This window comes from Suncus etruscus, chromosome X (genome assembly GCF_024139225.1).
Source record: "Suncus etruscus isolate mSunEtr1 chromosome X, mSunEtr1.pri.cur, whole genome shotgun sequence".
In the NCBI taxonomy this organism is placed as follows: domain Eukaryota; kingdom Metazoa; phylum Chordata; class Mammalia; order Eulipotyphla; family Soricidae; genus Suncus; species Suncus etruscus.
In genome coordinates this window covers 86,549,328-86,621,416 of record NC_064868.1, presented here as the reverse complement: position 1 = coordinate 86,621,416, position 72,089 = coordinate 86,549,328, and the positions used below count along the sequence as shown (strand labels likewise).

The following is a 72,089-nucleotide window of genomic DNA, read 5'->3' as shown; positions in this document are numbered from 1 at the left end:
GGAGCAGGAGGTTGGTGTTGGTACCAAATGATTTAATAACTGAGGGTAAAGAGAGTTAAATAAGGAAGAATAATGAACTAGGACTGGGGGATAAAAGGATTTCTGATGGGGGGAGGAGGGATAATATGTAAGAAATGCTATATACATTTTATATATAAACAATGTATATGTATACATACATATGTATATGTATGTAAACAAGCGTGTATGTATGTCAACAAGCATGGCTTGCTTACATTTTAGTTTTGGCAATCAGAGAGGAGTCCACCATCTACGGACTCATGCCCATATAAAGACAAACATTAATGTTCTTATTCTTAGGTTGTTGTTGGAGGCCTGACCCTCATAGGCTAGGTCTGAGCTCTTAAGGGATAATTGAGGTAAGAAAAGATAAATAATTGGTTAAGATACAGCTTAGGAGAGAAAGAAGGGGAAAACAAAAGATAAGATAGAAGAGAAAAGAAGAATAAGTATATATGGCAAAAATAAGTTCATGGGGATTGGGCCAGTGCATCGGTATTGGAGGGTTTTCCACTTTCAAGGCTCTTCATGACTGACAGGGTTGTCTTTGCTAACTAAGAGTTTCAGGATTATATATGTACACATATATATATACACATATATACATATATATACACACACATACATATATACATATATATAGTGGCTGGAGCATTTTAGAATAAGCACAGTTTTTGCATCTAGAGTACTAAGCAATGTGGTGGTGAGGACTATAGGATGTGGTTACCCTATCTAATATTATCCTCTGCATCTTAAGAATAGAGGTACCTTTCCTAAGGAGCAACTGACAAAGAAATGTTTTATTTTTAACATAAATTGAATTGATGAAGAAGAATAAAAGAGAGAAGAAAAAGTACAGGGGAGAAAAGAGAGAGAGAAAAAATGAAAAAAAAGGAAGTAGTGATTTGCAGAAATGCGTTCGAGTGGGACCTGTAACATAAATCTGTGGTGTTCCAGTGGTCTGAGAGATCATATGCTTTGTGTTCTAATAGGAGATGTAAACAAAAGGAAGTAGGTAAATTAGAGTATTTTATCAAGACATTGACATAATGGGCACTGTATATGTTATCCAGTATGATTGAATACAGAGGTTTAAAATTAAGGGTCCACACTTTGTTTCCAAGGCCTACTGTGGACAAAGAAGCTGAAGGGTTATTTTATACTTAGTAAAATTAAGGCATTACAAATTGAGGGGAAAATAATGGAGGGCAACAAGACCAAACAGTGGTATGAACATTGAGTTGAAATAAAAAATGTTCAAACTTAAGCACTAAATCCAAAGTCAACGACAACAGAATTGATACCCAATCTATAACAAGCTAGATACAGAAGGGACCATTTATACTAGCAGCCTGGGGGGCAAAGGAGGGGCGATGTGGGATGAATGCTGGGAACAGGGGTGAAGTGAGGACAACATTGCTGGTGGAAATGCCCCTGATTTAATGTCACTATGTACCTAAATACTACTGTGAATGTTTTGTAATCCACTTTGGTCAAAATAAAAATTAGTATTAAAAAATTAAGACATTAAAACATATTATTAGTAATCACTGCAGCGGGATTCCAGGCTTCCAATCATATCCTGCTCCTGGTTCTGTAGATAAATACATTAGGACATTGTTATAGACCTTTGTGGTTAAAGGTTGACTGCATACCTGTTCACTCAAAACTGCTGTTCCCATTTTTGTTGGTTTCTTTAGGTTATAATGGGTATTCGCGTCTTTGTGTTACCTCCCCCCCCTTCCACTGCATTTGAACACTTCTCTTTATATGCTGGCACCTACGGTGTTTGGTGTTTTTACCTTTTGACCCTTCATGGATTAATATATGTAAATATGGTATATATTCTAAATGCTTCTTCTGGCTTACTTTGTTTAACATAATATTGTCAAAATCTATCTATATTGCTTCAAAATCAAATATTTTATCATTTTTAACTGTTATGTAGTATTCCATTGTTTATAAATACGATATATTCATCTGTTTTGGGGCATCAAGGTTGGTTCCAAATCTTGGCTATTGTGCTGATTGCTGAGATAAACAGTGGAGTGCATACATACTTTGGGATAAATATCCTTCCAATTTGGAATTAGATCCCCAGGAGTGCAATTGCTAGATCATATGGCAACTTAATTCTTAGTTTATTAAGCACCCTCCATACTGTTTCCCATAGTAGATGAGATTTTCTTTCTTACCACATCCCCACCAACAGAGATTGGTCCCATTATTTTTGACATGTGCCATCCTCACTGGTGTTAGGTGGTACCTCATTGTTGTCTTGGTTTGAATTTCTCTAATAATGTTAGTTTCTCTAAAAATGCTGAACATTTTTATGTGTCTCTTTGACCATCTGTTGATCTTCCTTGGAAAAGTGTCTATTCATTTCTTCTCCCAATATTTCTATGGCTTTATTAGGTTCTGTGGGGCTCACCTTTCTAAGTGATTTGTATAACCTAGATATCAACCCTTTATCCGATGTGTTTAGTGTGAAAACTTTTTCTCATTCTGTTAGCTGTCTTTTAGTTTTAACCAGTGTTTCTTTTGCCATACAGAAATTATTTTGATTGATGTAGTCCCATTTATTTAAGTTTGATTCTATTACTCTTGCCATTGGCATTCCATCATCAAAGACATTTTGAGCTATAAGTCTTGAATTATTTTGCCTATTTTTTCCATCAATGAACTTTATAGATTCAGGTCTGATTTCCAAGTCTTTAATAAATTTTGAGTTGATTTTTGTGTAGAATGTGGGGTATGTATCTAACTTTAGTTTCTTTTGTTGAAGAGACTGTCTTTGTTCCATTTCAAGTTCTTAGATCCTTTGTCAAATGTCAGTTGACCATATATTTGGGGGTTTATCTCTGGATATTCTGTTCTAATCTACTGGTCTACTACCTGTCTTTGTTCCAGTAGCATACTATTTTGATGACCACAGCCATCTAGTCCAGCCTTTGTGGAGAACAATATGGATAGAACTGGAAAAACTGGAAGTTGAGCTCCCATATGATCCAGCAATACCACTCCTAGAGATATAACCTACGACCACAAAAACATAATACAATAATGCCCCATGCCCTCTTATGTTAATATAAACACTATTTACAATAGCCGGAATCTGGGAGCAACCAAGATTTCCAACAACAAATGAGTGGCAGAAGAAACTGTACTAAATATATACAGTGGAATACTATGCAGCTGTTAGAAAAAATAAAGTCATGAAATTTGCTTACACATAGATGGATAGAGAGACTATTATGTTGAGTAAAATAAGTCAGAGGGAGAGATATAGCCCATAATAGTCTCACTCATGTATGGGATTTAAGAAAAATAAAAGGCAATATAATAATATGACCCAGAGATTATAGAGATGAGGGCTGGAAGGACCAGCCCATGAAAATATATTTATCGCAAAGAGTTGTAAGTGCAGTTATAGAAATAACTACATTAACAGCTACCATGAGAGTGACACAGAGAGAAATACAATGCCTATTTTGAAGACAGGCATGGAGTGGGGAAGGTAGAAAATGAGGGTACAATGTTGGAGGGAGTTGCACTGGTGAAGGGAGGTGTGCATTTTATGACTGAAACCCAATTCCAAACATGTGTGTAACCATGGTGTTTAAATAAAGAATTTTAAAATTTGATTTGAATTATATTTGGAAAAGACCCTGAAATTACTTATAGGCATTTTATGTGATCATATTAATATATTCTTCAACATATTATAGTTAAGAAACATACTAATTTTTCTAAAAATTTAAGTGTGCCAAACCTTTTCACTATAAATCTAACTTTTAAGATTATAGGTTGGACCAAATTAGTTTCTTTAAGGCAAAATTGGCATATAGAGTACATTTTAACTAAGCATTAATTTTAAAGTAAATTGCAAAAGATATCGGAATATATTAACTTTAATTAGCAATAGAATGTTGAAAAATACTGCCTCATATATCACTGTTTTCACAGTTTTAAAAAGACTTGTTGGGGCAGAGGGATAGCACAGTGGTAGGGTGTTTGCCTTGCATGCTGCTAACATGGGATAAACCCTGGTTCGATCCTCAGCATCCATATTTTCCCCCGAGCTTGCCAGGAGCAATCTCTGAGTGCAGAGCCAGGAATAACTCCTGAGTGCCACCAGGTATGGCCCAGAACAACAGCAACAACGAAAAAGAATTGTCTAACTTAAAATTATTTATATTTTATTAATAAGTAGGGAGTAAAAAGTATTTATTAAAAAGTCTGTATGAAGATAACTTCATTTATAATTATTAAAAAATAAAAGCTATATTTTCATCAACAAATGAATAGTTAAAAGAAATTGTAGACAATTTTACTCAGTGATAAAAGGGAGCAAGCCACTGTTTTTACAAGAAAGAATAGAAATTAAATTACTAATAGGGAAAATCAAGACCCTGAAAGCAACATATTTTGTCACATGTATTCTAACACTGGAAAATTTATAATGCTTGTAAATAAAGCAGTTGTCACAAGTGGTTGAGGGACAGAAGTGGTGATCTATTGTTGGGTTACACCTTATTTTACCTCAAACAAAGATCATCACTGGCTTCTTTGTATGTTTGTTTACAAATTGGATTTACCCTCAGAGATTGTCTTACTTGTAAACCTGGGTGGGTTTACTGCCCCACCCAGATGTGGTCCGTGAACTCAATAAAAATGGTAGTTATGGCAGGAAGCAAGAGATCCACAGTAGGTAGAAGACTGCCAGACTACAGGAGTTTCACCCTCAGCCTAGTCTGGATTATTTCATGAGCACCCTTATTCAGACTTGTTTCCCTGGGCTTGGAGATACAGCACGTGGGATGATTTTATATCTGGCACCCTGGACCCAGGGACCCCAGGAGAACACAACAATGGTGAATTACTTAACTCTCTGCTGGATTATCACCATGATGGCCCACTCAAGGTGAACTGAATGTGCTGTGCCTTTACTGGAACATCAGTGGACATAGCTACTGTTTTGAATGACTTCATGTTGCTCTGGATCATCTACCTGCATTTCTCACTCTGGACTGTATGTTCCAGGCTTTCTAGAGATTCTCCTGCACACTAGCCACAAGAGGGGAAGAGAGTCTTCCTTGTGGTGATGAGTTCTCAATCTAAAGGCTTTCTCAGGGCTGATAATTTATCATTTACTACTGGCACTAACCCAGAGAGACCTCCATCTCCCAAGAAAGATGGACCAGTAACCGTCTCTGCAGACTCAGAGTCTGGAAATGGCTTAATCAGAGATACCACCATGCCCCAAGAACTGAATCAAGTAGACAAACTGGTCTGGCGATCCAAGTCCAGGACACTGTTAAATGGCTCAATATCCAGAATGGTTATGGATTTACTAACAGAAATGATACCAAAGAAGTTGTCTTTGTTCACTGGACAGCTATTAAGAGAAACAACCTCAGAAAGTTTTATCTGTAGCATTGGTGATGGGGAGACTGTGGAGTTTGATGTTGTGAAAGAAGAGAGAGATTCAAAAGCTGCTAATGTATCTGGACATGGTGGTATGCCAGTGAAAGGTAGCAGATATGCTCCCAATATAGGTCCTGACAATTTATCCCCTGGCCTCACTCAGCTGCCCCACCACCTATGGTGGTAGAGGCCCCCTCAGAAGGGACAGAAGCAGGCAGTGAAAAGGAAGAAGTTGAGGACTTTAGGTAGCATCCCAGAAGGAGAAAATTTAGGATCCAAGACTAGCTGAGGAGAAGCTGCTTTCAGAACCTCCTGCACCTCCAAAAAATTAACTTTCTCCTAGGCTAATCTCTTGACCATATTTGCATCGATCACGATATTGCTGCTTAAATTGTGTTTTATATGTATGTATTTTGTTTTTGTTTTATTATTTTGTTTTTGCCTCACTGTAAACAGAAAGTTTTATATACAACTTTAGTACTTTTATATTAATTTGCACAATTCTGGGAAAATGCATAATGTTATATTTTTAAAATTTCTCAGCTATCCTAGTGAATGTTCCCCAAATTCTATGATGTTTGATTGTACATATTATGTAACTCTTTAATCTCAAAATATGTCTGCAAAAATGTTCTAATCTCTTTGTCCACAGAAGTAGATGGAAAGGAACTTGGTTACTGTAGATATTATTTTCAAACCGTATATATATCTTCAGAAAGGTTCATATTATTTTGTTCAGAGAAGTCTGTAAAAAAGTGTTGTGAGATGTATAAGACAAAGATAGGACAAAAACCTGATTATTTTGAGAACGATGTATACAGTTTAAATTTTGATACTATTACAGCCAACTTTTACAGTGCCTATGCAAAATAATCACTTTTGTAAATTCTGATCTGGGATTATTGCCTCTAGCAGAGAATAATAGAATACGATTTATGGACCCTCAACTTTTTGAACAAAAAGGAGCAGTTGTTGGGTTACACCTTATTTTACCCAAAACAAAGATCATACATGGTTTCTTTGTATGCTTGTTTATTACTTGGATTTACCCTCAAATAGAAATTGTCTTACTTGTAAACCTGGGTAGGTTTACTGCCACACCCAGGGGTGGTCCCTGAGCTCAATACAAATGGTAGTTCTGGTAGAAAGCAGGAACTCCACACTAGGTAGAAGACTGCCAGACTATACATGTTTCACACTTAGCCTGGTCTGAATTATTTTATGCATATCCTGATTCAGATTCATTCAACTGGTCTTGTTGATACAGCACGTGGAGTGATTTTACAATCTATGAGGCAAATTTACAGATGGAACAGGAAAAGAAAAGAGAAAAATTAAAGGAAAGTAAAGAAAGAAAAAAGAAAGGAGAGGAGGGAAAAGAGAGAAGAAGAGGAGAAGAAAGGACTTGAGGGGAGGGATGAACAGATTAGAGAAGAGATTTAGGTCATTTTTGTTTCTATATTATATATATCCATGCTGGGATTTGAACCCAGTACCTCATATCTACAGGCTATGTGGCCTATCCCTTGAGCCACACCCCTGGTCTCTCTGATAATTTTTCCCCTAGCACAATTCAACTCAACTATAAATCACTAGGAAAACATCAGGAATGCTTGAGTGGCGATACATTTTCCAAAATAATTAAGTTGTACTCAAGACTCTCTCAGACCTAGAACCTAAAACTGTCACAGACTGAAGGAGCTTGGGATGACATATATAAATCGAGTGTGTGGAGCTGGGCATTCAACTATGAAGCAGAAATAAGACTAAATAAATAAAAAATAAATTCTTACCTGGCATGGGAGATACCATGATCACGAAGGTGGTTTTCCCAGGGTGAGGCTTATTCATTGCACTTTGGATGTGCTGACCCCTGAGATTTCCCAAAGTGTGGGAAACTCGACTGCATAATTTGTGGTAGTGGGGGACTGCGTTCGCGCTCTCCCCTACCCAAAAGAAAAAATAAATAAATAGGTGAAATATAAATAAAGTTTAAATTTTAACAGTAATGTACCAAATTTCATTTCTTAATGAAAAAGTTTAAAAAGTAACCTTGGATGAGAGAATGAAAGTGGCACTCTGTGCTGCTTTTATGACTTCTAGAAACAAAAAGTCTTAAATTAAAAAAAATATTGTCCTAAATACTGACTAGAAAGTAACTGTAAAAATGCATAGAATCCAGAACACTCAGACAGTAACAGTGAGAATACCAAATTATACAGCCACTTTAGGGAACATTTTCAATTTATAAAGTTAAACATGTACTTACTGTGTTAGGATCTAAGATTTAGAATTAAGTGTAACCTAAATTTTGAGGTTAGAATATGGTGTGTCTTTAGAGATAACATTGCTTTGGCTTCTGAACTCTGCTTTGTTAAAGTAGAGGGAGGGAAAATAAAGGAAGTTAAGTGCTGTAAACCTGGCTTTGCTGTGAGCTAAGTGCAGCCATGACAGGTTCTAGTTTTAAGGTATAAAAACTAGGCCCAGAAGAAGAGCAAGTTCCTGGAACCAGACCCTAGGGGTAAATGCCAGGAAATACATCCTTACAAGGCTAAATAGCAGCTGACAGATGGCCAGATGACAACCACACCTTGCATCTGCAGCAATGGACAGATAGCCAGATAACACTGCTTCCTGGATCTAGGGGTGTGCAGCCCACCCAGCCATCTGTCTGATGCTACATTTGACTACAACCAATCCTAGCTGTCTGGCTGATGCAATCTTGTACTAAGGACCAATCATTTTAAAAATCCACTACCATGATGTGGGAATCCCCTAGCCTAGAATGAGCCCTGGGTACCCTTTACATTTGGCATATGAGCCATTCTTAGTGTCCTCATTTTTTAGGAATTGTTAGACCTCAGAATGATTGAATAAACCCCCTTGCATTTACATTATTGCCTATATCTTTGATTGTCTTTTGGGTGGTGGATCCTGAGTTCCAGACTTAACAACTGTATGGACTAGCAGTACTAGTACACACTATATTAAATGTAGTCCATACTACATTTACAAAATGATTGGTTAAGTTCAAACACCTCTAAAACTTTAAATAAATTTGAGACGTCATCAAAAATAACTCATATTTCTTATAATAGATGAATGGCAACATGAACTATGATATTTATTAATAAGAGAATATTACCTGATTGCTAGGAATAACAAATTTTAATGCATGCCATTCTCATCTGTAAAAGTAAAAGATTCCAAGCTCAATGGATCATGATATATGATTTTGATAACTTTTTTATTTGGTTTTGGTCCATTTTGGACCACATCTAGCCATGCTTAGGGCTTATGCTTAGGTTTATGTTCTTGGGAAACATTATAATGGAACATTGGGCATACAGGCATATATGCTGCATGATCAAACCAGAGTCAGCAGTGAGTGAGTAAGTACCTAAGTCCTAAACTAGCACTCAAGTGTTCTAATGATGACTTTAAAAACAGGAAAATTTGTAGAAACAGTACATTGGTTTAGAGTATAAGCTAGAGTTATCTAGAGATAGTAGTCTGGGGAATTTAAAGGAGCAATAGAACAGTGTAATAGTCATTAAACGAATATGTGTTTGTGAATCTAATATAATTATGTACCAGAAAATCTTATTTAATATAAATATATAAAGTAAAAGAGCATCAAACTATTAAAAAATAGGATATGATGCTGGGAAATTATACAGTCATTTTACAAGCCAAGAGATATTATAGACAGAGGTCAGAACAAAAATAAAAACATAAAGATAATTAGTATCTTAAAATATTAAATATTAATCAGCTCATGGATAATGAAAACATTCTCAAATATTATTCTAAGACCCAAATCAGTGAAACTAGACAGTATTTCAAAATTCATAAATTCATAATTCATAAATATTGATCACAGTAAGCAATGCATATATAAATGAAGCATTAATAAAATAATGATAATAGCATCTGTATGATTTATAATAAATGACAATTTAATAAACTAGTCTATCATTTAAAATTTAATCCAGAATTTGTAGGTAGAACAGGTATTACGTTATCATACTGGTCAAACTGATGCAATTAATTTTAAAAGTTGAAATGAAGAGAAAGTCTTTTAAAACCTCTTTATTTAAAAATGAAATAATCTTGAGGCAGAAGCCGGGTCCCCTGTTTGGGACATCAGGTGGGGAAAATCCACAAAACTACGCCTGCCCAGTGGGGCCCAACGGTGAAAAACTGTGAGTGCTACCTGTAAATGTTTGTCTACTGTCCTCTTGCGTGAAACTCTTGGGAGTGGGGCAAAAAGAGGCTCCAGAAAACTCGCTCTCCCAGAGGCCATTATCAGGGCGGGACTCCAGAACACAAAAACCGGCAAGCTTTTGCAGAAGCCAGGTCCCCTGTTTCGGACATCAGGCGGTGAAAATCCATGAAACTACGCCTGCCCAGTGGGGCCCAACTGTGAAAAACTGTGAGTGCTACCTGTAAATGTCTGTCTACTGTCCTCTTGCGTGAAACACTTGGGAGTGGGGCGAAAAGAGGCTCCAGAAAACTCGCTCTCCCAGAGGCAATTTTCAGGGTTGGACTCCAGAACACAAAAACCGGCAAGCTTTTGCAGAAGCCAGGTCTCCTCTTTGGGACATCAGGCAGGGAAATTCCACGAAACTACGCCTGCCCAGTGGGGCCTGACTGTGAAAAACTGTGAGTGCTGCCTGTGTGTGTCTGTCTACTATTCTGCTTCGTGAACCTCTTGGGAGTGGGCAGAAAAGAGGCTCCAGCAGAGAACTTTGGCTCAGCTTCGCTACGCGGCCGTGCACTCTTTATAAGAAAAAAACACCATCGAAACAAGAAGAAAAAATCACACTAAGAATTGTGCTATATCACAGAAGCAAGCATTTCTCTCCAGACTGTCTTCTCTGTTGCATGCTCGGGCCTAATATTTGACCCAGTGTGAGGCTTCATCCACGGAGGACTCCTCTCCCTTAGAGGCAAGTCAGCCCACCCAGAAAGGGTGGAGCCAGAGGAGTGTGCTGCCTGAGTCAATAACTAATGAATACCACCACAACACGTAGAAAAACACACAATACAAGTGTGACAATGGGAAAACAATGCAGGCCAGCATCAGACATAGAGAATGAAGATGACAATTCTGATGACAGATAATGACTAACCAACTAATCAACCTTTCAGATAACGACTTTAGACTAGCAATATGGAACATGCTCAAAGAACTCAAAGAAACCATGGATCGACTTGAACAGAACACTAATAAGAACCAAGAAAATATGAAGACAGAAATAACAAAACTCCAAACTGAAATAACATGTCAACTAACAGGCCTGAAAAAGTCAGTAAACGAAGTGAATGACAAAATGGATAAGCTCTGGGACAGGGTATCAGAAGCTGAGAATAGGCTTGGTGCTGTGGAAGATGAGATACATAACAATTTCATACAGCAGGAGAGATTTGAAAAAAAAACTTAAAGCAAATGAACAGACAATGGAAAAATTAGTCAAAGAATGGGAACAGCTGAAAATAGAAGTCTATGATAAGATCAACAGAAACAACTTAAGAATCATTGGAGTCCCAGAGACCCAGGAAGAAAATTTCCAGGAAGAATCAATGGTCAAGAACATCATTAAAGAGAAACTTCCAGAGCTAAAGAATATATGTGATCAAATCCTGCATGCTCGAAGAGTACCAACCAAAAGAGACCTCAAAAAAACCACCCCAAGACACATCCTAGTCACAATGACAAATCCCACAGATAGAGACAGAATTCTGAAAACAGCAAGATCAAAAGGGGAAATTACATTCAAGCAAGCATCCTTGAGATTTACAGCAGAACTGTCACCAGAAACACTCAATGTCAGAAAGCAGTGGTGGGATATTTTGACAAAACTGAATGAAATGAATGCTTCACCTAGAAAACTGTACCCAGAAAAACTCACTTTCCGGTTCGACAGAAGAATACATGGTTTCACAGACAAAAAACAGCTCAGAAACTTTACAGACTCAAAACCAGTCTTAAGAGAAAAACTGAAAGACCTAATTTAAGACAAGACTAACCAAAAGACACATCAAATTTTGATATAAAGATGTCATTAAATCCCAGGACAATTCTTTTTCTCAACGTCAATGGACTAAATGCACCAGTTAAGAGACAAAGAGTGGGAAAATGGAACACAAAACTCAATCCAACCATCTGCTGCCTACAAGAAACGCACCTAAATAGTCAAAACAAACATAGACTCAAAAGGCTGGAGAAAAATTAACCAAGCAAACAACACCCATGAAAAAGCTGGAGTGGCCATACTAATATCAGATAATGCAAACTTTATACTAAGAAAGGTTGTAAGGGACAAAGATGGACATTTTTTTATTAATCAAGGGGTATGTAGAGCAGGAAGAAATAACTCTCCTAAACATATATGCACCGAATGAGGGGCCAGCAAAATATTTAATACAACTGTTGACAAATCTGAAAAATAATATCAATAACAAAACAATAATTGTGGTGGACCTCAACACGGCTTTGTCAACACTGGATAGGTCAACCAGACTGAAACCCAACAAGAATATACCAGACCTGAGGAGAGAAATAGAAGAAAGAGGCCCAGTGGATATATATAGGACACTCCATCCCCAGAAACCTGGATACACATTCTTCTCCAATGTACATGGGACATTCTCCAGGATAGACTACATGCTGGCACATAAAACATACCTCCATAATATCAAGAGGATAGAAATTTTGCAGACTACCTTCGCTGACCACAAATTACAAAGGGACTCAGAAGAAAAACTTTAACACCTGGAAGTTAAACAGCCTCATACTCAATAACCAGTGGGTCCGAGATGAAATCAAGAAGGAAATCAAAAGGTTCCTGGAAACAAATGAAAAAAAGGCACAATCTATCAGAACTTATGGGACACAGCAAAAGCAGTCCTGAGAGGAAAATTTATAGCTTTGCAAGCACACATCAGGAAGGAAGAAGGAGCTTACCTGAGTAGCTTAATGACACAGCTAATAGAACTAGAAAGTGCTCAACAAAAGGACCCAAAACTATGAAGACAGAACGAAATAACAAAGCTGAGAACAGAAATCAATGAAGTGGAAACCAAAAAACAATCCGAAAGATCAACGAAAGCAGAGGTTGGTTCTTTGAAAAAATAAACAAGATTGATAGATCACTGGCAAACCTAACAAAGAAAGAAAGAAAGAGAGAGAAACTTGATAACTCGTATTAGGAATGAAAAAGGAGAGATCACTACTGATATGACAGAGATTCAAAGGGTAATCAGAAACTACTTTGAGAAACCCTACACCACTAAAAATGAGAACCTGGAAGAAACAGATAAATTCTTGGACTCTTAAAATCTTCCATTGTTGAAGTAAGAGGATGTAGCATATCTAAACACCCCCATCACCATTGATGAAATTAAAACGGTAATCAAAAGTCTGCCAAAAAACAAAAGCCCAGGCCCAGATGGATTCACTAATGAATTCTTTCAAACTTTCCAAAAGGAACTACTACCAATCCTGGCAAGACTCTTTCATGAAATTGAACAAACTGAATCACTTCCAAATAGCTTTTCTGAAGCCAACATCACCTTGATACCTAAACCAGACAGAGATGCTACAAAAAAAGAAAATTACAGACCAATATCGCTGATGAATGCATATGCAAAGATCCTCAAGAAAATCCTGGCAAATAGGATTCAATGCCTCATTAAGAAGATCATCCACTACGATCAACTAGGTTTCATCCCAGGAATGCAAGGATGGTTAAACATCCATAAATCTATTAACATAATACACAACATCAATAACAAGAAAAATAAAAATAACAGGATCATATCAATAGGTGCAGAGAAAACATTTGATAAGGTCCAACACCCATTCTTGATCAAAACTCTCAGCAAGATGGGATGGAAGGAACCTTTCCAATATAGTTAAGGACATATACCACAAGCCAGTGGCAAATATTATCCTCAATGGAGAAAAACTAAAAGCCTTCCCTCTAAATTTTGGCACAAGACAAGGCTGTCCTCTCTTACCACTCCTATTCAACATAGCACTGGAAGTACTTGCTATAGCGATTAGGCAAGAAAAATATATCAAGGGAATCCAGATAGGAAAGAAAGAATTCAAGTTTTCATTGTTTGCAGATGACATGATACTCTACTTAGAATACCCTAAAGACTCTACCAAAAAGCTTCTAGAAACAATAGAATAATATAACAAGGTGGCAGGCTACAAAATTAACACACAAAAATCAATGGCCTTCCTATACATCAATAGTAATAAGGATGAAATGGACATTAAGAACACAACCCCATTCACAATAGTGCCACACAAACTCAAATATCTTGGAATCAACTTGACTAAAAATGTGAAGGACCTATACAAATAAAACTATAAAACTCTGCTCCAAGAAATAAGAGAGGACATTCAGAAATGAAAACACATACCCTGTTCATGGATTGGCAGGATTAAAATGGCAATACTTCCCAAAACACTGTATGGATTTAATGCAATCCTCTAAAGATAACTGACATTCTTCAAAGAATCGGATCAAACACTTCTGAAATTTATTTGGAACAATAAACATCCTCGAATAGCTAAAGCAATCATTGTGAAAAAAGAATATGGGAGGAATTACTTTCCCCAACTGTAAACTGTATTACAAAGCAGTAGTTATCAAAACAGCAAGGTATTGGAATAAAGACAGGCCTCAGATTAAAGGAATAGGCTTGATTACTCAGAAAATGTTCCCCAAACTTACAATCACTTAATTTTTTATAAAGGGGAAAAATCCTAAATGGAGCAATGAAAGCCTCTTCAACACGTGGTGTTGGCACAACTGGTTAACCACTTGCAAAAAAGAGAACTCAGACCACCAGCTAACACCGTTTACAAAGGTAAAATTCAAATGGATTAAAGACTTTGATATCAGACCTGAAACCACAAGTTATGTAGACCACCACGAAGGTAAAACATTCCATGACATTGAGAATAAAGTCATGCTCAAAGAGGGAACGGCCCTCTCCAAAAAAAAGTGTGGGCAGAGATAAACAGTTGGGAATATATTAATCTAAGAAATTTCTGTACCTACAAGAAACTAGCGCCTAGAATACAAGAGCCACCCAATAAAAGGGAGAAAATATTTACCCAATACCCATCAGATAAATTGCTGATATCCAAAATATACAAAGCACAGATGAGACTTTACAAGAAAAAAAATCTAATTCCATCCAAAAAGGGGGAGAACAATTGAACACTTTGTCAAAGAAGAAATACAAATGGCCAAAAGACACATTACAAATGCTCCACATTCCTAAATCATCAGGGAGATGCAAATCAAAACAACAATGAGGTATCATCTCACTCCACAGAGATTGGCACATATTACAAAGAACAAGAATAATCGGTGCTGGAGGGAATGTAGAGAGAAAGGAACTCTCATTCACTGTTGGTGGAAATGCCTTCTAGTCCAGCCTTTATGGAAAACAATATGGAGATTCCTCAAAAAACCTGGAAATTGAGCTCCCATATGATCCAGCTAGACCATTCCTAGGGATATAACTTAGGAAAACTAAAATACAATTCAAATATCCCTTCCTCACAGTTATTTTCATTGCAGCGCTATTTACAATAGCCAGACTCTGGAAACAATCAAGATGCCCTTCAACTGATGAATGGCTAAAGAAAGAGTGGTACATATACACAATGGAATATTATGCAGCCGTCAGGAGAGATGAAATCATGAAATTTTCCTATACATGGATGCACATGGAATCTATTATGCTGAGTGAAATACATAAGCAGGAGAGAGATAGACACAGAATAGTATCGCTCAACTATGGGTTTTCAGAAAAATAAAAGACATTTTCTAATAATTCTACGAGACCATAGAGATGAGCACTGGAAGATCCAACACATGACATGAAGCTCACCACAAAGAGTGATGACTGCAGTTAGAGAAATAACTACATTGACAACTAACATAACAATGGGAATTAATGAGAGAAGTAGAAAGCCTGTCTTAAATACAGGTGGAGGGTAGGGAGGTGAGATGTTTGGGGCATTGGTGATGAGAATGTTGCACTGGTGAAGAGAGGGGTGTTCTTTATATGACTGAAACCTTACTACAATATTGCTTGTAATCAAATTGTATAAAAACTATATTTAAAAAAGAGCCCCCAAAGTGCAAATGTTATTCTACTTGTGTCTGAGGTGGTGAGTGAAGGCAATGGATGAGACAGTGGAAGCTTCCAGAAAGCAGTTGGAAAGGGGTTTTTGTGTGTGGTAAGCAATCATGGTAATAACACCCTACCCTGTATTAAACCATATCACCTAGAAATCTTCTATGTCATGATGGTTTATGTCAAGCCCCATTGGGAAAAACTATTCACCCAATACCCATCAGACAATCAAGGGAACAGGAGTTTAGAAATCTTTTCAAAAAAAGGTCAGATGTATATTTTATGTGTTCCAGTTATTATAACCACTACTCAACAACTCCATTGTCTAAAAGCAGCCATAGACAAGACTAAAATATTTGCATTATCTGTGTCCTAAAAAACTTTATTCATGTACACTCAAATGTATTTTTCTCAGAACTTTTTACATGAGATGATATATCCTTTTAGTTTTTTTCTCCATCCTTTAAAAATCTAAGACAAAAAAACTTATGTATTTTACAGGCCATTAAAAATAAATAAACACCCGGAGAGATAGCACAGTGGTGTATGCCTTGCAAGCAGCTGATCCAGGACCAAAGGTGGTTGGTTCGAATCCTGGTGTCCCATATGGTCCCCGTGTCTGCCAGAAGCTATTTCTGAGCAGACAGCCAGGAGTGAACCCTGAGCACCGCCGGGTGTGGAACAAAAATCTAAAAAAAAAATAAAAATAAATAAATAAATAAGTAAATAAATAAATAAACAGCCTGCAGAAGAAAATGGACTGGAAGTAAAATGATTTCTCTCCCCAGATAACTAAATAAAGCCATATATACTTCAGAGGGATTTTAGTTAAGACACTTCAAACTGGATCTGCTAAACTTTAGCAGCTAAAGGATGGAGGAAAGAATACAAGGAACCATAAGTGGCTGTAGCTGTGGTAACTGTCTTAGAGAAACCAGTCTTCAAATCACAAGCATTACCAGGACTTAAGAGGAAATAAGAAAGAGTAGCAAGTCCCCCTGGGATACATCTTTAGAGGATTATGAAGAGACTCCCTTTTCCCAACTACACCATTTGTCCTCCCCAGATATCTGCCACCTGGATACACAGAGTATGCTTTGTGATGTCAGAACAAATCAAAGGTACCCCTAGGCCAGAGGATCTCTTTTATGACCAAACAATAGTCTATCAGGGTTTATATGTAGGATTGTTTGAAGCCTGAGGTAGACCACTGGAGGCTTAAGCAAGGAGTGGAAGACCTACAGACAAGCCTAGTTAGATACAGACAAATCTGTAGGCATGAAAGGGTCCAGATTAAGAAATAAAGAGAGGAAGAAAAAGAAGGTAACTTGTGATAAAACCAAAATAATAAATAAGGTAAGATTTGCCTTTCCATATGCCTTCATCCCCATAGGTTCCCCCTAAATCTACTCTGGCCTGACACCAATAACTGCCACACATACTCCAATAAAGAATCCCCTGTCTTAGATACTCCCAGACTCTTCCTCTCCCTACTGACTCTCTCTGTAATCCTTGCAGAAAGAGAAGACAACAACCACACAGCAAATCAAAGCAAGAAAGGCCACTAGTCAAGAAAAGCCTGCTGTCTCCACAGAATTATCACCAAGGCCAACAATATTTGTCTGTTCCCACAAGACGAATAATAAGCATAATAAGTGCAAGTGGAAGTGCCACAAATATGGCATGAGATCTGAGCCATATATGGTAACATACTGCAAATCAAGAAAATGCAGAGCATGGGCCCTGAATCTTCAATCTTCATCTGGGTCTTCAGTGGTGTCTGTAGAGATGGGAAAAGCCCCAGGCTCTTTATCTGATACCACATATTAATATTTGACATCATGAACATCTGAGACCACCGGGCAATCTGTGACATCCAAGATAATATCTCAAACCATCCAATAACATCTAGACACATCTAGAAATGCCTAACGATGATGTTAAATAAAGCAAAATGTGCATCTTAACAAAAATGTGTGCTTGAGTGTCTGTGGGAGGAAAATGTGAATGGGAAAAATGGGTGGGTAAAATGGGGGGATCTCTGGCCCTCTAGTAGGTAGCCAATAAGGGCAACACTGCTCTTGGTGGGGGACTTTGGAATGATATGGGGTGTGAGGTGGTATCTCATTGTTGTTTTGATTTGCATCTCCCTGATGATTAGTGATGGGAAGCATTTTTTCATGTGTCTTTTGGCCATTTGTATTTCTTCTTTCTCGAAGTGTCTGTTCATTACTTCTCCCTATTTTGATGGGATTAGATGGTTTTTCTTGTAACGTTCTCTCAGTGCCTTGTATATTTTGAGATTAGTCTCTTATCCGATGGGTATTGGGTGAATAGTTTCTCCCACTCAGTGGGTGGCTCTTGTATTCTGGGCATTATTTTCTTTGAGGTGCAGAAGCTTCTCAGCTTAATATATTCCCAACTGTTAATCTCTGCTTTCACTTGCATGGAGACTACAGTTTCCTCTTGAATATGCCTGTAGTCTCAATGTTCTGGAGAGTTTTGCCTATGTGTTGTTCTTATGGTTTTGGGTCTGATATCAAGATATTTAATCCATTTGGGTTTTACCTTTGTACATGATGTTAGCTGGGGGTCTAAGTTCAATTTTTTGCAAGTGGCTATCCAGTTGGGCCAACACCACTTGTTGAAGAGGCTTTCCCTGCTCCATTTAGGATTTCCTGCTCCTTTATCAAAAATTAGGTGATTGTATGTCTGGGGAACATTTTCTAAGTATTCAAATTATTCCACTAATCTGAGGGCCTGTCCTTATTCCAATACCATGCTGTTTTGATAACTATTGCTTTGTAGTAACGTTTAAAGTTAGGGAAAGTAATTCCTCCCATATTCTTTTTCCCAATGACTGCCTTAGCTATTCTGGGGTGTTTATTGTTCCAAACGAATTTCAATAGTGCCTGATACACTTCTTTGAAGAATGTCATGGGTATCTTTAGAGGGATCGCATTAAATCTGTTTAATGCCTTGGGGATTATTGCCATTTTGATGATGTTAATCCTGCCAATCCATGAGCAGGGTAATTGTTTTCATATCTGCGTGTCCTCTATTATTTCTTGGAGCAGAGTTTTATAGTTTTCTTTGTATAGGTCCTTCACATTTTTAGTCAAGTTGATTCCAAGATATTTGAGTTTGTGTGGCACTATTGTGAATGGGGTTGTTTTGTTGATGTTAATTTCTTCCTTATTACTATTGGTGTGTAGAAAGGCCATTGATTTTTGTGTGTTAATTTTGTAGCCTGACACCTTGCTATATGAGTCTATTGTTTCTAGAAGCTTTTTGTAGATTCTTTAGGGTTTTCTAAGTAGAGTATCATGTCACCTGCAAACAGTGAGAGCTTGACTTCTTCCTTTCCTATCTGAATTCCCTTGATAACTTTTTCTTACCTAATCGCTATAGAAAGTACTTCCAGTGCTATGTTGAATGGGAGTGGTGAGAGAAGAGAGCCTTGTCTTGTGCCAGAATTTAGAGGGAAGGCTTTCATTTTTTCTCCATTGAGAATAATATTTGCCACTGGCTTGTGGTAGATGTCCTTAACTATATTGAGAAAGGTTCCTTCCATTCCCATCTTGCTGAGAGTTTTGATCAAGAATGGGTGTTGGACATTTTCAAATGCTTTCTCTGCATCTATTAATATGATCATGTGGTTTTTGTTTTCTTGTTGTTGATGTTGTGTATTATGTTGATAGATTTACGGATGTTGAGCCATCCTTGAATTCCTGGGACGAAACCTACCTGATCATAGTGGATAATCTTTTTATTGAGGCATTGAATCGTATTTGCCAGGAATTTGTTGATGATCTTTGCATCTGCATTCATCAGCAATATTGGTCTGTAATTATCTTTTTTCGTAGCATTTCTGTCTGGTTTAGGTATCAAGGTGATGTTGCCTTCAGAAAAGCTATTTGGAAGTGTTTCCGTTTGTTCAATTTCATGAAAGAGTCTTGCCAGGATTGGTAGTAGTTCCTTTTGGAAAGTTTGAAAGAATTCATTAGTGAATCCATCTGGGACTGTGCTTTTGTTTTTCGGCAGACATTAGATTACCGTTTTAATTTCATCAATAGTGATGGGGGTGTTTAGATATGCTACATCCTCTTCCTTCAACCGTGGAAGATTATGAGTCCAAGAATTTATCTATTTCTTCCAGGTTCTCATTTTTAGTGGTGTAGATTTTCTCAAAGTAGTTTTTGATTACCCTTTGTATCTCTGTCATATCAGTAGTGATCACTCCTTTTTCATTCCTAATACGAGTTATCAAGTTTCTCTCTCTTTCTTTCTTTGTTAGGATTGCCAGTAGTCTATCAATCTTGTTTAATTTTTCAAAGAACCAAATTCTGCTGTCATTGATCTATCGGATTGCTTTTTGGGTTTCCACTTCATTGATTTCTGCTCTCAGCTTTGTTATTTCCTTCTGTCTTCATATTTTTGGGTCCTTTTGTTGAGCACTTTCTAGTTCTATTAGCTGTGTTATTAAGCTACTCAGGTAAGCTCCTTCTTCCTTCCTGATGTGTGCTTGCAAAGCTATAAATTGTCCTCTCAGTACTGCTTTTGCTGTGTCTCATAGGTTCTGATAGTTTGTGTCTTTATTGTCATTTGTTTCCAGGAACCTTTTGATTTCCTCCCTGATTTCATCTCGGACCCCTTGTTTTTTCAGTATGAGGCTGTTTATTTCCATGTGTTAAAGTTTTTCTTCTTAGTCCCTTTGGAATTCACAAATAATTTCAGAGCCTTGTGGTCAGCGAAGGTAGTCTGCAAAATGTCTATCCTCTTGATATTATAGAGGTATGTTTTATATGCCAGTATGTAGTCTATCCTGGACAATGTCCCATGTACATTGGAGAAGAATGTGTATCCAGGTTTCTGGGGATGGAATGTCCTATATATATCCACTAGGCCTCTTTCTTCCATTTCTCTCCTCAGGTCTAGTATATTCTTTTTCAATTTAGGTCTGGTTGACTGGTCCAGTGTTGACAAAGCCGTGTTGAGGTCTCCCACAATTATTGTGTTGTTATTGATATTATTTTTCAGATTTGTCAACAGTTGTATTAAATATGTTTCTGGCCCCTCATTCGGTGCATATATGTTTAGGAGAGTTATTTCTTCCTGCTCTACATACTCCTTGATTAATATAAAATGTCCATCTTTGTCCCTTACAACCTTCTTGAGTATAAAATTTGCATTATCCGATATTAGTATGGCCAGTCCAGCATTTTTGTGGGTGTTGTTTGCTTGGATAATTTTTCTCCAGTCTTTTATTTTGAGTCTATGTTTGTTCTGACTATTCAGGTGCGTTTTTTGTAGACAGCAGAAGGTTGGATTGAGTTTTTTGATACATTTAGCCACTCAGTGTCTCTTAACTGGTGCATTTAGTCCATTGACATTGAGAGAAAGAATTGTCCTGGCATTTAATGCCATATTTATATCGAAATTTGATGTGTCTTTTGGTTAGTCTTGTCTTAAATTAGGTCTTTCAGTTTTTCTCTTAAGACTGGTTTTGAGTCTGTAAAGTTTCTGAGCTGTTTTTTGTCTGTGAAACCATGTATTCTTCTGTCAAACCGGAAAGTGAGTTTTGCTGGGTACTGTATTCTGGGTGAAGCATTCATTTCGTTCAGTCTTGTCACAATATCCCACCACTGCTTTCAGGCCTTGAGTGTTTCTGGTGACAGTTCTGCTGTAAATCTCAAGGATGCTTGATTGAATGTAATTTCCACTTTTTATCTTGCTGTTTTCAGAATTCTGTTTCTATCTGTAGGATTCGTCATTTTGACTAGGATGTGTCTTGGTGTGGTTTTTCTTGGGACTCTTTTGTTTGATACTCTTTGAGCATGCAGAATTTGATCACATATATTCTTTAGCTCTGGAAGTTTCTCTTTAATGATGTTCTTTTTTTTTTCTAAAAAAATATGGAATGCTTCACGAATTTGCGTGTCATCCTTGTGCAGGGGCCATGCTAATCTTCTCTGTATCGTTCCAATTTTAGTATATGTGCTGCCGAAGCGAGCACTTTAATGATGTTCTTGACCATTGATTCTTCCTGGAAATTTTCTTCCTGGGTCTCTGGGACTCCAATGATTCTTGAGTTTTTTTCTGTTGAGCTTATCATAGACTTCTATTTTCAGCTGTTCCCATTCTTTGACTAATTTTTCCATTGTCTGTTCATTTGCTTTAAGTTTTTTTCCAATCTCTCCTGCTGTATGGAATTGTTATGTATCTCATCTTCCACAGCACCAAGTCTATTCTCAGCTTCTGATACTCTGTCCCAGAGCTTATCCGTTTTGTCATTTACTTCGTTTACTGACTTTTTCAGGCCTATTAGTTGACATGTTATTTCAGTTTGGAGTTTTGTGATTTTTGTCTTCATATTTTCTTGGTTCTTATTAGTGTTCTGTTCAACTTGATCCATGGTTTCTTTGAGTTCGTTGAGCATCTTTCATATTGCTAGTCTAAAGTCCTTATCTGAGAGGTTGATTAGTTGGTTGGTCATTATCTGGTCATCAGAATTGTTATCTTCATTCTCTATGTCTGATGCTGGCCTGCTTTGTTTCCCCATTGTCACACTTGTATTGTGGGTTTTTCTACGTGTTGTCATGGTATTCTTTGGATAAATGATGCAGGCAGCACACTCCTCTGGCTCTGCCCTTTTTGGATTGGCCGACTTGCCTCCAAGGGAGCGGAGTCCTTTGTGGATGAATCCTCACACAGGATCAAATCTTAGGCCCGAGCATGCAGCAGAGAAGACAGTCCGGAGAGAAATGCTTGCTTCTGTGATCCAGCAAAGTACTCAGTGTGATTTTTTTTCTTCTTGTTGCGATGGTGTTTTTTTCTTAGAAAGATCGCATGGCCGCGTATGGAAGCAGAGCCAAAGTTCTCTGCTGGAGCCTCTTTTCTGCCCACTCCCAAGAGGTTCACGAAACAGAATAGTAGACAGACACACACTGGCAGCACTCACAGTTTTTCACAGTCAAGCCCCACTGGGCAGGCGTAGTTTCGTGGATTTTCCCAGCCTAACGTCACAAAGAGGGGACCCAGCTTCTGCAAAGCATAGCCGGTTTTCACGTTATGGAGTCCCGCCCTGGAATTGGCCTCTGGGAGTGCGAGTTTTTTGGAGCCTCTTTTCAGCCCACTTCCAAGAGGTTCACGCAACAGGATAGTAGACAGACACACACAGGCAGCACTCACAGTTTTTCACAGTCGGGCCCCACTGGGCAGGCGTAGTTTCTTCGGGAGTACACTTTTGAGTACATTATAGGAAAGGCTGTATCCTCTCATAGAAAAATAAAAAATAGCCTGCAAAATATTTCAAAATTTATTTGCTCATTGATAGTTTCAAGTTTTTAATTCATGATAATTGAAAAAAATCCAGGTTTTATACTACACTTTGGTTCAATCTCAAAGTAGTGTATTTTTATTAATCAAGGTTCCCAGAGTGTAAACCAATATACGGAGTCACTCTGTTGCCAGACCACAAGAGGGAAGCGCTGTTCTGTTGACATTTCTGCAAACCATATTTTGGGGGCTCCCTGCGGCTGCAGGGGGTCTGTAGGAATGACATTCTCTCTGGTATACATCCAGAAACCATGCTGAGTGCCCAGTAGCTGCTGTGTTGACCAGGGATTGTGCAATGGGCCTTGCTGCTGCTCTTCAGAAATAATCCAAGCCAGAGAGGATGGAGTCTCAAAGTGTCGTCGTGTCCCCAAGACATGGTGACCTTCCCTGATTTAGCTGTAATCTTCTCCACCAAGGAGTGTCCATGATTGGATGCTGGAGACCTTGATGCTGGAGACCTACAAGCACCTCCAGGCAGTAGGGCATTGCCGGTTGAAGCCTGTGCTGATCTCCTGGTTGGAAGATGGAGCATTGGGAAGGCTACCAAGAGGTGTATTTGCAGAAGAACCAAAGCCATAAATCCACCTATATCCCTTATACTCACTGGCTTTCTCCAATCAGAACTTCAATCATCACATGGAAAAAGTCATCTCTCTTGGATTCTCATGGGAGTATCTGCAAAAAAGCAAGTGCAGACAGAGAATTTCTATTCATATGATCAGAACCCATGGCAACAGCATTCTAAGTCATATAATGACAATCCAAGAAATGGTACATTTGAAAGTCAAAAGCAGAAAGAAAGCCACATAACTTGGCCTTAAAAGACTAGGTATAAAAGAATGTCAACAGTCTTTTCTAGACTATGTCACATTATAATAAAGAACTCTAATAAATATGAGATGGTAAAAGAGGAGAAACATAACATGGGGCATGAAGAAAATCAAAACTACACAGGTACAGTAGGTCAAGGATTAGGAATGCCAAGCATTTTAAGAGAAAAGAATATAAGGCCTGGGCAAGGTTGCACCGATGGATCAAGTCTGACACACAAAACAGCACACACATGGGAGAAGCCCTATGTTTGCATGGAGTGTGGGTGAAATTTCAGATGGAAGACATATCTCATCAGACACCAGAGGACACACAGAGGGGAGAGGCCCCATGTTTGTAGTGAGTGTGAGCGAGACTTCAGTGATTTATCAGGTCTCATCAGGCACCAGAGGATACACACAGATGAGAAGCCCCATGTTTGCAGTGAGTGTGGGTGAGGATTCAGGCTGAGGTCAATTCTCATCACACATCAAAAGACACACAGGGGAGAAACCTCATGTTTGAAGGGAGTGTGGGCGAGGCTTCAGTTGGAGTTCAAATCTCCTCAGACAACAAAGGATACACACAGGGGAGAATCCCCATGTTTGCAGGGAGTGTGGGCGAGGCTTCATTCGGAGATCAAGTCTCCTCACACACGAAAGGACACACACAGGGAAGAAGTCCCATCTTTGTAAGGAGTGTGGGCAAGGCTTCATTTGGAGGTTAAATCTCCTTGCACATGAAAGGATACAAACAGGAGAATCCCCATGTTTTCAAGAGCGTAGGTGAGGCTTTAGTCAGAGGTCCATCTCATCATACTCCAGATGACACACAGATGTCTGCAAGGAGTGTGGGCAAAAGTTTTAGTTAGAGGTCAAATCTCATCACACACCAGAAAACACACAGGGGAGAAGCCCCATGTTTTTAGGGAGTGTGGGTGAGGATCTATGGACAGATCAAATTTCTTTAAACACCACCTGAGACACACACAGGATAGAAACCCCATGTTTGTATGGCGTGTGGGCAAAGCTTCAGTCAGATTAAATCTCATCACTTACAGGAGAAGCCCAATATTTAAATCAAATGTGACTAATGGACAGTAAATAACATCAACAGACATAGAAGCAAATGCAGCCAACACAAACAGCATAATATACCTGAGAAGTGGGCCAGAGAAATGCTCAAACATCTGACTCCATGTTTCATATGGTGTGCACTAATAAACTTTCTCTCTGTACAGTAATTTTTTATTTTGGTTTTTGGGTTACACATAGCAATACTCAGGGGTTACTCTCAGAAATTGCACCTGGCAGGCTCATGGGATGCCGGGATTCAAACCACCATCCTTCTGTATGCAAGGCAAACACCCTACCTTCATGTTATCTATCTGGCCCCACTGTATAGTTCTGATCTTGAACATTCCTTCATACTGAAAGCAGTGGGGAATAGAATGGACATAAAAATCATACTATCAGATTTCTAAAAATTGTCTTTGATAAAGTTTCTATTCAAAATAACTTAGGTCAAATTATAAAAAAAATGATTCCTAGATTCAGGTAGAGAAATCTCATATTTAAGATAAGGTTATGTGGGGCCGAAGCAGTAGCACTAGCAATAAGGTGTCTGCATTGCCCGCTCTAGCCTAGCACAAACCACAGTTCGATACTCCTGCGTCCTTTATGATTCCCCAAGCCAGGAGAATTTCTGAGTGCAGAGCCAGAAGTAAGCCCTGAGTGCCACCGGGTGTGGCCCAAAAACCAAAAATAAAAAGATGAAATTATGTAAAGAAACAATAAAAAATACTGAGTCAACCTAAAGAAGAAAAAGTTCCAGGGACTGCTGAGCTGTTCTCCTTGAGAAAAGGATATGCTTAGCCAAGTAAGAGTGGGATCTGGAGCCTCTGTACAAGATTAGGGAACATATTAGCAAATCTACAAACAGCTATACATTGGGATACATTAGAGTAGAAAACATGGATAAAGGTTGATGCCTGAAGCATAATCTCAACACTTTGGTCTGAACAAGAGCCAAAAAGAACTGAGGTGTCTTGGATTCCCCTGACCAGGGTGAGTTTGAGCCTCCACCTCCATCGCCATTGAGGGGCACCTAGGGCTCCGACCTGGAAAGTGCCTCCCTATAGGAAGCTCAGAAACTGAGGTTTCTTGGACCCACCCAAGCAGGGTGGGGCCAGAAAAACTTGGCCACAAAGAGAAGCAGAGTAGCCGCATGCTCTTTCTAACTAATGAACTCCACGATAACATGTAGAAAAAATCAACTGTAAGCGTGACAATGGGGAAAATTTGTAGGCAAACTCCATACTCATAAAATGAAGATGTTAGCTCTGATGACCAAAAAATACCTACCATGTGATTAATCTCTCAGATAAGAAATTTAAAATAGAAATATGGAGGATTTTCATAGAAATCAAAGAAAACATAGCTCAAGCAGAACAGAACAAAAATATAGAAATCAGAAAACTCCAAACTAAAATAAAAGTTCTGAAAAACATGGAAGCTGAACTGAAAACCTCAAAGGAAAGCCTCACCAACAGGGTGACAGCAGCCGAGGACAGAATCAGTGAACTGGAAGATGAAATGAGGAACAACTCCATAGAGCATAAGAGATTGAAAAGAACCTTAAGGCAAACAAACAATGGAAAATGTACTCAAAAATGTGAGCAGATGAAATTACAAGTCTTTGATAAACTCAACAGAAGCAGCATAAGAATCATTGAGGTCCCAGAGACCCAAGAATGAGATCCACCGGAGGAATCAACAGTCAAAGACATCATCACAGAGAAACTCTCAGAGCTAAAGACTACATGCAATCAAATCCTGCATGCCCGAAGAAAACCAGCTAAAAGAGACCCGAAGAAAAGCACCCCAAAACTTCCTAGTCACAATGGCAAATCCCACAGATATAGAATACTTAAGGTAGCAAGATCAAAAAGGCAAATTACATTCAAAGGAGCAGTCTTAAGATTTAGAACAGACATATCACAATTAACTCTCAAGGCCAGAAGACAGTGGTGGGATATTGGGACAAGACTGAATGAAATGGAAGCTTCACCAAGAATACTGCACCTGGCCTGACTCATGTTCAGTTGAAGGATACATAGCTTCATGGATAAACAACAGCTCAGAAATTTTACAGATGCAAAACAAGCCTTAAAATAAAAACAGAAAGGTATACTTTAAAAAAGACAGACCAAAAGACACACCAAACTTATACACAAAGATGACATTAAATCCCAAGACAAACATCTTCCTCAATGTAAATGAACTAAATGCACCAGTTAAGAGACACAGAGTGAGAAAATGGGTCAAAAAGATTAATGCAACCTTCTGTTGCCTACAAGAAATACACCTAAATAATCAGGACAAACATAGACTCAAAATCAAAGGCTGGAGGAAAATCATCCAAGCAAAAAAAAAAAAAAAAAAAAAAACACCCTAAAAAGCTGGAGTTGCCATATTAATATCAAATGACACAAACCTTAGACACAGAAAAGTTGTAAGGGACAAAGATGGATACTTTGTACTAATCAAGACATATGTGCAAAAGGAAGAAATCACACTACTAAACATATACTCCCCCAATGAGAGATCAGAAAATATATTTAATACAATTATTGACAAATTTGAAAGAGGCTATCAATAATAACACATTAATTATGGGAGTTTTGAACACAGCCCTGTCAATACTTGACAGGTCAACCAGACTGAACCCCCCAAAATATACTCGACCTGAAAAGAGAAATGGAAGAAAGATGCCTATGTAACACATCATCCCCAGATACCTGGATACACACTTTTCTCCACTGTGCATGAATCACTCTCCAGGATAAACCACATGCTGGCACTTTAAATGTACCTCCATAAAATCAAGAGAATAGAAAGGATTTTGCAGGCTGACCACATGGCTCTGAAATTAGATGTGAACTATAAAGGGACACAGAATAAAAAGCATTTACAACTGTAAATTAAACAGCCTACTAATAAACAACAAGTGGGGCCAAGATTAAATTAAAGAGGAAATCAAGACTTTCCTGGAAACAAAGGACAATGAAACACAAACCATCAGAATTTATGGGACACAGCAAAAGTGTTACTGAGAGGCAAATTTATAGCCTTGCAAGCACACATCAGGAAGGAAGAAGGGGCATACCTGAGTAGCTTAATGACGCAGATTATGAAATCAGAAAATGATCAATAAAATGAACCAAAATAGGTAGACAGAAGGAAATAATAAAGCTAAGAGCAGAAATTAATCAAGTAGAAATCCCAAAAAACAATCTGAAAGATCAAAGAAAGCAGAAGTTGGTTCATTCAACAAATGAACAAGATTGATATACCATTGGCAAAACTCACAAAGAAAGAGAGAGAAACTTGATAACCTGTCTTAGAAATGAAAAGGAGATAACTACAGATATTGCAGAAATTTAAAGGGTAATCAGAGACCACTTTGAGAAACTCTATGCCACTAAAAATAAGCTTATGGAAGAACTGGATAAATTCTTGGACTCTTAACCTTCCATAGTTGAATAATGAGGATGTAGCATATTTAAACACTCTATCACTATTGAGGAAATTAAAACGGTGATCAAATGTTTGCCCCCAAAACAAATACCCAGACCTAGATGGATTCACTAATGAATTCCTTCAAACCTTTCAAGAGGAACTACTACCAATAATAAAATTTCAATAAAATTGAAAGAACGGGAACACTTCCAAATAGTTTTTATGAAGTCAACATCACCTTGCTACCAAAACCAGACAGAGATGCTGCCCAAAAAGGAAACTACAGACCAATATCCTTGATGAACACAGATGCAAAGATCCTCAAAAATTTCCTAGCAAATAGGATTCAATGGCTCAAGTAATCATTCACTAGGATCAAGTAGGTTTCATTCCTATAGTGCAAGGATGCTTTGACATCCATAAACCTATCAACCTAATACACAAAATCAAGAAGAAAAATAAAGACCACATGATCATGTCAATAGACGCATAGAAGTTTATAAGGTCCAACATTCATTCTTTTTTTTTAACTTTTATTGTGGTAAAAGTGAATTAAAAATCTTTCACAGCAATATTTAAAGCATACAGTGACAATGAATGAGGGGCATTCCTACCACCAGTGTTGTACTCCCTCCACCCCTGTATCTAGGATGCATCCCACATCTCCCTCCTTTACCCTCCTAATGCTAGTGGAACTGTTCCTCACTTGCACAGCTTGTTGTACATTGGGTATTGATTCTGTTGTTGTTGACTTTGAATTTGGTATTCAAGTCTGATCATTTTTTATTTCCACCAAAAGAACATTTGGCTGTCTGTTCTTGATGCCATCGGATGGGGGATGCAAACAAAAAAGAGAATAATTAGGATGAGTCCATCTAGGTGTTATAAATATCCATTTAGAAGAATGAATGGTAAAAAAGAAAAGGGTAACAAAACAAAAACAAAAAACAATAAGGAAGTGACAAAAAAGTACCAAAAAAGAATAAATCACAAACCAAAACCATCAGTTATGAAAAAAAAAACAAAATAAAGAAACAGATCAGCAACTTCTTTAAAAAGGTTGTTGTTTCTTCTTCTCTTCTTCTTCCTCTTCTTCTTCTTCTTCTACTTCTTCCTCTTCCACCTCTTCCTCCTTCTCCTCCTCCTTCATCTTTACATAGGCATGGTAAATATCAGATAAAATAAAAGGGGAATTCCCTTGTCCTAAGAGATAAAGGGTTTCTCCACTCTTGAAGCATACTGAAATGGGAACAACTGCAGGCTCCATACTCACTCATTTAAACACCTCAAGGTCTTTTTATCATGCTGGGAAACTTTTCACTCCGATGTGGGTGATGACATCCCGCCTCTCTAGCTGGAGCTCTTATTATTTGCATAGGTCATAGGTTGAAGACTAGAAGAGATATTTTCTTTATGGTTCTAGGATATCTGGTCCATTACTGTTGTATTCAGTCTTCTGTAATTAGTGGTCTTGGTTTTTGTTCAGATTCTAGGACAGAGTCTAGGGTAAAGTTTTTTAGCATGGTTCCAGAATTTCTGTTCAGTCGCAGTTGTCAAAGTCAGTCCTCTGGAATTAGAGATCTTGGTTTTTGAACAAATTCTAGGCTGAGACCTAGGCTAGGAACTTCCTCATTGGTGCCTCAATAGGTTCTGTCCATACCACGTTTGTCAAAGTCAATCTTCTGTGGATATCAATTTTGGTTTTTGATTAGGGAAAAGGATGACATGTCTCCTGGTTGCATCATACCATTAGGTCCAACACCCATTCTTGATAAAAACACTCAGCAAGATGGGAATGAAAGAACCTTTCTCAATATAGGGGATGGAGAGGTGGCACAAGCAATACAGCATCTGGCTTGCCAGAGCTAGCCTAGGACAAACCGTGGTTCTATTCCCCCAGCATCCCATATGGTGCCCCAAGCCAGAAGCCTTTTCTTAGCACACAGCCAGGAGTAACCCCTGAGCATCACCGGGTGTGCCTTCTCCCAAAATAAAAAACTGCAACAACAAAAAAGTATAGAAAAAAGAATCTTTCTCAATATAATTAAGGTCACCTACCAGAAAACAATGGCAAATATTATCCTTAATTTAGAAAAACTAAGCTCCTTTTCTCTAAATTCTGGTACAAGACAAGGCTGTCCTCTCTCTCCACTCCTATACAAATAGTACTGGAAGTCCTTGCTATAGCAATTAGACAAGGAAAAGATAACAAGGGCATCCAGATAGGAAAGGAAGAAATCAAAAACTCACTGTTTGCAGCTGACATGATACTATATTTAGAAATCCTAAAGACTCTATTAAATTTTTTTTAGAAACAATAGATTCAAATAGCAATGTGGAAGGCTACAAAATTAACACACAAAAATCAATGGTCTTTTTATACACCAATAAGTATAGAGAAAATATGGACACTAAGAAAACAGCCCAATTCACATTAGTATCACACAAGCTCAAATATTTTGGAGTCAACATGACTAAATATATGAAGGACCTATACAAAGGAAACTATAAAACCCTGCTCCAAGAAATAGGAGAGGACATTCAGAAATGGAAACACATATCCTGCTCAGGGATTGGCAGGATTAAAATGGCAATACTTCCCAAAACACTGTATGGATTTAATGCAATCCTCTAAAGATAAACGACATTCTTCAAAGAAGCGGATCAAACACTTCTGAAATTTATTTGGAACAATAAACATCTACGAATAGCTAAAGCAATCATTGGGAAAAAGAATGTGGGAGGAATTACTTTCCCCAACTGTAAACTGTATTATAAAGCAGTAGTTATCAAAACAGCATGGTATTGGAATAAAGACAGGCCTCAGATTAAAGGAATAGGCTTGAGTACTCAGAGAATGTTCCCCAAACATACAATCACTTAATTTTTTATAAAGGGGAAAAAATCCTAAATGGAGCAATGAAAGCCTCTTCAACAGGTGGTGTTGGCAAAACTGGTTAATCACTTGCAAAAAAGCGAACTCAGACCACCAGCTAACACCGTTTACAAAGGTAAAATTCAAATGGATTAAAGACTTTGATATCAGACCTGAAACCACAAGTTATGTAGACCACCACGTAGGTAAAACATTCCATGACATTGAGAATAAAGTCATGCTCAAAGAGGAAAAGGCCCTCTTCCAAAAAGTGGGGGCAGAGATAAACAGATGGGAAAATATTAAGCTAAGAAATTTCTGTACCTAAAAGAAACTAGTGCCTAGAATACAAGAGCCACCCAATAAAAGGGAGAAAATGTTTACCCAATACCCATCAGTTAAATGGCTGATATCCAAAATATACAAAGCACAGATGAGCCTTTACAAGAAAAAAAAACATCTAATTCCATTCAAAAATGGAGAGAACAATTCAACATTTTGTCAAAGAAGAAATACAAATGGCCAAAAGACACCTGAAAAAATGCTCCACATTCCTAATCATCAGGGAGATGCAAATCAAAACAACAATGAGGTATCATCTCACTCCACAGAGATTGGCACATATTACAAAGAACAAGAATAATCGGTGCTGGAGGGGATGTAGAGAGAAAGGAACTCTCATTCACTGTTGGTGGAAATGCCTTCTAGTCCAGCCTTTATAGAAAACAATATGGTGATTCCTCAAAACACCTGGAAATTGAGCTCCCATATGATCCAGCTAGACCATTCCTAGGGATATAACTTAGGAACACAAAAATACAATTCAAAAATCCCTTCCTCACAGTTATTTTCATTGCAGCGCTATTTACAATAGCCAAACACTGGAAACAATCAAGATGCCCTTCAACTGATGAATGGCTAAAGAAAGTGTGGTACATATACACAATGGAATATTATGCAGCTGTCAGGAGAGATGAAATCATGAAATTTTTCTATACATGGATGCACATGTAATCTATTATGCTCAGTGAAATACATAAGCAAGAGAGAGATAGATACAGAATCGTATCCCTCAACTATGGGTTTTCAGAAAACTAAAACACATTTTCTAATAATTCTAAGAGACCATAGAGATGAGCACTGGAAGGTCCAAAACATGATATGAAGCTCACCATAAAGAGTGATGACTGCAGTTAGAGAAATAACTACATTGACAACTAACATAACAATGGGAATTAATGAGAGAAGTAGAAAGCCTGTCTTAAATACAGGTGGAGGGTAGGGAGGTGAGATGTTTGGGGCATTGGTGATGAGAATGTTGCACTGGTGAAGAGAGGGGTGTTCTTTATATGACTGAAACCTTACTACAATATTGCTTGTAATCAAATTGTATAAAAAACTATATTTAAAAAGGACCCCCAAAAGTGCAAAAGTTATTCTACTTGTGTCTGAGGTGGAGAGTGAAGGCAATGGAAGAGACAGTGGCAGCTTCCAGAAAGCAGTTGGGAAGGGGTTTTTGTGTGTGGTAAGCAATGACGGTAATAACACCCTGTCCAGTATTAAACCATATCACCTAGAAATCTTCTATGTCATGATGGTTTATGTCAAGCCCCATTGGGAGAAACTATTCACCCAATACCCATCAGACAATCAAGGGAACAGGAGTTTAGAAACCTTTTCAGGAAAAGGTCAGATGTATATTTTATGTGTTCCAGTTATTATAACCACTACTCAACAACTCCATTGTCTAAAAGCAGCCATAGACAAGACTAAAATATTTGCATTATCTGTGTCCTAAAAAACTTTATTCATGTACACTCAAATGTATTTTTTTCAGAACTTTTTACATGACATGATATATCCTTTTAGTTTTTTTCTCCTCCTTTAAAAATCTAAGACAAAAAACTTATGTATTTTACAGGCCATTAAAAAATAAATAAACACCCGGAGAGATAGCACAGCGGCGTTTGCCTTGCAAGCAGCTGATCCAGGACCAAAGGTGGTTGGTTCGAATCCCGGTGTCCCATATGGTCCCCGTGCCTGCCAGAAGCTATTTCTGAGCAGAGAGCCAGGATTGACCCCTGAGCACCGCCGGGTGTGGCCCAAAAACTAAAATAATAATAATAAAATAAATAAATAAATAAGTAAATAAATAAATAAATAAATAAACAGCCTGAAGAAGAAAATGGATTGGAAGTAAAATGATTTCTCTCCCCAGATAACTAAATAAAGCCACATTAACTTCAGAGGGATTTTAGTTAAGACACTTCAAACTGGATCTGCTAAACTTTAGCAGCTAAAGGATAGAGGAAAGAATAGAAGGAACCATAAGTGGCTGTAGCTGTGGTAACTGTCTTAGAGAAAGCAGTCTTCAAATCACAAGGATTACCAGGACTTAAGAGGAAATAAGAAAGAGTAGCAAGTCCCCCTGGGATACATCTTTAGAGGATTATGAAGAGACTCCCTTTTCCCAACTACACCATTTGTCCTCCCCAGATATCTGCCACCTGGATACACAGAGTATGCTTTGTGATGTCAGAACAAATCAAAGGTACCCCTAGGCCAGAGGATCTCTTTTATGACCAAACAATAGTCTATCAGGGTTTATATGTAGGATTGTTTGAAGCCTGAGGTAGACCACTGGAGGCTTAAGCAAGGAGTGGAAGACCTACAGACAAGCCTAGTTAGATACAGACAATTCTGTAGGCATGAAAGGGTCCAGATTAAGAAATAAAGAGAAGAAGACAAAGAAGGTAACTTGTGATAAAACCAAAACAATAAAGGTAAGATTTGCCTTTCCATATGCCTTCATCCCCATAGGTTCCCCCTAAATCTTTTTCTCTACTCTGGCCTAACACCAATAACTGCCACACATACTCCAATAAAGAATGCCCTGTCTTAGATACTCCCAGACTCTTCCTCTCCCTACTGACTCTCTCTGTAATCCTTGCAGAAAGAGAAGACAACAGCCATACATCAAAGCAAAGCAAGAAAGGCCACTCGTCAAGAAAAGCCTGCTGTGTCCACAGAATTATCACCAAGGCCAACAATATTTGTCTGTTCCCACAAGACGAATAATAAGCATAATAAGTGCAAGTGGAAGTGCCACAAATATGGCATGAGTTCTGAGCCATATACGGTAACATACTGCAAATCAAGAAAATGCAGAGCATGGGCCCTGAATTTTCAATCTTCATCTGGGTCTTCAGTGGTGTCTGTAGAGATGGGAAAAGCCCCAGGCTCTTTATCTGATACCACATATTAATATTTGACATCATGAACATCTGAGACCACCGGGCAATCTGTGACATCCAAGATAATATCTCAAACCATCCAATAACATCTAGACACATCTAGAAATGCCTAACGATGATGTTAAATAAAGCAAAATGTGCATCTTAACAAAAATGTGTGCTTGAGTGTCTGTGGGAGGAAAATGTGAATGGGAAAAATGGGTGGGTAAAATGGGGGGATCTCTGGCCCTCTAGTAGGTAGCCAATAAGGGCAACACTGCTCTTGGTGGGGGACTTTGGAATGATATGGGGTGTGAGGTGGTATCTCATTGTTGTTTTGATTTGCATCTCCCTGATGATTAGTGATGGGAAGCATTTTTTCATGTGTCTTTTGGCCATTTGTATTTCTTCTTTGTCAAAGTGTCTGTTCATTACTTCTCCCCATTTTTGATGGGATTAGATGGTTTTTCTTGTAACGTTCTCTCAGTGCCTTGTATATTTTGAGATTAGTCTCTTATCTGATGGGTATTGGGTGAATAGTTTCTCCCACTCAGTGGGTGGCTCTTGTATCCTGGGCACTATTTCCTTTGAGGTGCAGAAGCTTCTCAGTTTAATATATTCCCATCTGTTAATCTCTGCTTTCACTTGCTTAGAGACTACAGTTTCCTCTTGAATATGCCTGTAGTCTCAATGTTCTGGAGAGTTTTGCCTATGTGTTGTTCTTATGGTTGTTCTTATGGTTCTTATGGTTTTGGGTCTGATATCGAGATCTTTAATCCATTTGGATTTTACCTTTGTACATGATGTTAGCTGGGGGTCTAAGTTCAATTTTTTGCAAGTGGCTATCCAATTATGCCAACAACATTTGTTGAAGAGGCTTTCCCTGCTCCATTTAGGATTTCCTGCTCCTTTATCAAAAATTAGGTGATTGTATGTCTGGGTAACATTTTCTGAGTATTCTAGCCTATTCCTCTGATCTAAGGGCCTGTCCTTATTTCAATACCATGCTGTTTTGATAACTATTGCTTTGTAGTAACGTTTAAAGTTAGGAAAGTAATTCCTCCCATATTCTTTTTTCCCAATGATTGCTTTAGCTATTCTGGGGTGTTTATTGTTCCAAACGAATTTCAAAAGTGCCTGATCCACTTCTTTGAAGAATGTCATTGGTATCTTTAGAGGGATCGCATTAAATCTGTATAATGCCTTGGGGATTATTTCCATTTTGATGATGTTAGTCCTGCCAATCCATGAGCAGGGTATGTGTTTCCATTTCTGCATGTCCTCTCTTATTTCTTGGAGCAGAGTTTTATAGTTATCTTTGTATAGGTCCTTCACATTTTTGTCAAGTTGATTCCAATATACTTGATTTTGTGTGGCAATATTTTGAATGTGGTTGTTTTCTTAATATCCATTTCTTCCTTATTACTATTGGTGTATAGAATGGCCATTGATTTTTTGTGTTAGTTTTGTAGCCTGCCACCTTGCTGTATGAGTCTATTGTTTCTAGAAGCTTTTTGGTAGAGTCTTTAGGGTTTTCTAAATAGAGTATCATGTCATCTGCAAACAGTGAGACCTTGATTTCTTCCTTTCCCATCTGGATTCCCTTGATATCTTTTTCTTGCCTAATCGCTATAGCAAGTACTACCAGTGCTATGTTGAATAGGAGTGGTGAGAGAGGACAGCCTTGTCTTGTGCCAGAATTTAGAGGGAAGGCTTTTAGTTTTTCTCCACTGAGGATAATATTTGCCACTGGCTTGTGGTAGATGGCCTTAACTATATTGAGAAAAGTTCCTTCCATTCCGATCTTGCTGAGAGTTATGATCAAGAATGGGTGTTGGACCTTATCAAATGCTTTTTCTGCGTCTATTGATATGATCACGTGGTTTTTATTTTTCTTGTTTTTGATGTTGTGTATTATGTTGATACATTTACGGATGTAGGTGTAGGACTAGGGGGCATTCCCACAGCAGTGTATGAGAGTGCCTTTTATACCGCATCCCGCCAACACAGACTGTTCCCATTATGTTGATGTAAGTCATCCTCACTGGTGTAAGTTGGTACCTCATTATTGTCTTGATTTGTATCTCCCTGTTGATGAGTGAAGTTGAGCATGTATTCATGTGTTTGTTGGCCACCCTTCTTTCTTCCTTAGAGAAGTGTCTATTCATTTCACCTTCCCATTTTTTATGGCTTTATTTGGCTTTGTGGGCTCAGCTTTCTGAGTGCTTTGTATGTTCTAAATATCAGCCCTTTATCTGATATGTCGAGAGAAAAGATATTTTCCCATTCTGTTAACTCTCTTTTTGTGTTAAGTAAGGTTTCTTTCACCATGCAGAAGCTTTTTAGTTTGATGTAGTCCCATTTGTTTATGTTTGATGCTAAAGTTCTTGCCATTGGTGCTCCATCCTCGAAGACCTTTTTCATATATAGGTCTTCAAGTGTTCTGCCTATTTTATTCTAGATAAACTTTATAGATTCGGGTCTGATTTCAAGGTCTTTGATCCATTTTGAGTTGACTTTTGTATAAGGAGTGAGGTATGGGTCAATTTTCACTTTCGTACATGTGGTTTTCCAGTTGTACCAACACCATTTGTTGAATAGACATTCTTTGTTCCGTTTCAAGTTCTTGCCTCTTTTTCAAATATTGGTTGGCTCTATATCTGGGGGGGGGTTATATCTGGGAATTCTGTTCTAACCCACTGGTGTGAGATCTTGTCTCTGTTCCAGTACCATGCTGTTTTGATCACTATGGCTTTATAGTATAGTTTCAAGTTAGGTAAGGAGATGTCACCCAGCTTTTTGTTTGTCAGTATGTGTTTGGCTATCCTGGGTCTTTTGTGGTTCCATATGCATTGTTCTAATTCTTTAAAGAATGATGTCTGAATTTGGATTGGGATTCCATTAAATCTATAAAGTAGTTTGGGTAGGATAATCATTTTGATTATGTTAATTCTTTTTTTAATTATTTATTATAACAACTTTATTACATACATGATTGTGTTTGGGTTTCAGTCATGTAAAGAACACCACCCATCACCAGTGCAACATTCCCATCACCAATATCCTATATCTCTCTCCTCCCCACCCAACCCCCGCCTACTCTAGACAGGCTTTCTGCTTCCCTCGTACATTCTCTTTATTAGGATAGTTCAAAACGTATTATTTCTCTAACTAAACTCATCCCTGTTTGTGGTGAGCTTCCTGAGGTGAGCTGGAACTGCCATCTCTTTTCTCTTTTGTGTCTGAAAGTTATTATTCCAAGAATGTCTTTCATTTTTCTTAAAATCCATAGATGAATGAGACCATTCTGCATCTTTCTCTCTGACTTCTTTCACTCGGCATAATAAATTCCATATACATCCATGTATAGGAAAATTTCATGACTTCATCTCTCCTGATGGCTGCATAATATTCCATAGTGTACATGTACCACATTTTCTTTAGCCATTTATCTCTTGAAGGGTATCTTGGCTGTTTCCAGAGTCTTGCTATGGTAAATAGTGCTGCAATGAATATAGGAAAATTTCATGATTTCATCTCTCCTGATGGCTGCATAATATTCCATAGTGTACATGTACCACATTTTCTTTAGCCATTTATCTCTTGAAGGGTATCTTGGCTGTTTCCAGAGTCTTGCTATGGTAAATAGTGCTGCAATGAATATAGGTGTAAGGAAGGGATTTTTGTATTGTATTTTTGTGTTCCTAGGTTATATTTCTAGGAGTAGTATAGCTGAGTCGTATGGGAGCTCGATTTCCAGTTTTTGGAGGAATCTCCATATTGCTTTCCATAAAGGTTGAAGTAGATGGCATTCCCTCCAGCAGCAGATAAGAGTTCCTTTCTCTCCACATCCCTGCTAACACTGCTTGTTCTCATTCTTTGTGGTGTGTGCCATTCTCTGTGGTCTGAGGTGGTACCTCATAGTTGTTTTGATTTGCATCTCCCTGATGATTAGTGATGTGGAGCAATTTTTTCATGTTCCTTTTGGCCATTTGTATTTATTCTTTGTCAAAATATCTGTCCATTACTTTTCCCCATTTTTTGATGGAATTAGATGTTTTTTTCTTGTAAATTTCTGTCAGTGCCTTGTATATTTTGGAGAGTAGCCCCTTGTCTGATGGGTATTTGGTGAATAGTTTCTCCCACTCAGTGGGGGGGGCTCTTTTATCCTGGGTGCTATTTCTTTTGAGGTGCAGAAGCTTCTCAGCTTAATTTATTCCCATCTGTTAATCTCTGCTTTCACTTTCTTGGAGAGTGCAGTTTCCTCTTTGAAGATGCCTTTAGTCACAATGTCCTGGAGTGTTTTACCTGCCTGTTGTTCTATGTATCTTATGGTTTCGGGTCTGATATTCAGGTCTTTTATCAATTTGGATTTAACATTAGTACTTGATATTAGCTGGGGGTCTTTGTTCTATTTTTTGCAAGTGGCTAGCCATTTGTGCCAACACCACTTGTTGAAGAGGCTTTCTTTGCTCTATTTAGGATTTCTTGCTCCTTTTTAAAAATTAGGTGATTGTATGTCTGGGGAACATTCCCTGAGTATTCAAGCCTATTCCACTGATCTGAGGGCCTGTCTTTATTTCAATAGCATGCTGTTTTGATAACTATTGCTTTGTAGTACAGTTTAAAGTTGGGGAAAGTAATGCCTTCCATTTTCCTCTTCCCTAGGAGTGCTTTAGCTATTCGAGAGTGTTTATTGTTCCAGACGAACTTCGTAAGTGTTTGATCCATTCTTTGAAGAATGTCATAGGTATGTTTAAGGGGATCGCATTAAATCTGTATAATGCTTTGGGGAGTATTGACATTTTAATGATGTTAATTTTGCCCATCCATGAGCACGGTATGTGTTTCCATTTCTGTGTGTCCTCTCTTATTTCTTGGAGCAGGGCTTTATAGTTTTCTTTGTATAGGTCCTTCACGTCTTTGGTCAAGTTGACTCCAAGACATTTGAGTTTGTGTGGCACTATTGTGAATGGGGTTCTTTTCTTAATGTCTATTTCTTCCTTATTACTATTGTTGTATAGAAAGGCCATTGATTTTTGTGTGTTAATTCCCGTAGTCAAACCTACCCAGTAACTGCCCTCAGCCTTTAGGGTGTCTCAAGTCTACTTCAGGGCTCAGGGGGTAGGCTGCTCTACGTTAGCCAATGGTCCTGGTGGCAGGCCCAAGCTCACCCTGTCCTAGCCTGTCCCAGTGGTGCAGAGTGGGTCATGTGCAGGGTTCTCCTCACCTGGTCTGCACTTCAGCTCAGGTTCAGGGACACAGAGTGCGGTGGCGAGAAGCCTTTCTCAGGCTCCCACATGGAGAGTGTGGAGGTGCTGGGAAAATCACTCACCTGCGTGCTCTCCACTCAGGCTTGGGGTCCCCTAGGAGGGGCGCGGGGTGAGGCAGCGAGAAGCGTGTCTCAGGCTCCCACATGGAGAGTGTGGAGGTGCTGGGAATAGCACTCACCTGTGTGCTCTCTGCTCGGGCTTGGGGTCCCTAGGAGGGGCTCAGGGTGAGGGGGAGAGAAGCCTGTCTCTGGTTCCCACTTGGAGAGTGTGGAGGTCAAGAACGCTTTTTTAAAAGAAAAGTGTAAATAAGATAAAATAAAAGAAAAAGAAAATATAATACACACATACATAAAGCCAGCTAGTCTGGTCTAACAGTTTTCTTTGTGTTTTTTTTTTTGACCAACCATGGTCAGTGATGGTAACTTTACAAAAGGCTTCATGTATATAGAGCATTTTATAAAAAAGGCATAATTTTAAAGTCTAGAAAGCTAAGCAATATGATAGTAGTAGGCCTTGTATGTGGAGTTAATACCATGAAAACCTGTCCAATGGATCTTGAGCATGTTGTTTCCTTTCCTAAAAGCATTCTTAGATTATGAGCCCTATGATATCCTGTTAAACTATCTATACTTTACGCGTGGGTGCTGTAGAGCCCCCATGCGTTTTAAGAATGGAGACTGATGGGAAGGAAAGCTGGTGATTTCCCCAAGCCTGCCCTTCTTTTGCTGGGTGGGTGTTGGGGAAGGCCTGGGATCCCCTTTAAAGTCCTCTGTAGCACCCTCCTCACTGGCCTCCTGGGCAGGCGCCCAGGAATGACCCTGGAGTCCAGGAGGAAGGAGAGGGAAGGCTATTGGGGACAGCAGAAGCCCTGTAGCCCTATTTAAGCTTGGTAGAAGGCATAAAACATGAAGCCTCTCAGCTTCCAAAATCAGCAAAAGCCTTCAGTTCCCAGAACAACAAAAAAAAGTTTGACCATAGTTATTTTTACCTCCACATGCACCAGTAGTAGTATCACATTGCATTATTCCTCTTTGCATAGGCACATTAAAATGGAGAAAACTTACATGTGGAAACAAGTTCTTATCTATCAGGGATAGGAACACATAAATTTTATATTACAGTGGGGTCTTAAACCCTGGACATTTGTCATAGTGACTAGTCTTAGGCTCCAGAAGGCCCGAAATTGGCTATTCACCCCTGAACTTATGGAACCAGCATAATTTTGTACACCAGCAGCAGGAATTGGTCTTTAACCAGAGGTGGCCCTAATGCTGCGCAGGCATGTATTTGCTTCAGAATAAGTTCATATAACACCCTGATGACTTGGTAACAGCAACAACTTGCTTTCAGGGCAGGGTTGCCTTCATTACCACCTAACAGTGAGATGAAACCAGAAGACACTCTGTTTCATTCTGACTTTGACATAGGAGCATACAAAAACCAAGATCTCTAACTACAGAACCTGACTGTGACAATTGTGAATATGAAGAACTTTTCCTGGGACCACAGACAAAGTCTTTGAGGTTTGACAGTTCAGTATGCCTAGAACCTATAGTTGGTCTTATGGCAGGATGCTGAAGGGTAAGGTCTCCCCGTTTTTAGACCAAATGTTTTTCCTTTCTATTTCCCCCATATTTTGTGGTGCCTGTGCAAAACAAAACAAAACAAGTAAACCAAAAAACCTGCCACACACAATTTTTAATTGAAATTTTTAAATCTTTTATCTTTTAAATTGGAGTTCCAGCCTCTTTCATAGAACTTGAGACAGGGAATACTTCATTTTACCACATATTCCCACATTTTTCTATAGAACTAAGAAGAAAGGATCAAAGAAAGGCCAAATGCATTGGTGGGGAAATAAATAAGAACAGAACTAAATATTCAGGCCAAAGGCAATAATAATAGAATCAAAAGACCTAAACTTTAACCATCTAAACTTAAAGGGACCTATTATACTGGCAGGCCATCGAGGAAAAGGATGCACTCTGGGGCCATTGGTGGAGGGAGGTTGACACTGGTAGTGGAAAGGGCTCTGACTCATTGTATAACTCAAATTCAACTATGAAGGATTCAGTTGATCACATATATTTCAATAAAATAAAATTTAAAAAAGTGGAATAATCTAGCAAAATATTAGTGACAGTAAAAATTCTATAAATTCATAAATGTAGTGCCATTATTAAATGTTTAAAGAATGTTCCTTGTTTTAATAAAAGAATACAGAAAATTAAACAGATATTTTTACTCTGGAGTAAACATTTTCCTCTTGATTTTGTCCTTTTGTTGACTTAAATTAAAAACTTTATTATATGTAAACTAGTTATTATCTGATAAACATTGGAAGGATAAATAATGAAAATACAATTTTGTCTGGAGAGATAGTACACGAGTTAAAGTGATTTCCCTGCAGGCAACCAAACCTTATTTGATTCCCTCAGCTACACATTGTCCCCCAAGCACTGCAAGGAGTAATCTCTGGGCATGTCCCAAAGAAAACGCAAATTAAAAATAAAAAAATAGATAATTCAAATACAAAGTAGCAACCATAGAGAAATCACTGCTTTTCATAAAAAATAATGTTTTCTGTATGAACTTCATATAACTATGAGGGCAAGATTATTCTCTAGGATATAAATTTACCATTTTCAAACCTGTTAATAAAGTCCCTTTTCTATCTGTCACTATTTCTCTCAATTAATCCCCTTATATGGCAATAGAACCAGACATTATACTTACAGAATTAAGACAATATAGCACGGTATGGAAGACAATTGAGAAAAATGTTTCTTGCCTCTTTATCTATATATACAAAACAATCTCAATTAGGATTCCAGAATATTTTTGATCAATTGCATTTCTTATTTAAAATCTCATTTGATAAGTATCCAAAAAACTTACTTCAAGAATGGAAAACTCTGACCTCAAAAGTTAAGAGTAAAATATAAGAATGGTGATAGAATGAAATGTTAGCCATGTATAGAAATATAAACATGTTGTTAATATAAAATAATTTCTTACTTGAATGTAATAATGATGGCAGATCTAGAACATTAAAATATTTTAACTGTAAAAATAATATTTAAAAGCATTGCTGTCACTGGAATAATTTCCTTCAAGCCTTTTTTAAATGAGCATACTTTAAAAATATATACAAATTTATACACATTTCTCTGACATTTTCTATATTTGTATATTGTTTTTTTTTTTCTTTTTGAGGCCACACTCTGTGACACTCAGGGATTATTCCTGGCTACGAGCTCAGAATTCACTCCTGGCTTGGAGGACCATGTGGGACGCAGGGGGGAATTGAAACACAGTCCATCCTAAGTTAGCATATGCAAGGAGATGCCTTAATGCTTGCGCCACTGCTCTGGCCCCTGGATATTAGTTTTTAATAATAAAAATAAAATTAAAAATTATATTTAACTAACTGAAATAAGTGTGTGAACTTGGTTTCATTTAACATAAGTATATTATGGTGAAAAATTAATACCTCAGAAAAAATGAATCAGAACCATTGCTTCTTAGAAAATTACTCAGTTGACAGAAAAAATCATAAATATATAACTGTACCTACTATTTAGACTCAGTAAATTGTTTGACTTACAGGTTTGCACTTGAACCCCACTGAATTCAGAGGCTTCGAGTGAAAAGGCACAATTATATTTCAACTAAAATTTTACTTTGCTTTGTGAAATTATGTTTCGCCTTTTGTCAATGCAAGTTCATGAGCAAGTTCACTAGCAATACAATTTAGTACAGAAATAACACAGAGCTTAGGAGAAGAAGCAGTGGGGTTAGAGAGCTCAAAAAAACCCTATCTCAGAACTAAAAATAGATAGTTCTGAAGGAGAGTCAAGGGGAGTAGGGTTGTAAAAGGGAGACTTAGAAATAAATACTTTCAGGGGCTGGAGTGATAGCCCAGTGGGTAGGGAGTTTGCCTTGCATTCTGCAGACCCGGTTTCAATCCCAGGCATCCCTTATCTTCCTCTGAGCCTGTCAGGAGTGTTTTCTGAGCGCAGATCCAGGGATGTCCCTTTCCCCCCCCCCCCCAAGAAAAGAAATAGTTTATAAAAGAAATAATTCAGGGAATTTGCAGTCCCAGATTAAAAAAAAAAGAAGATAGTCTCACTGAATGCCAGAATGTGGTCTTGGAAAAAACATTCCAGCCTCAACCTGGGATTGCAACCAGCTTTTAGCACTAACTGAATTCTTTCTCATGAGATTCAAGAAACATGAGACTGGCTTCTTCTTGGAGAGAACCTTCAAGAGTCACTTTCCCACTCATTCATGCCCAGATACACACCTCCAAAGCTTGCATTTTCTAGGAGACACTCTCCACAGTGCCTTAAAGTGCCAATCCACAAATCTGATCCTTCAGTTTGAATCACATGTTCTGTGCCTTGTCCACCAGTGAATTCAGCTTAAAAGACACTCTATTGGAGCTCATTTTAGCACCATAAGCTAAGATGTATGATAACATATTTAAATATTTTCTGGTTCTGTAACTGCGAATATGGGGCTCCATGACCATAGGAAATAGTTTATGTTGGGGCAGGAGAGATAGCACAAATGTAGAGCTTTTGCATTGGATGCGACCAACACAGGACAGACCCCGGTTTAAATCCCAGCATCCCATATGGTTCCCCGAGCCAGCCAGGGCAATTTCTGAGAGCAGAGCCAGGTGTAACCCCTGAGAGCCACCCGATGTCACCTGAAAACCAAAAACACACACACACACACACAAAAGAAAAGAAATAGTTTATGTTGAAAACAAACTGGAGATCATATTTATTAAAAGGGTGGGTTGCATATTGGTGGGTACCAGGCTGATCAATAATTTCCTTTGTGAGTGGATCCCAAGGAATACTCCATTGTATCTACACATCTAAACAAAGGTTTCCCATTAAGGATCCAGCCCTCATGTCATAAGGACAAGAGAAGAAGAGTCAGAAAGTTTGCTGAGTTTTAACAATTTAGCTATTAATTTCTTTTCAATAGATTTCAGTTGTTTTTTTCTGGGGGTGGGTGAGAAACATAATTTTCTCTGTATCTATCTAGGCTCTGGGCTGAGGATTTTTTGGAATAAAAGAGATTAGTATAAGAAAAGCTGATTTATGACATCCTTCTGAATGGAATATGTCTAGAAAAACTGAGTAATTAGCAGAAATGGTCCAGCCAGAATCTTAAATACAAGATCTAGTTAAAGAGTAAAGAAGGTGGGAGGAAGGGGCACTTAAAAGAGTTTAACAAGACAAGAAAGTAATGACGGAGGGCTTGGCAGTTGTATGTCACTGTGTGATCGATGGGAATTTTGGACATTAGTCAACCCTCTCTTCCAGTTTGAGAAATGCTGGTGCCCTTACCAATGGAGAAGTTGCTTATTGATATAAGCATCTCACTAAAAAGCAATTTTTTCAGTTTTCAGAGAACTTCTGTATCTTAAGAATAATAACACCAGGGACAAAAGCGATAGTACAGTGTTAACGTGTTTTGCCTTGCACGCTGCTGATCAGGACTGAAGGTGGTTCTAATCCCAGCTTTCTGTATGGTCCCTCAACCCAAGAGCGATTTCTGAGCACGTAGCTAGGAGTAACCCCTGAGCATCATTGGGTGTGGCCCAAAAACCAAAATAAAAAGAATAGTAAAACCAAAATAGTCATGTAAAGCCGTATTTCAGAGTGCTCTTTGATACTCCCCTTCATATTGTTTTTTTATGAAAAGGAGAGTAAAGATTATGACTAATATTTGAAGGAGGCAGCACAGGGAGCATTAGCTCAGAGAGCTGAAGCTTATGGCTTACAGGCAAAACTCAATTGCATGAGTCTAGTTGCAATAATACTCACCCCCAAAAGACTAAGTTTAGAACTCCAGTCAGGCTGTTCAAGTAGAGCAATTTATAGAAATGTTTTCAGAAATTTATTTTTAAATATGATCAGTGCATATAGGGGTTGAAATGAACTGAAGCACCAAGTCAAATCAAGAAAGGATGGGACTGAGTTAGCTATAGTATAGGGATTATGGCTAGCTATTTTTTTTACATGCCAGTCTACCTTGATTGGATTCCCACCATAACACATGGTCTCTTGAGCACAGACCCAGGAATAAGACCTGAGCCAAGTCCTGTGACCCAGCCCCCAAATGATATATAAAAAAGAATTAACTCAAGGAAGAAAATTAGTAGTAAAAGAAAGACAGGGACCAGACTGATAGTAGAAGAGAGTTTGGTTTGCACTTGGCTAACTGAGTGTTGAACCACAAAAGCCCATAGTCCACTGAGAGCCTGCCAACAGTCATCTCTGAGTGCAGAATCAGGAGTAAGGCTAGAATCAAAGTATTTTGAGGTGTGATTCCAAAAACAAAACAGAACAAAGCAAACAAAACCAAACAACTTAAAGTTAGAAACTCTGATTGAAAATTAAGTAAATTGTAGATACAATAAGTACAATTAAATTAATGGCTCAAGATACACATTTATACATTTTTTCTCTAATCCTGAATTAAGTTTTTTTTTTCAAGAAAAGTGGAGAGTATAGAAGTTAACTTCATAGTAATCTATATCATTAGGTTACAAAACATTCAGCGTCATCCAGATAATTTTCTGGCACTGATGCATGCCAATAGGCGCTATAATAAAAACAACATTCACACACTTTGAAATTTGAAGACGTCTTTATTGAAAAAAGATTATCATGGAAATTAGACAATATATACAGTAGATAGTACTGACAAAATAAAAAGGAAAATTAATCATATACAGTTACATGCGCTCTATCATTAATAAAAATATAAGTATAAAACCTGGAGAGGTTATTAGAGTAGTAAAGTTATTTTCCTTGAATGTGGTTGACCTTGGTTCCAACCTCATCTAGCCCTTCAGACCCCGCAGCAGTGATTGCTGAGAGTGCAGAGCCAGGAGAAACCCTGACCACTGCTGAATGTGGCCCAAAACCTAAAAAACAAATGATGAAAGATTAAGAACTTTATAATTTAGTACTAAATTCAAAAGAAGACACTGTGAAATGGAATTCCATCCTCTGTTCATAAATTGGAAAGATAAAAATCTCTTTTCCAAAGCTTTATACAAATTCAATGCAGTCTCTCTAAAATTACCCAGAATATTTTTAAAGTCATAGATGAATATTCTTTTTAAGGACACAGATGAATGAGACTGAGCTGTAAAGGAGAATAACCAATGACTTCCTGCAGCCATGAGAGGAAATTGGAGCAGATATTTCAGACTTTTAGGTCCCGCTGAAGACTGACATTTACTGCAAGTGAGCTAGGAAGTTGAAGAGGGGAGGGATGTTGGATATTGTTAAATGTGGTTAACATTTGATAGTGAGATTAAACTCAAGTGGGCTGTTTAGTTACATAAGAGACCATATCATTGTGAAGGTCCTGGGTTTGCACCTTGCTTGACACTTACTATTCTCTGACACTTATTTGAGCTGAGATCAGTTGAGTCACCGACACTCCAGAGACATGGTTACCTAAATTACCTATGAGAATGAACATTGGAAGTGTCCACATAACGTATTAAGTCCAGAAACAATTTCTGTATTGGAGAAGCTGATCTATATTGAAGGGAAACTATATAGTGCATCTTGTTGTTTGCCGGTCATGTTGTTTGGCAGCCAGTGCTTGGGTACTATACAGTGCAGTGGATTGAACCCGTGTCTCCAGCATGCTAAGCATCTGATCTACACATTGAACTATCTTTTCTGGACCCAGAACACCTGATTTTACACCTCCCATATCCTTATGTAAGTTCTCCTCTGTTTTCCTTCATTCTCCAAAGTCCCTATTCCACATTTTAGTTCAGAATATATAACTTCTACCAAGCAGAAAATGGAATCCTTATATTCCATGTAGAGACTCTAGGAAGTAATAAAATAAATTACACAAAATTTGGATATATTCTTGACATGTTAAAAGGGCTCTATTCAGTGATTTATGAATGACACAGCTTGCAAACTAGTAAGAAGAGTTTGTAAGAAGTCCAAAAAGAAAAATGCAAAATAAAATGCAAAAAAAAAAACCTACCATATTTTTATACCATAAGATGCACATTTTACCTCAAAAATGTGTCTTATGGAGCAAATGACACCTGGAGTTTAAGCTTGAGTGCAGGGGAGGAGAGCATCTAAAAAGCATGTGCATCTTACACAGAGAAAAATATGGTACTTAGACAAGGGTCAGTCAAGGTTGTTTGCAAAAGAGTGATTTCAGAAAAAGTTGACATCCCTGAAGATTTTTTTTGAAGTGAGGTGCAGATGGGATAACCTTAGCATGTAGATGACCTCACTCATGCTTATCTGGCAATTCCTTATTGATACATTTTAGGGCTGAAATATTACTCACAGTAGTTTGGAACGATAGCGCAGTGAGCAAAACATTTGTCTTGCATGTATCTGGCTGGATTTGACCCCTAACATTCCATATGATCCTCTGAGAACCGCCAAGAGTTATTCCTGAGCACAGTGACATGAGCAACCCCTGAGCACTGCCAGGTGTGACCCTAAATCAAACAAAACAAAAGAATGACTCAAAGAGTTGGAGCACTACTTAAATTGGTCTCTCCACTCCACCACTCCCACATTACAATTTCAGAAGTTGAAACTGTACTTAGATTAGACATTAAGTCTGGGTGTACATATTCATTTGTCCCGTGAATGATCCTATTCAAGGCCTGTTTTATATTATAAAGTATTTAGTATGTAAGTAAATTGACTTTTTTCCTGCTAACGTTTCTTAAAAAAATCCATGGGCAATTTACCTATACATACTATAAAAGATAACTGCAATATTCAGGAGAGAGATGGTATTAGCCTGTTCCAACTTATGGCAGTCAGAATAATTGTAAGAAGTCAAATTGGGAAGCATGTATGATTAAAGAAAACTAGTAATATTTTTTTGGTTTTATTTTGGGGGTCACATCCAGCTGTACTCAGGGGTTACTCCTGGCTCTATGCTCAGAAATCACTCCTGGCAGGCTCAGGAAACCATATGGGATACTGGAATTCAAACCACTATCCTTCTGCATGCAAGACAACATGCACTACCTCCATGCTATCTCTCCGGCTAGAAGAGTTAGTAATATATTGTGACCATAGATTTAAATTTGTCACTAAAATTTGTAAATTATAAATTTGTAAATTTTTAATTTGTAAATTCAGTTTCTTAGAATAAGTATATGGACTCTCTCTATATTATTGTTAAATTAATTATTAATTAAATTATTTAATTATATCACCATGACATAAAAAGTTGTTCATAATTTTCATGTCAGGTTGAAATATTGTACATATCCTGAGTAAAATAATGCAGTCAGGTGGTATGGAAAGAAACAAACTCTTATGGTATAAAGAAAAAATAGGAAAAGCAAAAGCAAAAAGAAAGTTATAGTAGACTCAAAATACCTAGTTAGATTATATTTAAATGGGGAAAGACATCCCACTAGATTAAGAGCTGTTAGGGAGCTGTTAATTTTTTTTAAATTGGGTAGTGGGCCTGCACAGTTGTGGAGTAGTAATGCATCTGCCTTGCCATTGCCAGCCTAGGAGAAATCACGGTTTGATCCCCCAAGCCAGGAGCGATATCTGAGTGCATTGCCAGGAGTAACACCTGAGTGTCACTGAGTGTGGCACCCCTCAAAAAATAAATTAATTAAAAAATAAAAAAGTGGGTAGTGGCCTTCTCCTGAGGTGAGTCTTCCCTGCCAAAAGTCTGTGGAATTAGCTGCTCTGCTGTGTCTCTGAAGCACAGCATTCATCTTGGGCCTTTGCTCTGCTTGCTTCTTCCTGGGAAAATTGATCCTCTCCAGCATCCTTCCCTGAGGGCATGCTTTCTCCTGAGGTGAGTCGTCTCTGCCCAAAGACTGTGGAACTAGCTCTGCTGCTGTGTCTCTGTAGCACAGCATCCATCTTGGGCCTTTGCTCTGCTTGCTTCAGCTTGAGAACTTTGATCCTCTCCAGCATCCTTCCCTGAGGGCATGCCTTCTTCTGAGGTGAGCTTTGCCACCTATAAAGGGTGGAGCCAGAAGAGCGCTGCCACTCTGCTTCACTTCGTGGCTGTGCACATCATCTTGCCAATGAATACCACCACAACTAGTAGAAAAACCCACAATACAATCGTGGCTGTGGGGAAAAATGCAGACCAACACCAGGCATAGAGAATGAAGATGACAACTCTGATGACCCGAAAATGGCCAATCACCTAATTAGTCTCTCAGATATGGAGTTTTGAAAAGAAATATGGAGAATGTTCATAGAACTCAAAGAAAGCATAAATCGAGTTTAACAGAACACTAATTAGAATGAAGAGAATATGAAGATAGAAATCAGAAAACTTGAAATTGAAACAGATCAAATAACGGGTCTGAAAAACTCAGCAGACGAACTGAAAAACTTAATAAAAGCCTCTCCAACAGGATAACAGCAGCTGAGGATAGAATTAGTGAGCTGGAAAGTGAGATGCATAACTACTCCATATAGCAGAAGAGATTGGATAAAAACCTTAAAGCAAATGATCAAACAATGGAAATATTACTCAAAGAATGTGAACCGATGAAAATAGATAAGCTCAAAAGAAACAACTTAAGAATCATTGGAGTCTCAGAGACCCAGGAAGAAAATCTCCAGGAAGAATCAACAGTCAAGAACATCATTACAGAGAAACTACCAGAGCTAAAGAATACAAGCGACCAAATCCTGCATGCCCGAAGAGTACCAGCTAAAAGAGACCCCAGGAAAAGCACCCCAAGGCACATAGTAGTCACCATGATGAACCCCACAGAAAGAGATAGAAATCTTAAGGCAGCAAGATCAAAACGGGAAATTACATTCAAGGGAGCATCCTTGAGATTGAAAGCAGACATGTCACAAGAAAAACTCAAGGCCAGAAGGAAGTGCTGGGACATAGTGACAAAACATTATTAAATAAATACTTTGCTATAATACTGCACCCAGAAAAACTCACTTTCAGGTTTGAAGGAAGTATACATACTTCATAGATAAACAGCAGCTCAGAAACTTTACAGACTCAAAACCAGTCTTGAAAGAAAAACTGAAAGGTCTACTATAAGACAAGACTCACCACCATACAGACCAAACTTCTACAAAGATGGCATTAAATCCCATGACAATTATGTCTCTCTATGTCAATGGATTAAGTGCACCATTTAAGAGACACAAAGTGGCTAAACTAATCAAAAACTGTATCCAACCTTCTGCTGCCTACAAACAAACAAACAAACAAACATAGACTCAAAATCAAAGGTTGGAGAAAAATCACCCAAGCAAACAACACCCTTAAAAAAGCTGGAGTGGTCTTACTAATATCAGATGACACCAAATTTACACTCAGAACAGTTGTAAGAGACAAAGATGAGCATTTTGTACTAAAGAAGTGATATATAAAGCAAGAAGATATATAGGACACTACACCCCTAGAAACTCCTGGGCCTCACAAAGTGTGGCCCAAAAACCAACCCCCCCAAAAAACCCTTAAAATTGAGTAGTCATATGACCCAGCAGTTCCACTTCTGTGTAAGTATCCCAAGAAAATAAAAGATTCAAAAGGACATATCCACATTATATTTTTCTACAATGAGTACAGCAGTTAAGATGAATAGGTGTCCAACAACAGATAAATGGATAATAATGATATAGTACATATATAAAATGAAACACTCTGTCTGCATCTGCAAGGAATTATGTAATCATACAATTTTCTGCAATCTGGGTGAAACTGGAATATTTCAAATAAGTGAGGTAAACCAGAAGAAAAAATATATTCTGTGGTGTATAAAGTTAAATAAATTGGGAAAATTAATGTAGTAAAGGGGGTTCCTAATCACCCTTGACCTTAGACACTAGGAAGGAAAGGGACAGAGAATGAAAGTAACCAAGGGGAAAGGAAAAAGAGAAGGGAAATAATGGGGTCAGAGTGGCTGATATAGGAGACTGGTGTAGCTATAAAGCCAAAGAACATACTCAACAACACTGAAAACATGACATCTAAGCTGCAGCCACCAAACTGTCAAAGTGGTAGGCAGGTGTGTATATGGTAATGTATGGGGGCACAAAGAGTTGACACTTGTAGGAGGGTTGGTGTTGAATAATATGCCTAAAACTCATATTCATAAACTTTGTATATCAGTTCTTCAAAATAAAAATAATTAAAACAAACAAACAAACAAACAAAAAACTGAAATAAAGTGGGTACTTAAAGGGCCTATACCAAGTGGCCCTGATAAGTTATTCTTAGTTCCTTCTCTAAGGGAGTGCCAAAATAGTTATTTAAAATGTCGGTTGTAGGTAGTATATTTATGGGAATCTCACTACACTTACCTATTATTGGGCTTCTTCCCATATTCTATCTTTTAAGACCAATTCGAACTATCAGGACAACCCTTGAGGCAGTATATTATAAGGTGAACCCCTTCCTCAAGGTAAGGGGAGTTTACCTTAAACAGTATCTATTTCCTTATAAAATACAGGGAACTTGTGGACCCACACTGAATGCTAACAAATTGTCCTAAAGCAGGGCAAGTGTAATAAACAAACACACACAGAAAATGAGAAAAACTTACACACACACACACACACATACATACACACACATCCCACAAGCTGTCCAAGATTTTGGTTTCCTGAGTAGAAATCACTGGTCTCAAAGGTTGGCCATTTATTCAACAGTTAATATTTTTCTTTTACTAAATATCACTCTCCCACCCAGGCTCCCAACCAGTGAACCCATAATTCAGTTGACAAAGACATTAAGGACTTCTAGTAATCCAAGAGCTGAGGGTGGGGGAAATATTTCATGGAGTCTTTTTGCATGACTGGTCAGCAAGTACCCTGATAGAGTATGGTTAAAGTTTCCTATTTTAGGTTGTCCTCTATATCTAAATGACCCTAAATTGCTTTTAATTTATTCTTTCCTAGGCTCAAGCTTACAGTCCACTGTATTCTAAATCCATTGAATTCTAAGCCCAAAGGACTATGACAATTTCTTTTTTTGTTAAGGGGAACTTTTTTTTTTTTTTTTTTTTTTTTGGTTTTTGGGCCACACCTGGTGACGCTCAGGGGTTACTCCAGGCTATGCGTTCATAAGTCGCTCCTGGCTTGGGGGACCATATGGGACACCAGGGGGTCGAACCGCGGTCCGTCCTAGGCTAGCACTGGCAAGGCAGACATCTTACCTCTAGTGCTGCCAGGCCCCATAAGGGGAACATTTTCTTTAGCTCAAAGTCCTTGTGTACATTGGCATTTCTTTCTGAAGGTATGAGACCTTAAGAACTCCCCATGCTGAATGCTTACTGCCTTTTAGCTAGAAAGATCTTGTCTCTCCCAGCAGCCATTTTCTTCTTTTCCACTGTCATGGGATAAGAAAAATAAATGTGGCCAAAGTGAATCTATTCCTCTCTGTGCATGTAGCCCATTGTGGTTCACTCCATGTGCCACTTAGAGCTTGGTTTGAAACAGATCAAATGGAGGTTGTTAGATATTCAAATAAAGGTATCAAGTAGGTAGTTAAAATATAGGTTAGAAGTTAAAAATATCAATTTTTCTAAAATGGTTAAGCTATGACAGATTGAGTATGAAGATTAGTGATTAAAGTAACATTATTTTGTACTAATACTGCTTTACCCATGCTTATTTTTACTATGTTATTACACATACTTTAGGGTCAGAGTATACTTTCAAGCTAAGAAAAAAGTTTTTAAAATCTTTTGGATACAGAATCTAAGAATTTTCTGTGGCAAGACAAATATATTCTATTAATCATTTTTGAACATCAAAATGTTTACTAATGACGATTATGTTTTCAATTAAAGAGATTTATTTATATCCCACTTCTGTAACTTCATGACTCCTATTCTTTTGTCCTGAAATCTCTAAAGTCCAACAGTCAACATATTGTTTCCAGTCTCTAGTTCCATCGTCACGTTCTTTCACGTAGGTGACATAGCTCTCTCCTAAAGAGATTAAATACAACAGTTTTTAAAATGCTTTTCAAATTAAAATATAAATATGTGACAAATATTAGACATAATTATATTCAACATTGTCTAATAGATTCTATTCTTTTTAACAACTATTTTAGACATAGCCAATGAAAATTTGTCTTAATTATTAATTCTTATTATGAAGAAATTTGGTCTAAATATTTCTTCTCTTTAGGTGCTTGATGGTGCAACTCGAAAATATGCAAAGAAATGTGTCTTTTAGCTTTGAAAATACCTGAAACACTAAAATCTTTCAATTTTTCAACTTTTCCTAAGAGAGGAATAAATAATAAATAGATCAGTTGTATTTCCTAAATTTTCTATGTGACATTAATTTAAACCTTTTCTGGAAGCTTTCTACAACTCTATACCCAATTATTTTTCCCTCAGCTTTTGATCCTCTCACAAATCCAACAATAACCATGCAAATATTATATTTTCTTATTTTTTATAAATAAAATTCCATGCACCTAGATAATATCTCTATGTAAACTAGAAATATGTTCCTTTGGCTTTTTTATAACACAGAAAATCAGTAACATAGCTAAGCACTGCAGAATTTGTCTTTCAAGAGTGAGTTACTGTGTTTTTATTTCAGCACCACCAACTAAATAAATATAAATAGATACTTACCCCAGCTCCTTGTAAATATGCACTAAGAGTTGCTGATATTTCTTCTTCCCCATATGGTCAGATTATATTTGAAGAAAGCTATTAAAATAATTTTGGTTGATAAATGTAACATATCATAACAGAACTTCAAAGTATAGATGATACTCAACAGTAGTAAAAGAATCCAGATGATGATAGCAATCGGTTGCAGAAGATCTATAGTTTTGTAATCTATATTCATTTCCGGTACTAAATCCTCTACTATACTAAATGAAGGTGATCTGAAGAGTAAACAAATTTAAGTGAACTTTCCAACTAATCCAGGTCTTTTATGAAAGTTTAATGCAACACATATGCTTTAACATCACAATGCTAGTCATTAGCTCACAGCTCTGTCCATTATCATGTCATTAGCTTGTAACCTGGGAAACCCCATGGTGGTGCATGTAATTAGAGGATGGTGATCTAAATCTCTTTTCTACATAGTCTTCTATTTTAAAATATATTATTCTTTATCTTGCCTACAGACTAATAGCTTGTTGATAAAGATGTATTTATTTTAATCAATTTCTAGTTGATATATACTGATTAAAAGAGTATTCAATAAAGTTCAATAGTTTGATTATACAAATTCTTGCCAACAGAATGGTCAAGTAACCATACTTTACTTAATTACCAAGCTAGTTTCCTTTCCAAGTACAATAGATTTTCCTTTGTGAAATGCTTCTATGAATAAGGCAATGTGACTAGAGCAATTCAAATAGATTCTAACACATTCTTTATGAATAAAATTAGTCATCATTTACAATATATTTTGGGGGTCACACATGGTGCTGCTCAGGGTTTACTCCTAGCTCTGTGCTCATAAGTCAATCCTGGCAGGCACAGGGGACCATATCAGGTGCTGGAATTTGAACCAGGATTTGTCCTGTGTTGGCTGCATGCAAGGCAAATGCCTACCACTGTGCTATCACTCCGCCCCCTCATTTAAATAATCATTTATTCAGCAAAAGTCTACATAAATTTTTCAATACAAAACATTTTCATCACTTTTTCATATTTACTGAAGATTGTTATATATTTTGTGATTATAACTCAATCATGAACAAATTTATATATAAAAAACATGTAGTATGAAAACCTTGTGACCATAGTGTTTAAATAGAAAAATCTCAACCCTCTCAATGCTTTTAGATCTGAAAGACATGTAAATAGAAAATAAAATGTGAGTGTCTGAAAGAAATAATTCAAATTGAAATAAATGATCTGAATAGTACAATAAAATATATTAGCCGAATGATGAAAAGAACTGAAAATGAAGTTATAACCTTAAAGATGTGGCATAAAGCTCCACCAATAAGAAAGAGGCAATAGAATAGAGAATAAGGCTCATGAGCTATAAAAATAATTGGTATAACTGGTACCAATAGATATATGTAGAATATAATACCTAAAAATCCAATATATGGTTTCTTTTGCAGTGTTTGGGACATTCTATAGGATAGATCACATGAGGAAACAAAATTTGACTATCTATGTTATTCAAATAGAAATAAAATTTTTATATACAGTATGTTTGTAAAAATAAAATGTATTTAAAAACAGTAATACTATGATGTTATAAACTAACCACAGAAAGCACAGCACAAAGTGCTCTAATATTAAAAACCTAACAAAGTAATCATTAGTAGAGGATTAAGGAGAAACTTTTTTTTTATTATTTTAATTATGACAACAAAGATGCAAAGAAAGAGGACAGGGTAAAGTTACAGTGGAAGCCCAATCACCCACAAACGGAATTCTCGGTAGTCCCATCGATGATATTACAGCCTTGAAGTTTCAGCCAAAGAACATTAAGATAAACAGAACTGAACCCATGTACAATACAATTACTTTGTCCCTCAAATCCCCAGTTGTAGTACATACTATTTCTTAGCAGCACACAATATAATCTAAAGACATTAGACTTATGTAACTCCTTAAACATTGAGGGCAAAGTACATTTATCTAGTTCCATGCACATGCTTACTAGTTTAAGTTAACCTCAAAAGTTTTAGTGGGTTGTTTTTCTTAAGGATTGGAGTCAAGGGATCATAGTAAAAAACGGTGTTAAAGTGGCATTTGTTTGCATAAGCCCACTAAAATATAAGGGACATGGAAAGAAAAATTTTGATCTAAATACAAGGAGACCCTACCCCTGAAGTTTCCTGGCACAGGACTGACTCTAGGCTCCAGGCAAACTAGTTTGTCCAATTCAAGTCATCGTCTGTAGTGGCAATACACCTCCATTCCTCACATAGTCTCTGTTGTTGGTATCATGCTTCTGTATTAAAGATCCTGGATTCTGCATATCCCATATTGCAGTCAGGATGGTGAAACTGGAAGGAGAAACAGGAAGGAGAAACTTAATAAAACAATTTAATTTTTTTATTTTTAAAATACTGTATTTAAATACTGTGGTTTACAAGGTTGTTTATAATAGCTATTTTTCACATTAACAATGTAGTTCATGTTTGAGCTTTACTAATGATGTGCACAAAAACATCACTAGTGTGTATTCTTGACAAAAAAGAATCCCTGTTTCTCTCATGCCCTTCTCTCTATCTCCTCTCCTGCCTTCCTCTGTGACAGACATTTTTCTTCACTATATCTCTGCCTTTCTTTTATTTTTTTCTTTTAGACACTTGTTTGCAAGACTGTTACTGAAGGAGTATCATGCATATTTCCTTGTCTCCATTTAGCACCCAATGCTAGCCCAGAGTGATGATTTTCAACTGTAATTGTATAGCGGTCCCTTTGTTAATCTAGCAGCATTCCTTCACTAATTGCAACAAGCGTCCTACCATGGAATGGTCTTCCTGGCTGACCTCTGTATTGCCTCTAAATATAATTTCCTAACTATTATTTTTTATATTTCAGATGAATGTATTTATTTGATGTCTTTTCCTCTCTATAGGACTCACTTGACTCAGCATAATTATAATATTATCCATAACTATCTCTGTAGAACCAAATTTAGTTACTTCATTTTTCCTAACAGCTCATATTATTTAATTGTGAAGATGTACTCATCTCTTCTCAGGCAATTGGATTGTTTCCAGATTCTGGCAATTGTGAGGAGTACTGCGATGAACATAGGAATGCAGAGGGATTTTCTGAATTGTGCTTTGGGGTTCCTATGTTTTATTTCTAGAAGTAGTTTTACTGGGTAATATGGAAGCTTAATTTTTTGGGAATTTTTTTTCTGAAGAATATCAATATTGCTTTCCAAAAAACTGCACCATCAGCATTTTAACAAGCAGTGAATGAGAGTATTTCTCCATATCCACACCACGAGTTCTTATTGTTATTTTTACTTTGTGCCATTCTATGGGATGTGAGATAACTTATTTTTTGATTTGCAACATTCTGATGATTAACAAGTCTTTTGTCTCTCTGTAGGTCTTCTTTGTGCTAAAGTCTGTTTATCTCTTCCTTTTTAGAACATAGATAAATGTATTTTTGGTTAAGCTCTTCCAGTGACAGAAACTAATCACAAAAAAAGAAAGTAAAAATTGCTCTAGTATTGAAATCCTTAATATATATTTTCCCTAATTGCTATGGCAAGTACTTCTACTACTATATTGAATAGAGTTAGCAAGAGAGGGCAAACTTGTCATGTGTTATATCTTTTTAGAATCCCCCCAATGATTATGCTTGTCATGGTTTTTTGTTAAATATCTCTTAACATATTGAGGAAAGTTTCTACAATTTCAATCTTGCTGAGATTTTTTTTATCATAAATAGGTAATGGATTTAGTCAAATGCTTTTTCTGTACCTATTTCTATGATCACATAATTTTTCTTTTATTGATATGGTAAATTCATTGGTTCATTTCCATACAATAAACTATTCTTGAATCTCTGGGATAAATTCTGGTCCCCCTCCCCTGTTCTGGTAATACTCTATCCCTTGGCTTGCACTGACCTAGGGTGAAAATGGATTTTCTGGAGTGGAGCATGGATTCTCAGGTGCTGGGGGAAAGACGTCCAGTGGGTCTCAGGGCCCAGCGCTGCTACCTGCCAGGTGGAGGAGAAGAGGACCGGCAGAGGTCCGGAGTGTTGTTGGGACGAAGTACCACTGACTCCCAGGTGGGGGAGGGGCAAATGATCTAGGCTCAACTGCATCCTCTACCATTGTGACCAGAAGCGCAAATGCACTGGCTGGCAGGAAGAGGGGGAAGGCAATTGACCAGGCTAGACTGGAGGACAGGGAGGGATCAAACCTCAGCGACCTCAGCCAACATTCCCATCTAGAGCCACACTCCAGAGAAGGGACCCAGCCCCATGACACAGATGGCAAAAGAGGGCTGAAACCTGAGGGCACTACACTCCAAGTCAAGCCACCAAATGCAAAAAAAATATGGATAAACTAAGGAAGACTCTAAAAACTGGGGATATGGAGAGAAATCCCAACAAGTTCCCATGCCCATAATAATGCACAGACCCAACAGATGAAGACTTAAGAGCAGCCATGAGAAAAGAAATGCCAGCCATGGTAAGAGAAATAAAAGAATCACTGGCTAAAGAGTACAAAAATCCATAGATGAACAAATCAGCCAACTTAAAGAAGTCCTGTTACACAACATGAGAGACTCCATACAAATGGAATTAAAGGAAATAAAAAAACCGTAGAAAGTCATAAGATCAAAATCAGACAGTTGGAGAACTACATAGAATAACTTGAAGAAAAACTGCAAACAAAGAAGACAACATAGAAATAAAAGGTAAAGCACTTGAAGAAAAATTCCAGTATTTAATGAACAAAGACAAAAGAAATAATCTAAGAATCATAGGTATATCAGAAGTGGAGGAAATAGAGAAAGGGGAAGAATTAATAGTTAGGAATATAATAGCGGAAAACTTTTCCACCCTCTGGAAAGAGGCTTCGGTGCAAATTCAGGAAGTAAAAAGAGTCCCTAATAAAATGGACCCTGATAAACCAATACCATGACATATAAAAATACAAATGGCAAAAAAAAAGCAAAGAGAAAGATGAACTCCAAAAAACAATAAGGGAGAAAAAACTCAAGTACAAAGGAAGAAACATTAGAATCAAACCAAATCTCCCATTTGCAACAATTCAAGAAAGAGAGCATAATGACATTTTTAGATGACTGAATAAAAGAAATTTTCAACCTAGAGTCCACTACCCAGCAAAACTCTCATTCATATGAGAGGAAAGACTAAAAAATTCTCAAACAAAAACGGACTTGCATTATTTGTGCAAATAAAACTGATTCGAAATGACATACTCAGAGACAAATTACACAATCCAAACCCCCGACTGTAACAAGAACCACCCTATACGATACAACTGCCCAACATCCCTCTGTCAATAATCTCCCTAAATGATAATGGACTAAACTCCCCCATTAAAAGACACATAATAGAGAGCTGAATTAGAAATCATAAACCAGATTTCTGCTGCCTACAAGAAACATACCTACAGGTACAGGCTAGACATAGGCTTAGAATAAAAGGATGGAAATCAATTATTCAGGCTAATGGAAAACAAAAAAAACAGGGACTGCAATTCTTATATCAGACCAAATTGTATTCAACCTCAAGAAAGTGATCAGAGACAAAGAGGGTCACTACTTACTGATGAGGGGAACACTAGATCAAGAAGTATTAATTCTGGTTAATATTTATGCACCTAATGCAGAGCCAGCAAAATATATAAGGCAATTGCTTGCAAACCTGGAGAAACACATGAAAAGAAATGTGATAGTAGTCAGAGATCTCAATACTCCACTATCATTACTGAAAAGATACACCAGACAGAAAACTAGCAAAGAAATAAGAGACCAAAAAGAAAAATCAGAAGATCTAGGGCCAATAGACTTATATAGGGCCCTCCACTCCCAGAAAGCAGAATACACATTCTTCTCAAGCCCACATGGAACCTTCTCCAGAATAGACCATGCCTTAGGATATAAGTATAACTTGTATAAAATTACAAATGTAAGGATTATTAGAGGCACTATATCAGATCAATAAGCAAAAGAGTTAAAAATTGACTGTAAGAAGAGTCAATGGAGAAAATCCAATACCTGGAGATTAAACAATATGCTGCTCAACAATAGCTGGATCAAAGACGTACTTAAGGAAGAAATAAAAAGATTCCTTGAGACAAAAAATAATGGAGACAACTTGTCAAAATCTTTCGGAGACAGCATAAGCAGTAATTAGGGGGAAACTCATAGCAATACAGGCCTATGTCAGGAAAGAAGAAAAATGACAAAATCAGCAGTTTAAAGGGGTCACCTTAAGGAATTATAACAACATCAGCAAAAAACCCAAACACATTCAGAAGACCAGAATTAATAAAAAACCAGAGCAGAAATAAACAACATTGAGACACGGAAACCATAACCCCATACATAATACCTGACCTCCCCATTAACTTATGGGAAAGAGATCTCATGGAACAGATGGGTCTTTATTTAATAAAATTCAAAAACCCTGAAGTACTATAACAAATGCTAGCTCAAGGCTATGATTTACACAACGGATTAGGAAAATCATTACAAGGCAGAATTGAACCTATAAAAACCAAACCCAAATTAGACAGGCATGGATTAGAATTTTCTCCAGAAAAATCACCTTCAAAAATTCACCTTTTTAGTGGCAACCACTGGCACGCCTGCTACCCACGCGGACAAAATAACCTGGATCTCTAACACTCCCATATGGGTTGGCCAGTGGCCGCTTTCCTTGGAAAAACTCAATGCTGCCCGACAGTTAGTGCAGGAGCAGTTGGCAGCTGGACACTTAAAGCCCTCCAATTCTCCCTGAAACACACCTATTTTTGTTATTAAAAAGAAGTTAGAAAAATGGAGATTGTTGCATGACCTTAGATGTGTAGCACAGGTAATAAATTTTGTAAAAAATATTTTGAAAATAAACCTAATTATTCTATTCAACCTTAAAATAAAACAGCATATTAATTGGCTGATGCAAAATACAAATAATTGGCCTTTGGCATGTGCCTCTTTTTTTTTTTTTTTTTTGGTTTTTGGGCCACACCCGGCGATGCTCAGGGGTTACTCCTGGCTGTCTGCTCAGAAATAGCTCCTGGCAGGCATGGGGACCATATGGGACACCGGGATTTGAACCAACCACCTTTGGTCCTAGATCGGCTGCTTGCAAGGCAAACACCGCTGTGCTATCTCTCCGGGCGCGGCATGTGCCTCTTTTAAGGAAAAAATTGATATTCATTATCCAGCAAATAAGTTTATACAGTTTTTTAAAAAGATGCATGTGAAGAGAAAAAGAGTCCCAAGCCAGTGACAACAACAACAAAAAAAAAAAGAGCTATCTCCAGCGGAGAAGATACCCCCTACCTCCAGGTCTTAAAAGTTCTCATTTTGAATATCAAAACCTCAGGTCAGCACAAACAGAGAAAGATAAAGTCCTGGCCCCCTCAAGGGAAGGGCCATATACCCCCAACTCACTCAAGGTCTATTTTTCTTTAAGATCCCTTAGGGTAGGAATGCAGCCCTAACTTCCCTTAGGTTTTTATGGTTGTCTCTCTGGTGTGACAAATGTTCCTTTCTCCTAACTGAGTTAGGGTGCCTGAGTTAAAAAGTTTTTCTAAGATAAAGACCACAGTTGGTAAAATTATGAGGTTTTAAAAGTGTTCAAAAATGTCGTAATAAGCCCTTTAATCTATGAAGTAGTAGTGTATATGTGGCATGTTCTATACCTTTATTTGAGACAGTAAATTGCTGTGTAGTTAAAATGCAGACAAAAATTTTGGAGAAAAAATATCATTTCTCTCTTAAAGTTGATAAATTTGGCTTAAGTTCAGCAGAAATAATGCTAGCCTGTGTGTGTCTTTGTGGTTACAAGTTTGATTGCTCTGCTAAATATGGCAGAGAGTGGCGGGGGTAAAAGTAAAAAGATTCAGGAACTGTTCATGTGGAATTTATAGTGAGAATTATTGTCAGAATTTTGTTGTGTCTCATAAGAGGCCTCAAATAATTGTGAAGTTTGTGAATTAAATTATGCGGCATAAGTGTGCCTTTTCTAAAAGCATTTGTGTAATCAAGTTTTTTGCATTGGGTGTTGTAAAGTAATTATTAAAACATTGGAAATTAGAAAACCTTTTAAATTCAGGTCTATAAGGGTTAAAAAATTCTCTAGACAGAAAAAGCAACAGGGACAAAGTGCACTAAACTTTTCTTGTTTATGCCTCAGGAATTTTTAAGCAAGATAACAACTCTATCACTTGTTAAAAAAAAACACAACTTTTGGTGTTTTAAAATTCGAAAGGACACAAAAATGTTAAAAATTTGAATCTTTTATATTTCTATTATAAAATTGTTTTTGATCTTAAGAGTATATGGAAAATGTTGTGGTTAGCCTTTTTAAAATAATATTGTTAATTAATATTATAAAAGTAACTAAATTTTATAAGCAGGTTGACAAGTATCAAATATAATTTTGGTCTTAAGCTCTAGGTGTGGAAATGCATCAGATGTCTTTAACTATATTTTATAATGATCTAAACATTTTATTGATTTGGTATATAATATTTTTTACAAATTATTCACTTGAAGTCTTCAAATTAGGAACAGTTGTTTGTTTTTTTAAGTCAGTTTTTCATACCTATAATAATCAGTTCATGCTCTTGTGTTTATTGCAGCTGTCTTACTGTTTTCCTGTTCAACTAATTTAAAGAAAACCCATTCATTTATAGCAAATGATATCATACTTCAAAGTGGAGACTCCTTCTACAGTGCTCATTAACCATTTTACTTAAAATTTTTTTAACTGCATTTTACTTAATGTTTTAAACTTCAAATTAGAATTGTTTTAAAAATGTTTTTCTAAACCTTAAAACTTTTATTTTCAGCAAAGTTCCACTCCATCTACATTAAGTACTTCTAAAAACTAAAAGTTTTTCTACAAAAAAAAATTTTTATTACAAACATGCTGGCTAAATATTTTAAAAGTGCTTGTCCAAATTTACCTGAGTTAATTTTTCTAATGCAAGTTTTGGACCAACCTTTTGTCTGTTCATGTGTGTGTTGTGATGAATGAAAGTGGCCACTAGTATACAATGTTGTGTTTAGTGTTGTTTTGTTTTGTCTGTTTATTTGTTATCTCTACATTTCATTCTATATACAATTTTCAAAGCCTTATCCATTTTTGAAATTTCAATTAATTTTTTTTTCAACCTGGTTCAGTCTAGTCAGTTGACAGACTGGCATCCTGCGACTAAAAATCATGTGTTAAAAATTATGTGTTAAGCTAGCTTTGTCCTTCTGAGAACATGGCAGAAAGTGTAGGGGATGGTAAACCCCAGATTTCTCAATGGCCATCGGGGATAACTTTTCCCTGGAGAATTTCTGGATTTTGCAATCACCCAGCTTTCCTGCTATATGTAAGTTAAGGCCATAAGAATATGGATATGTGGCTAGAGAAAGAAGCATCTAGCTTTAAGATAATAACTAAGAAGTTTAAAAAAATTATTTAGGTTCAGTTTAAAAGATTTTGAAAAATTGGCTATTGTTAATTATAAAATTTTTTGAATGCTGAAGTCTGACAGAAGTCAGGAGGCATTCCCATGGTATTCGAAAATAATTTGTGTAATGTAAATTGCTAGTGTCTTCTGCCTATAAACCAAGGCCAGAAGACTAAGTAAATTCCTATTTTTATATGAAGAATTAAATTCATGGAAAATTTCATTGTAAAAAAGTAAAAAAAAAAAACACCCAAGTAACCATTTTGCCTCCTGCCAAGCAGTTTCCTTAGCCTCTCTCAGTCCTGTCTTCATCCACCTCAAAAGAGCCTGTCACCCCTCCTGCCACCCACCCATCGTTCCAGTCCGTCAGCCCACCATTCCTGCCGGACCTGTTTCTGACTCTGCCTAAGGGGAATGCTGGATTTGATACTCTGCCTGGCAGCCCTTCTATGAAGGAATTGCCACCAACGACCCTGCTGACCTCTGATGGGGAGCTGAGTCACACCATGGGAGTTGGACTTTGCTTACTCAGACCATATATGCGCCCCCCTGTCCAACTATCAGACATTTGCAATCGAACCATTGTGGTTAACAACTCTTCCATCTTCATTAAAGCCCCCAACTCCACTAGACTTTCTCCCCATATTGTTACTGAAATGTTTCTTGCTTATCATGACTATTAGCTTTGTTAATGCCTAGATTAACCATCAAACCTGTTGGTCCAGTTTCCACCTCGAACCTCATCCTGCAGATGGTCAACGCCTCCACCATCACCGACCCTGCCTATCTGCTATTCATCTCAACCACCCTTCTGCTTTGGCAACCCCCTGCCTGTCTCCTACCCCTTCGCTCTGCACTGCAGCCCTGAGCCTCACTTTGGCATCACCTTGAGACAGGTGGTAGGACTTGGACTTTTCCTTTGGTACCCAATATGCTTCCCCCTAATCCCCTTATTAAAAATTGTAATCAAACGATTGTTGTTATTTTCTCCTTTCAGTTTATAATTGCCCCCAATTTGACGTTTTTTGCCTGTTCTACTGGTTTATCTCCCCACATTGTTTCACATTTGTTTCTTGAGTCCAAGGACTACTGTGTTTTGGTTGTCTTAATGCCTAAATTGACTGTTAGACCAGTTAGAGATGTTGAGGAACTTAAAAGAGGTTTAGATTATTTGGAACAAACTGTTGGCTCTTTAGATAAGGTAGTACAGCAAAATCGCTGCAGCTTAAATCTTGCATTTCTGTGGGAGGAGGGGTATGTGCTTTATAGGAAGAATGTTTCTTTTTTAAAGATAAATTAGGTTTAGTCAGAGATAGTATTAGAAGAGTAGAACAAAGCTTGGAAGAAACAAAAAGAAAGATAGATAAAGATGAATCTTGGTAAAAAAAAAAACTGGTTTTCAACCTCTCCCTAGTTGTCAACATTGTTGCCTAGTTTGCTGGGACCATTTGTAGGATTTCTCTTGCTCATTTCTTTTGGTCCATGGGAGTTTTGCCATTTTACCAGTGTTGTTAAAAAACAGGTGGACGAGGCTACCAAACGCTCGGTCAGAATCCACTATCATCAGCTCACCCAGCATGAACCCCGCTCTCTAGAATACAATCCTCTAAGAGATGGTGAATCCCACCACCTAGACTTTAAGGAATTTGAGCACATTGCTAAATGCAAAAAGTCGCTCCTCTCTCAGCTGTGGAAGTGCTTAAGATGGGGATAGCTTGGTGCCAGTGTTTGGGGCAAACATGACTCTCTAAACTTTTCTCACCAGTGCAACGAATTGTCATGTTCAAACCTGGAAGCACACCAAGTAACCTAAGACAGGCACTCCACCTGCTCCTCTCTCCTCCCTTTATTTTAGAGAAATGGGGGAACTGTTGGAGGCTGTTAGAGCTAGAGAGCAAAATGGAGTCTCTGATGCCTAAGAAACCAAAGGCCTGTGTACCTGACAGGAGGCCACTGTGGCATTTACCCCCTGGACCTAAAAGAAATGTTAACCAAACAAGTCAGATATCCCAGTAAATCACCTGAGTTGCTAAGATAAGATCACATCCTGTTAAGCTACCATCGTGAAAGAATGTGCGATATAAGTCTATGCGATATAAGGGTATGTTGTAAAACTGGAAAGTCCATCCTGTACGATCCCCCTACTTTTCTATTCCATGGTAAAGTACTGAAGCTACTTCCTTATGCTGTAGAACTATATAAGCTTGTCTTGCCTTAATAAATTCAGCTCTTGATCAGCCAGCTTGACTTGAGCTCATTTCTTTCTCAGCCTCTTTCCTCCATTTCAGGTTGGATCCCGCTTGTGACCCACGAATTACTTCGTGATCCTCATTCTCACACCCCCGCGGGTTGGGTGTCCCCCATCGGGGGTCACATTTCTCCAGTTTTGCAAGCAGTTGTAGTACATATTTTGCTGGCTCTGGATTAGGTGCGTAGATGTTAACCAGCTTTAGCACTTCTTGGTCTAGTTTTCTCCTGATCAGTAAGTAGTTACCCTCTTTGTTTCTGATCACTTTTTTGAGGTTGAATGCAATTTGGTCTGATATAAGAATGTCTGTCCCTGCTTTTTTAAATTTCCATTGGCCTGGATAATTGATTTCCATCCTTTTATTCCAAGCCTGTGCCTATCTTGTACTTGTAGGTGAGTTTCTTGTAGGCAGCAAAAATCTGGTTTATGTTTTCTAATCTAGTTCTCTATTACGTGTCTTTTAATGGGAGAGTTTAGTCCATTAACATTTAAGGAGATTACTGACAGAGAGGGCTGTTGTGCAGTTGTGTTGTTTAGGGTGGTTGTTACAATTGGGAGTTTGGATTGTATAATTTGTCTCTGAGTAGGTCATTTAGGGTCGGTTTTGTTTGCATAAATAGTGCAAGTTCATTTTTGTTTGAGAATAATTTTAGTCTTCCCTCCCATATGAATGAGAGTTTTGCTGGATAGTGGACTCTAGGTTGAAAATTTCTTTCATTCAGTTGTTTAAATACGTCATTCCACTGTGTTCTTTCTTAAAGTATTTCATATGGGAGATCTGGTTTGATTCTAATGTTCTTTCCTTTGTATGTGAGGATTTTTCTCCCTTATTAATTTAAGTAGGTCTCCTTTCTCTTTGTTTCTTACCATTTGAATTACTATGTGTCTTGGAGTTGGTTTTTTAGGGTCTATTTTGTTGGGGACTCTTAACCTCCTGGATTTGCTCAGATGTGTCTTTCCAGAGGGTGGGAAAATTTTCCACTATTATCTCCCTGACTAATTGTTCTGCCCTTTTCCATGTTTCACCCCTTCTGGTATACCTACAATTCTTAGTTTGTATCTTTTGTCTGTGTTCATTAAATACTGGACTTTTACTTCTAGTGCTTTACCTTCTATTTTTTTGTTGGCTTCTTTGTTGTCTTCTGATTGCAGTTTATCTTTGAATTGTTCTATGTGATTCTCGAGCTGTGCGATTCTGCTCTTCTGGCTTTCTATGGTTTTTAAAAATTCCTTTTAATTCTGTTTGTATGGAGTCTTTCATATTTTGTAGTTGTTCTTGTTTAAATAGGTTCATTGGTTCATCTATTGATTTATTGTAATCTCTGGCTAGTGTGTCTTTCATTTCTTATAGCATGGCTTGGAATTCTATTCTCATGGCTGCTTTTAGGTCTTCTCTTGGGTCTGCACGTTTTGGTGGACTTGGGAACTTATTCTGATTTATCTCCATCTCCCCTGTTGTTAATGTTTTCCTTGGTTTACCCATCTTTCTTTGCATTTATTGGCTTGGCTTGAAGTGCAGTGCCTTCAGGTTTCAGCCCGCTTTTGCCACCTGTGATGTGGGGCTGGGTCTCTTCTCGGGATATGGTTCTAGGTGAGTATGTTGGGTGATGTCGCTGAGTTTTGTACCTTCCCTCGTCCTCAGTCCAGTATGACCAATCACCACTCCCTTCAAGCCAGACAGTGCAGCTTTACTCTCTGGCCTGTCCTGGGAGCTCAAGGTTCCCTTGAATGTCTGCTTTCCACCTGCTCCAGTCGGCAACCTCCTGCACCCACGCTGGCCTGTTCCGAGAGCTCAAGGTTCCCTTGAATGGCCGCTTTCCAGCTGTTCCTGTCGGTGACCTCTTGCACCCACTCTCAAATCTAACACTATTTTAACAAACTAATTTTACTTTTGTTTTTGTGTCCTACAATGTATTATTCAAATATTACTCAAAAATCACTCCTTACAGGCTCGGGGGATCATATGGGATTCCAAGGATGTAATCTGGGTAGATTGTGTGGAATCCTACCTGCTGTGCTATTTTTACAGCTCCCCAAACTATTGATTTTTTATTTATTATAATTTTAAGTTTTGTAATTTCACTTATCAAACATACAAGACTTTGATTTCTCAAGGTAAGAAGAAAGAAGTTGAGAAAGATAAGTATTGGAAGGAAGGGGTTTGGCCATATTGGTGATGTGGAAAGTGGTATAGCTATGAATTAGAAGCACAGACTTAACAATACTGAAAACATGAAATCTAAGCTGCAATAACTGAACTTCATAACATGCTTGCCTAAAATGCAGTCAGAGCTGTGTGAGGTGAAGGAGTTTGGAAGCACTGATGATAGGGATTGACAGGATTTATGGAATGCTGTTGAATTATTACATGTCTAAAACACATATTTGTAAATCACAGTTCTTTAATTAAATTAAAAAATTCCTTTTAAGTGTTGACTCCTGAGGGTAATTATTGGAAAACTGATATCAGAAATCATCCTCAGAACACATGAGTCAAAAATGAGGTATCCATGTTTACACTTTTGGAAGTCAGTGACAAGCCAGTTTCTTAGGTTCAAACATCAAACAAAATAATAATGCCAGAACCAACGTTTCTCATTAAATTATGTTCTTTTTCTTTGAATATGACAACAGTACAGATAACCTTAGCATAATTAAGCAAGAAGAAAAATAACCTGGTAACAAGCTTCCAATGACCTAGAAACTTGTCTTTATAATTTTTTAGAAATATTTGAAGTGTTGCCTCCAAAAGCAGCTACTTTGGGGAGCTGGAGCAGTAGTTCAGTAGGTAGGGAATTTACCAAGCATGTGGCCCAACCAAGTTTGACCCACAGAATCCCAGATGGTCCACTGAACCTGCCAAGAATAATTCCTTAGCATAGAGCCAGGAGTAACACCTGAGCATCGCTGATGTGGTCACAAAATTTTACATATAAAGTAAAACAAAGTAGCTAATTTTATAAAGCTATATATATCAAAGTTTTCTAAACTTCTTTGACGTTGCACAACTTAAAACATCATTTTTGCCCTCTTAAGATTGATCATTTTAAAGTAAAGTGACCTCAATTATACCCCTAGCTACTACTGACCACAGTCTTTCTAGGAGTAATATTGTTCATTTTTAGAAAAACTGGTCTGAAAGTATAAAAGTTACAGCAAAATATTAAAGTGAAATGCAAAATATAGAAGTTAAACCATTTCTCATATAGGAGCCAGAGAGACAGTTTACCTATTAAGGCGGGCTGTCTTGCATGAGACCACCCTGTCTTTGACCCTCAGCATAGCATAGAATGCCTTAAACACTACCAGGAATGATTCTTCAGCACAGAGCCAAAAGTAAGCCCTGAGACTGCAGATGTGTGCTCCCCTCCCCAATCATTTGGAGGTTCACAACTCAAAACAAGGCCAAGCTGTACATTATGTGTTACATAAAAAAAGAAAGGCTGAACAGTGGTCAGTATATAGTTGGAGAAGTAACATATAGTTGGAAAAACAGATTTAATTAAAGCTTTCTTCAATAAAACAACCCAAACCCTAAGAAATATGAAATGGGAAAATGTTCCACTGTACAGCTTAAAATATATCTAGCCTTTGGGCCAGAGTGATATCATAGAGGGCAGGGTGTTTGCCTTACATACATCTAAAAAAAGTTTGATCTCTGGCATTCCATGTGGATTCTTGAGGTTTTTAGAAAAATTTGTGGGCACAGATCCAGTAACTGAGTGATGCAGATGTGTCCCCCATATTTAAAATATGATCAGTCTACTGATGTGACTGGACAAAATATGAAAAACTGTCATTAATAATTGTATATCTAATATGTGTTTGGTAGACCTGGGATATATCTATGAGACCAGATCAGCCTGCACAAGGCAAATGCAGGTCAACATATATTTTTGAGGAGATTTTCAATCAATCTATTTGGCTAGATCCAAAGTACTCAGACTAATTTGGTCTACTTTCTTCTTTTCAGAAAACAAAATAATATAATAATTGCAGAATCCCCTATGTATCTACATGTAATTGACCAAATAGGAAGTTCCAGCCTTACCCACTCCCACCTCCAGTTGTACTATTTTGCGAAACTCTGGACTAGATATAACATATAATATGATATGTTATAATATAATGATATGTTACATATAAGTAATTATGCAATATTTTACCCAATTATTTTATCTATAATGATCTAATCAGAGATATATAAAATAAATTATATAATATATTATAAAAATAATATATAATATATTGTATTTACATAATTATAAATATAATTAGATATAATATGTTCCAAAAGTTCACTGACTTCTCTCCCCACTTTGAACATGGTCCTAAAAAGATAAAATTCTACACAAGCTTCATTCATTTATTCAGACTTGGTTGCTGTCCACTAGTTTACAATGAGAATGACACTAAAATGGCTCTGAACCACCATATCTTTAATAATAAATTTTACTAAACAAATTAGTATGAAATATGGTGAGTCTGCTGTATTGCATCCTAAAGAACCCCTCATTTAAGTAGGAGCCTCCTTGAACCTGGAGAAAAATCTTTATTGAGGGGTGTAAAATCACTTGAGCCCCAGCACCACACATGATCTTCTGAACAGGTTTAGTTTATGGCCCAAACTCTCCACATTTTTTCAACTGTTTTATGATTTGAAAATCATATTGCCTTTACTCGCATTGCCATCAATGTAGAAGACAGGTAGATAATGGGGGAAGCACAGGGGAGGTGCTTAATATATTCTCTTTACAATTACAATCTTTACAATCTTCTTAAGTTAGTAGCAGTACAACAGGAAGGCTATGCTTAGTGATGTAAATTCCTACTAGAGGTTTCCCTTGGAGACAAAATTACCTTTCAAATTCTGTCGCTGAAGCAGCAGGCTTTTCTTTTTCTCAATTCTTGGCCTAGAATCTTTAGTGATGCCATTTCTTCTCAGGGAAAAATGCATCTAAATGATTCTCTTCTACTCTCTGAGTTTGCTTAATCCCAGGATCAACAAAGCAGATGAATGGCATGTGTGTGTATTTGTGTGTGTTAGCCTGCCTGTCATTCACTCATCAGTATTCAGAAACTCCAGGCAGAAAAGAATTAGGCATGTTTCTGTCCCTATTTTTAAATAAATTTATTTAAAGAAAATGTATCATAGTTGACATAACAGATTATAATACATTTGTTTCAGGATGACAGGAAGCGAAGTTGTCAAAAATATAAAGAAAATCAGAGATCTTAAACCCTATAAATCAGTGAGACTATTCTGTATCTCTCTCCCTCTGACTTATTTTACTCAGAATAATAGATTACATGTACATCTATGTGCAGGAAAATTTTATGACTTCGTCTCTCCTGATAGGTGCATAATATTTCATTGTGTATATGTACCACAAATTTTTACTCATTGATCTTTTGAAGGGCATCTTGGTTGTTTCCAGAGTTTGACTATTGTCAGTAATGCTGCAAAGAATATAGGTGTGAGGAAGGAATTTTTGAATTGTATTTTTGTGTTCCTAGGGTCTATCCCTAGGAGTGGTATAGCTGTATCATATGGGAGCTCAATTTACAGTTTTTTGAGGAATCTACATATTGTTTTCCATAAAGGCTGGACTAGACGGCACTGACACTAGCAGTGAATGAGAGTTTCTTTCTCTCTACATCCCTGCCAGAACTGACTGCTCTTAGTATTTGTGAAATGTGCCAGTCTCTTTGGTGTGAGATGGAACCTCGTTGTTTTGATTTGCATTTCCCTGAAGATTAGTGATGTGGAGAATTTTTCATGTGTCTTTTGGCCATTTGTCTTTCTTCTTTGAGGAAGTGTCTGTTAATTTATTTCTCCCCATTTTTGATGGGTTTAGATGATTTTTATTTGTTAAGTTCTGTTAGTACCCTGTATATTTTGTATATTAATCTCTTATCTGATCGGTATTGGGTAAATATTGGGTATTAAATACTCCTGTTCAACACAGTATTTAAAGTAGTTGCCCTAACAATTAGGCAAGAAAAAGATATCAAGGGCATCCAGATAGGA

General features: G+C 37.5%; 2 non-coding genes across 2 annotated transcripts; one reads left to right on the top strand and one right to left on the bottom strand.

The window, feature by feature from the left end:
- The first annotated feature begins 7,233 nt into the window (after window positions 1-7,233).
- Window positions 7,234-7,397, top strand: LOC125999715 (U1 spliceosomal RNA). The gene has a single exon (XR_007492194.1). It is a non-coding gene; the product is annotated as a U1 spliceosomal RNA (small nuclear RNA).
- A 14,133-nt stretch (window positions 7,398-21,530) lies between these two features.
- On the bottom strand, window positions 21,531-21,637 carry LOC126000091 (U6 spliceosomal RNA). Its single transcript, XR_007492458.1, has one exon. It is a non-coding gene; the product is annotated as a U6 spliceosomal RNA (small nuclear RNA).
- Window positions 21,638-72,089: the final 50,452 nt, after the last annotated feature.